This window comes from Salvelinus namaycush, chromosome 24, assembly GCF_016432855.1.
Source record: "Salvelinus namaycush isolate Seneca chromosome 24, SaNama_1.0, whole genome shotgun sequence".
In the NCBI taxonomy this organism is placed as follows: domain Eukaryota; kingdom Metazoa; phylum Chordata; class Actinopteri; order Salmoniformes; family Salmonidae; genus Salvelinus; species Salvelinus namaycush.
The window spans coordinates 36,135,990-36,207,723 of NC_052330.1; the positions used below are offsets into that span (position 1 = coordinate 36,135,990).

Below are 71,734 nucleotides of genomic sequence, written 5' to 3' on the forward strand. Positions count from 1 at the left end.
CCACCAGGAGGCTGTTGAGGCCCTATACTCCACCAGGAGGCTGTTGAGGCCCTATGCTCCACCAGGAGGCTGTTGAGGCCCTATGCTCCACTAGGAGGCTGTTGAGGCCCTATGCTCCACTAGGAGGCTGTTGAGGCCCTATGCTCCACCAGGAGGCTGTTGAGGTCCTATGCTCCACTAGGAGGCTGTTGAGGCCCTATGCTCCACCAGGAGGCTGTGGAGGCCCTATGCTCCACTAGGAGGCTGTTGAGGCCCTATGCTCCACTAGGAGGCTGTTGAGGCCCTATGCTCCACTAGGAGGCTGTTGAGGTCCTATGCTCCACCAGGAGGATGTTGAGGCCCTATTCTCCACCAGGAGGCTGTTGAGGCCCTATGCTCCACCAGGAGGCTGTGGAGGCCCTATGCTCCACTAGGAGGCTGTTGAGGCCCTATTCTCCACCAGGAGGCTGTTGAGGCCCTATGCTCCACCAGGAGGCTGTTGAGGCCCTATGCTCCACTAGGAGGCTGTTGAGGCCCTATTCTCCACTAGGAGGCTGTTGAGGCCCTATGCTCCACTAGGAGGCTGTTGAGGCCCTATTCTCCACTAGGAGGCTGTTGAGGCCCTATGCTCCACTAGGAGGCTGTTGAGGCCCTATGCTCCACTAGGAGGCTGTTGAGGCCCTATTCTCCACTAGGAGGCTGTTGAGGCCCTATGCTCCACTAGGAGGCTGTTGAGGCCCTATGCTCCACTAGGAGGCTGTTGAGGCCCTATTCTCCACTAGGAGGCTGTTGAGGCCCTATTCTCCAAAAGAGAAGTATAAATGACAGCTTTTATAAATGACTCAGTGTCTTTTTTCCCGAAGCATTTGACACAACAGTTGTGTCAATATTTAGTGCCAAACAACTGTTGTGTTAAATGTGTTGTACAACCTGACAGGGTATGTGGGCAATGTGTGTTTGTTTTTCAGTTCCCTCCATCCAGCCCTCATCAAGAGTAGGAGTGAGGTGAATGATATCAAATCAAGTGTGTGTGTGTGTGTGTGTGTGTGTGTGTGTGTGTGTGTGTGTGTGTGTGTGTGTGTGTGTGTGTGTGTGTGTGTGTGTGTGTGTGTGTGTGCGCGTGCTTACATGTGTTTACATGTTACTTCAGTATGATCCTATGAACCAATCAGAAGTCAGTTGTGTCTTCCACATAAAAAACAAAAGTACATTTCATTGATAGGACCATGGGAAAGGTGGTTCCCCATAAACAATATAAACAGGTGTGTGTGTGTGTGTGTGTGTGTGTGTGTGTGTGTGTGTGTGTGTGTGTGTGTGTGTGTGTGTGTGTGTGTGTGTGTGTGTGTGTGTGTGTGTGTGTGTGTGTGTGTATGCGTTGTGTGTGAGACCAGTTCATATACTGTATGAAAAATGACCTGATTAAATAAAACTAGTTTTATGAAACCCTTGACTAAAACTGTTGAATCCCTGAAAAATATATTGTTCATTCATAGACCGATTGCTTTGTGAGGTTCAACCAACCTTTTGTCTCAGAAAGGGGGACATTGGTGAATCTGAATAGATAAAGCCTGACAAAATACTAACTCTATATCCTGTGGTTTACCAAGGGCCACTTCCAGTATGAGTGGTTTACCAAGGTCCTCTTCCACTATGAGTGGTTTACCAAGGTCCTCTTCCACTATGAGTGGTTTACCAAGGGCCTCTTCCAGTATGAGTGGTTTACCAAGGGCCTCTTCCAGTATGAGTGGTTTACCAAGGGCCTCTTCCAGTATGAAGGGTTTACCAAGGGCCTCTTCCATTATAAAGGGTTTGCCAAGGGCCTCTTCCATTATAAATGGTTTACCAAGGACCTCTTCCATTATGAAGGGTTTGCCAAGGGCCTCTTCCATTATAAATGGTTTACCAAGGACCTCTTCCATTATAAATGGTTTACCAAGGACCTCTTCCATTATAAATGGTTTACCAAGGGCCTCTTCCATTATGAGTGGTTTACCAAGGGCCTCTTCCAGTATGAAGGGTTTACCAAGGGCCTCTTCCATTATGAAGGGTTTGCCAAGGGCCTCTTCCATTATAAATGGTTTACCAAGGACCTCCTCAAGCATTACTGCCATCACCACAGCAGCCAGGTAACTGCCGATGGAAGACTCCAAGTCAAACGTACTGCAAGCCAAACATGTTGAATAGCAGGTTTATTCATAGGGTCACAGTCATCATATGACTCCCTAATGGATTCCAATGAAAACCTTGTAGACTGATATAGGAAAAATTTTATTCAAAGATGAATGTCTTTAAACTGCATTTTTCTCATGATGTATAGCATGTCTCAAATAAGTCAAGTTGGGAACAACTATGTCAGAGTCTCCCAACATGTTTAATCCATCATGTGACACCTGTCCTTATTCTCATGACAGAAAGGGCTGTGAAAACAATGAACACAATATATATTTTAGGATGTAAACCAGAAATATGAATCGCTGTTGATCCATCCTGTTCTAATCTAATGAGATGGATGTAGGGTCTTCTGGTATTTTTCCCAGTCATGGAGGACAGAAACAGCTGTGCCCCTCCCTGAAGACCACTACTGAATTGTGGGTAGGATAGGATATTGTGGTAGTACATCCATTTGACACAGGTTAGGGCTAGGCATGGTATTTCATGTCAGACTCTTCAATGCCATTTTGACCCCAAATGTTGTCAATTAACCCTTTTTAAGCTCATAGGACTTGTACAATTTTGATAGAAGGCTGAAAACATTAGCCAAATGTGTAACAAATGATAATTTCTCACTAAATATTGCCTTCTTACACAGATTACAGGCGAGGGTTAGGTGTAGTATTCCATGTCGGACTCTTAAATCCCACGTGTTAATCTTGTCATCTAATAGGAAGTATTAATTGGCCAAAACATACTTGGACCGAGGAAGTTTGCCAGTGTCTTCTAGAATACATTGAAGGCAATTAGTGATGTGTACGTCAAAATTTGAAAACAATATATGTATTATTGTCACGATTGTCGTTGGGAAAAGGAGAGGAGGACCAAGGTGCAGCGTGGTAAGTGTTCATATTTTTAATAAAACACCTGAACACTGAACAAAACAACAAAAACGACAAACGAACAGTCCTGTAAGGTAACGAAAAAACACTAAACAGAAAATAATCACCCACAACTCAAAATGGGAAAACAGGCTACCTAAGTATGGCTCTCAATCAGAGACAACGATAGACAGCTGCCTCTGATTGAGAACCATACCAGGCCAAACACATAGAAAAGGAAAACCTAGACCTACAACATAGAATACCCACCCACATCACACCCTGACCAAACTAAAAATAGAAACATACAAAGCAATCTACGGTCAGGGAGTGACAATTATTCTGGGTAGGTGTTAGAGCTGGGACATAGAGACAACATGTATTATTCTGGGTAGGAGTTAGAGCTGGGACATATAGACAACATGTATTATTCTGGGTAGGAGTTAGAGCTGGGACATATAGACAACATGTATTATTCTGGGTAGGAGTTAGAGCTGGGACATATAGACAACATGTATTATTCTGGGTAGGAGTTAGAGCTGGGACATATAGACAACATGTATTATTCTGGGTAGGAGTTAGAGCTGGGACATATAGACAACATGTATTATTCTGGGTAGGAGTTAGAGCTGGGACATATAGACAACATGTATTATTCTGGGTAGGAGTTAGAGCTGGGACATATAGACAGCATGTATTATTCTGGGTAGGAGTTAGAGCTGGGACATATAGACAACATGTATTATTCTGGGTAGGAGTTAGAGCTGGGACATATAGACAACATGTATTATTCTGGGTAGGAGTTAGAGCTGGGACATATAGACAACATGTATTATTCTGGATAGGTGTTAGAGCTGGGACATATAGACAACATGTATTATTCTGGGTAGGAGTTGGAACTGGGACATATAGACAACATGTATTATTCTGGGTAGGAGTTAGAGCTGGGACATAGAGACAACATGTATTATTCTGGGTAGGAGTTAGAACTGGGACATATAGACAACATGTATTATTCTGGGTAGGAGTTAGAGCTGGGACATATAGACAACATGTATTATTCTGGGTAGGAGTTAGAGCTGGGACATATAGACAGCATGTATTATTCTGGGTAGGAGTTAGAGCTGGGACATATAGACAGCATGTATTATTCTGGGTAGGAGTTAGAGCTGGGACATATAGACAACATGTATTATTCTGGGTAGGAGTTAGAGCTGGGACATAGAGACATGTATTATTCTGGGTAGGAGTTAGAGCTGGGACATATAGACAACATGTATTATTCTGGGTAGGAGTTAGAGCTGGGACATATAGACAACATGTATTATTCTGGGTAGGAGTTAGAGCTGGGACATATAGACAACATGTATTATTCTGGGTAGGAGTTAGAGCTGGGACATATAGACAACATGTATTATTCTGGGTAGGAGTTAGAGCTGGGACATATAGACAACATGTATTATTCTGGGTAGGAGTTAGAGCTGGGACATATAGACAACATGTATTATTCTGGGTAGGAGTTAGAGCTGGGACATATAGACAACATGTATTATTCTGGGTAGGAGTTAGAGCTGGGACATATAGACAACATGTATTATTCTGGGTAGGAGTTAGAGCTGGGACATAGAGACAACATGTATTATTCTGGGTAGGAGTTAGAGCTGGGACATATAGACAACATGTATTATTCTGGGTAGGAGTTAGAGCTGGGACATATAGACAACATGTATTATTCTGGGTAGGAGTTAGAGCTGGGACATAGAGACAACATGTATTATTCTGGGTAGGAGTTAGAGCTGGGACATAGAGACAACATGTATTATTCTGGGTAGGAGTTAGAGCTGGGACATATAGACAACATGTATTATTCTGGGTAGGAGTTAGAGCTGGGACATAGAGACAACATGTATTATTCTGGGTAGGAGTTAGAGCTGGGACATATAGACAACATGTATTATTCTGGGTAGGAGTTAGAGCTGGGACATATAGACAACATGTATTATTCTGGGTAGGAGTTAGAGCTGGGACATATAGACAACATGTATTATTCTGGGTAGGAGTTAGAGCTGGGACATATAGACAACATGTATTATTCTGGGTAGGAGTTAGAGCTGGGACATATAGACAACATGTATTATTCTGGGTAGGAGTTAGAGCTGGGACATATAGACAGCATGTATTATTCTGGGTAGGAGTTAAAGCTGGGACAAATAGACAACATGTATTATTCTGGGTAGGAGTTAGAGCTGGGACATATAGACAACATGTATTATTCTGGGTAGGAGTTAGAGCTGGGACATATAGACAGCATGTATTATTCTGGGTAGGAGTTAGAGCTGGGACATATAGACAACATGTATTATTCTGGGTAGGAGTTAGAGCTGGGACATATAGACAGCATGTATTATTCTGGGTAGGAGTTAAAGCTGGGACAAATAGACAACATGTATTATTCTGGGTAGGAGTTAGAGCTGGGACATATAGACAACATGTATTATTCTGGGTAGGAGTTAGAGCTGGGACATATAGACAACATGTATTATTCTGGGTAGGAGTTAGAGCTGGGACATATAGACAACATGTATTATTATGGGTAGGAGTTAGAGCTGGGACATATAGACAACATGTATTATTATGGGTAGGAGTTAGAGCTGGGTTTATGGACAACAATCCGTATCATAATAAATTGCCTGAATTGATGTGAAAATTATAAATAGAAGTATAAGTTTATAACATCAATGTGGACCCCAGTTTTTATTTATTATCCTTTAAACTGCTTCTACTAGTTTGATGGTTGTAGGCATCAATTCTCCCCTTAACAAATCACCCATATTAGCAAAATTATTTCATTTCAAACTTCACATTTCTCTAGTATAGGCTACTTATCATAATGAACGATATCAGTAAAATGCCTGCCCATAAGTGATTGGTATGGTTGGAGTCGATAATTTTCGGTTTATCATCCCAGCTCTTAGCAGTAGTCCTGTGATGTACTGGTATTAATCCGCTTGCTATCAGTTAATGGTTAAATCCATGCTTTTCTCCTGGATGTAAGTCGTTGATCTTCCTGCACTAAAGTATCACCATTCACTCCAGGAGACATATGAGCCGACTAGGTGAAAAATCTGTAGATGTGCCCTTGAGCAAGGCACTTAACCCTAATTGGTCCTGTAAATCGCTCTGGATTAGAGCATCTGCTAAATGACTACAATGTAAACGTGTAAATACCACTCCAGCTAAAAACAGCCGCTGTGTGTGAACCACTAAATATGCATAACAAAATATGGAGAGTGAAATATGGAGCCACTAGAAATCTCCATGACGAAACAATGCCCTCCTCAGGCAGAACATTCAGGTAAACAATGACCCTCCTCAGGCAGAACATTCAGGTAAACAACGCCCTCCTCAGGAAGAACATTCAGGTAAACAATGACCCTCCTCAGGCAGAACATTCAGGTAAACAATGACCCTCCTCAGGCAGAACAGTCAGGTAAACAAACGACCCTCCTCAGGCAGAACAGTCAGGTAAACAAACGACCCTCCTCAGGCAGAACAATCAGGTAAACAAACGACCCTCCTCAGGCAGAACAATCAGGTAAACAAACGACCCTCCTCAGGCAGAACAATCAGGTAAACAAACGACCCTCCTCAGGCAGAACAGTCAGGTAAACAAACGACCCTCCTCAGGCAGAACATTCAGGTAAACAATGACCCTCCTCAGGCAGAACAGTCAGGTAAACAAACAACCCTCCTCAGGCAGAACAGTCAGGTAAACAACGCCCTCCTCAGGCAGAACATTCAGGTAAACAATGACCCTCCTCAGGCAGAACAATCAGGTAAACAATGACCCTCCTCAGGCAGAACAGTCAGGTAAACAAACGACCCTCCTCAGGCAGAACAATCAGGTAAACAATGACCCTCCTCAGGCAGAACATTCAGGTAAACAATGACCCTCCTCAGGCAGAACATTCAGGTAAACAATGACCCTCCTCAGGCAGAACAATCAGGTAAACAAACGACCCTCCTCAGGCAGAACAATCAGGTAAACAAACGACCCTCCTCAGGCAGAACAGTCAGGTAAACAAACGACCCTCCTCAGGCAGAACAATCAGGTAAACAAACGACCCTCCTCAGGCAGAACAGTCAGGTAAACAAACAACCCTCCTCAGGCAGAACATTCAGGTAAACAATGACCCTCCTCAGGCAGAACAGTCAGGTAAACAAACAACCCTCCTCAGGCAGAACAGTCAGGTAAACAACGCCCTCCTCAGGCAGAACATTCAGGTAAACAATGACCCTCCTCAGGCAGAACAATCAGGTAAACAATGACCCTCCTCAGGCAGAACAGTCAGGTAAACAAACGACCCTCCTCAGGCAGAACAATCAGGTAAACAAACGACCCTCCTCAGGCAGAACATTCAGGTAAACAATGACCCTCCTCAGGCAGAACAGTCAGGTAAACAAACGACCCTCCTCAGGCAGAACAGTCAGGTAAACAAACGACCCTCCTCAGGCAGAACAGTCAGGTAAACAAACGACCCTCAGGCAGAACAGTCAGGTAAACAAACGACCCTCCTCAGGCAGAACATTTTTCGTCTGTGATTCGTTGTTTCCCTGTTTGCTACTCAAAGATATTTTACTTATTAAATAGACATAATTTACTGCAATACACTGCAGAACCTTCACAGACCCACTGTAAAATGAGAGGCCTGGCTCCGTAATAATGTGTCCTAGTGCATGAGTAATAACATGCTTAGCTCCGCCCATTGGGGCGTGGTTTACAGAGTAAACTTTAAAATAATATGCGTGTCTAACATCTTGACACGGTTGTCAGTTATCTCACCACACCGGCAGTGAGTATGCACACAATAATATCATCATTGTGAATAGTCAGATAAATATAGCAGTTCGATTGAAACGTTTACATGCTTTGCAAGAAGAACAATTTCCCTAATAATCTTGTTTACATGGACACATCTGAAATCAGGCTACCTGATCCTGTTTCCATGGACACATCTGAAATCAGGCTACCTGATCCTGTTTCTATGGACACATCTGAAATCAGGCTACCTGATCCTGTTTCCATGGACATATCTGAAATCAGGCTACCTGATCCTGTTTCCATGGACACATCTGAAATCAGGCTACCTGATCCTGTTTATATGGACACATCTGAAATCAGGCTACCTGATCCTGTTTCCATGGACACATCTGAAATCAGGCTACCTGATTCTGTTCCCACGGACACATCTGAAATCAGGCTACCTGATGGATTTTGACATATGCACAAAAATCGACAAACAAAATAAACGTTCAACCACAGAAACCATGTTATTTTGGGGGGGAAATTCTATTTGATTCTGAGTTCGGACATATAAAGTTTGTATGTGAAATCGTTTTCCGAAATCACTAGCGTATAAGCATAGAGGGAGGCTGACACTTCTAGTGCTGGCACATGGTCAAACACACCCTTGCAGTTGACGTAGCCTCACTAGAGTAAATCCGTATGAATTCAATCACTTTTTTGACAGCACCCCCTTTTTAATTTGAACGAAACCTTCCATACACATTTGTCCATTGTAGAAATGCTCAGAAATATTTTTTGGGGGGGGGATACCTGAATGCTAAAAACACTCAAGAGATAAACATTTAAGCATACCGTGCCATACCATGACACATCCACATCTTCATCACTGGAAAAGATAAAAGGTTCAGATTTATATCATTTTAAAGCTTTTATTTTGTAACTTCTGGAAAACAAACTATAACATCAATTACTTGATGTCCACATCACTAAGGAATTATCATGGTCCACACACATCAATACAGTTGTGAAGAGGGCACTAGAACACCTCGTCGCCCTCAGGAGGCTGAAAATACTTTTTATGGGGCATCATGATTCTCAAAATGTTATACAGCTGCATCACCGCTTGGTATGGAAACTGTTTGGCATCCGACACACAAAGGCGCTACAGAGGGTAGTGCGTATGGCCCAGTACATCACTGGGGTCAAGCTTCCTCCTATCCAGAACATCTATACCAGGCGGTGTCACAGGAAGACAATGAAAATTGTCAAAGACTCCAGCCACCCAAGTCATAGACTATTTTATCTGCTACCTCACAGCAAGCGGTACCGATGCACCAGGTCTGGACCCAACAGGACCCTGAATAGCTTCTAATCCCAAGCCATACGACTGCTAAATAGTTAGTTAAATAGTTAACCAATAGCTACCTGGACAGTCTGCATTGACCCTTTTTGCACTAACCTTTTTGACTCATCACATATGCTGTTGTTACTGTTTATTATCTGTCCCGTTGCTTAGTCACTTTATCCCTTCCTATATGTACATATCTACCTCAACTATCTCGTACCCCTACACATCGACTCGGTACTGATACTCAGTTTATATAGCCAAGTTATCGTTACTCATTGTGTATTTACTATTCCTTTCATTATTACTTGTTATTGTATTTCTATGTTTCTTCTTGCATTGTTGGGATGGTCCAGTAAGTAAGCATTTCACTGTTAGTCTACACCTGTGTTTATGAAGCATCTGACAAAATACAATTTGATTTGAGACCATAGACAAAGACACAACATTCTCTTGAATAGTGTGGTGAAAAGAAGGAGTCTACCATGTCCAGAAGCGACTTCCTCATTCATTTCCTGTATTTAGGGTTCACTCAAACATCATTTTAAGCTTTGTTTTACTATTGATATTCGGGATTGTATATCGATTTGCTTTGCTTCAATATAAGTCATCGGATTTATTATTTTCAGCAGCTAGGTTTCCATCTAATTGGCGACAGAATATTCTAAAACCAGCATAAAACCAATATGCGCATTCCCCCCCAGAGATGTGTTTCCTTCAAGCTGACTTGTTGCAGATAAAAGGCTGTGCGTGATGACATACCTTTTGCGGTTAAAATTGCCATGTACCGGATAAAAAAAAACACATGGAAAGTGGGTTTCCATCTCATTTTCAACTCTACTGATGGTTTTCTCACACACAAATGTTGAGTAATATAACGAGTGAGCCCACTCTGGTATTGGCACATGCGCTCTAGCCAACAGCGCTATCTGCGGGCGGTTGGCTAAAGAAGAACACGTCTAGCCTACATGATGACGTTATTATTATGGACAAAAGAGCTAGATTATTTTTAATTGTGAAACGGCAGCCAAGCATCGATTATCATGTAACCAAGATAAGACCCCCGATATTTATTGGAAAGGAGCATCAAGATCAAACCTTTTATTTTCACCACCATTTATTTAATCTGTAGCCTAATAAACTGCATGTTTTCCCGAAGAGTCGCAGTGGGAAGACTACACAACATGTCATCGTGTGACTCGAGGTTTACTTCAATATGATGGTTATTATATCAACGTTTGAGCATTAATGCATTTCCGCCGTCACTTCTCCCATAATTCACTTTACCGTCACTAAAAGATCCCACCTCTTCTAACGTATTTTGTTTTGTCGACATTTGGAAAGTTTACCGACAAAATGTTCTGTTTACATCAAGAATGTTATTACATTTTCTACTCTACTCGCATAAAAAGGTTGGATGGAAACCTGGTTAGTCTCTAAATTGTTTATGGTTAGTCTCTAAATTGTTCAATCAAACTTTTCGCCGCAAACTCCTGATATCAGGACCTAAAAACTACAATCCATCTCCTGAATTAGCCTAGTTGGTGCACATCCACACTAGGCCCGAGCTCATTTCCCCCAGTTTTCCCTGGCTAAACTAGTCTTCACTAGTTACCGCAGCCACAAAGTCATAATTATCGCTACTCCACCTATTTCTACAATGTATCTTCTTAAAATCTGATTTTAAACCCAAAACACACTGCTAACCTTATGCCTAACCTTTTTGTTTTCATGGATTTCTAAAATATAGTCCATTTTGACTTTGTGGCTGTGGTAACTAGTGACAACCCTAAACTAGCTGGCTAGCTGAACTATGCTAGTTTTCACCCTCATTGCTAAACTTAATAAATACTGCAACCTTAACTACAAGTCCTCTGCTAGTTATACAATCATGTAACTAAGACATTTGCTGGAAAGAAACTTAAATGATGTATTGTTTTATTGAATAGTCATGACTGGTTCGAGATATCGTTCATAAAATGACGGTGGTGAAGGATATCACTAGCTAGGTTTCCATCACATTTGTGACAGATAATTCATGCTAATATCCTAAAATCTGCATAAAACTTGGCTCATCGCACTCTAGCGACTCCTTGTGGCAGTCCGGGCGCCTGCAGGCTGACTTCGGTAGTCAGTTGAACAGTGTTTCCTCCGACACATTGGTGCAGCTGGCTTCCGAGTTAAGCGGGCGGGTGTTAAGGAGCTTTGTTTTGGAGGATGCATGACTCGACCTTCGCCTCTCCCGAGCCCGGAGGATGCATGACTCGACCTTCGCCTCTCCCGAGCCCGGAGGATGCATGACTCGACCTTCGCCTCTCCTGAGCCCGGAGGATGCATGACTCGACCTTCGCCTCTCCTGAGCCCAGAGGATGCATGACTCGACCTTCGCCTCTCCCGAGCCCGTTGGGGAGTTGCAGCGATGAGACAAGATCTAAAAATTGGGGAGAAAAAGAGGGTAAAATACAAATAATAAAACAAATATAATTAATAAAAAAATGTAATAACTATAAAAAATAAATGGCTTTCCCTGGCGTGACGTTTTGATAACCATGCAAATCTCTCTAGGACATGGTGACTTTTATTAATATATTCGGCTCTATTTATCCCCCCAAAATTAAACGCTAATTAGCTGCTAATGTAACGGATGTGAAATGGCTAGCTAGTTAGCGGGTACGCGCTACTAGCGTTTCAATCAGTTACGTCACTTGCTCTGAAACCTACAAGTAGTGTTTCCCCTTGCTCTGCAAGGGCCGCGGCTTTTGTGGAGCGATGTTGCAGAGCGATGGGTAACGACGCTTCGTGGGTGACTGTTGTTGATGTGTGCAGAGGGTCCCTGGTTCGCGCCCGGGTCGGGGCGAGGGGACGGTTTAAAGTTATACTGTTACACTAACGTGGCTATCATAAAGAACTACAAATGCCATGATGATCGGGATGAGACTGCCAAATCGAGGCAAAAGTATGAATCTCTCTGGATTAACTATCTAATGTTAGCTAAACGTAGTAATTAATACATTGGTTATACTGTATGTCTTTAAATGGACAATTTTGTGAACTGTCATGTGCAAGTTTTAAATTGACACAATTCCTGTTAGGGAAGGTGTCAGCGAGAGAAGACATGCAGGAGCTTGCTGGGATATGCGCAATGTCTACTTTAAAGCTAACTGGTATTCTTGAACCTGAGAGTAAACAGAGCCGAATATATTGATAAAAGTCACCTTGTCTGAGAGAGATTTGCATGGTTGTCCGAGAGAGATTTGCATGGTTATCAAAACATCATGCCAGGGTAAGACTACCCGAAACAAAGACCTTATTTTAAGTGTTTCTAAAATCCCCTGTTGGAAAAATGAATGGTAGAAAAACGACTGTAACCATATCTGTTTGACCGCTAGGTTTTATGGGTATTATGACACCTCAACTCTGGGGCTCTTTAGACGTAGCTGGACGTTTCTGAACTGTGACAAACCGGCAACCTCACCCAGCTCGGCTCGATGAGATATAGTGATTTTGCCAACACAGCCCGATTTATAAACTGTTATCAACGGACTATAATATTTGTTAATTAAATCGGACTTCATTAATATGAGTAATCCACGAATGTCACCAGTTAATGAACACGATAAAACTCGAGATATAGCAAGTCTATAGATCACAATGACTACAATGAATGGCTAAATGAATTCCGGACATTAAGGGTCTTCCTCACTGATGTATAATGAGAACGGGACTTCCTCCTCGGGATAGAGAGCAGAGCAGAGCAAACAAATGAAAATAATATCGCGAGTGATTTAGGGATAAAATGAAGCCTAAGTAATGGTAGCTCATTATTGTATTTTTTTTCACCCACAATAAAAGAAAGCTGACAAAACAGTCGGTTGGGCTGTGCCCCGCCTCTTGCTACCGGAGACTCCACCATCCCACATTGCATTGCGAATGTGTTTGCTAGCATTAGCGTTTAACATTCAGTGGCGTTAGTGTTTTTGTAGGCAGGACATGTTGGTTTAGTGAATAACCTACTTTTTTTTTATATTAATAACGACTCTTAGTGTATTAGGTACAGCACACGCAAACATGGAGATCGGCACAGAGATAAGCAAGAAAATACGGGTGAGGTCATTTCGATGCTAACTATTTGTCTTATTAACTATCTAGTTAGCGTAGCTAACGCTAGCTAGCTAACGGTGCTACCTTGCTATTAGCTCAAGTGACGGTAGCTAGCTAGCTAACCTTTGAGAGAATTTGTACAAATTTACAAGCAACCCAGAAATATGCCTATTAGGCACCCAGTACTGCAACTCACATGTTGGAAGTCCACAACAGCTCTGAGGTGCCGAATAGGTGTTTTTGTAAATTTTTATTTAGACCTTTTGTTTAGAAGTAACGTTAGCTAACTACATACCGGAGGTAACGGTGGTAAATAATGATAGCTAAGGTTAGTTGCTCTGCAAAACTCCATATTGGGTGAGTAACGAACACATTTTGACATTAACTCTTGCAGAACTGTAGCTTTGGGACCCAACATCGGGAGTGTGTAGAATGGGAGTTTGAATCGGAGCTTTCTGGCCGTAAATTGGGTTTCTAACGCACATATACTGGTTCAGCTATGGCTGAATTTAATATTTCAGTTTATTACCCAAACAGAGGTGGGGAATATAAACTGTTACTGTTTCTACTGCTGATTGCTGCTTTACCTTTTCAACCGGTACTGGTACCTCGTAGCTAAGTTGTTTTCTGGCCCAAGGCTAGCAATTGACAATATATTGTTATTTTCTTCCAGGCTGCTATCAAGGGAAAACTTCAAGAACTCGGTGCCTATGTTGGTAAGTGTGAATATTGACATCAGCTTCTGATCTGCAGCAATTAATCTGACTGCTGTTGACATTAGAAATATATATATAAAAATACTATTATAATATTTCTATGGATGTTGACCTTCTACCGAGGGTTCTAGAATATAATACGTTCTTCTGATTGTTCTCTCTTCCCCCAGACGAAGAGTTACCAGACTATATCATGGTGATGGTGGCCAACAAGAAGACTTCACAGCAGATGTCTGATGACCTGTCCCTCTTCCTCGGCAACAATACCATCAAGTTTACTGTCTGGTACGTATGCAACCAGCTAGGCCTGGTCCCAGAAACTCTAAAGTCATCATCTTGCTGTTTGGCAGCTACAGCAAGTGTCTTGAGAGGATTGTTTGGGTGTAACTTTGTATTTTCTATTTCAATGGTTCTAAGTATGGTGTGTTGTTGTTACAGGTTACATGGAGTCCTGGAGAAGCTGAGGTCTGTGGCTGTAGGTAAGTTCAGGTTACATGGAGTCCTGGAGAAGCTGAGGTCAGTGGCTAAGTTCCAGTGACCACAAAGGAGTACCAGCTCCCTAGCTGAAAAGTCAAAATATACAGTATTGAACAGAGTATATCACCCTATATTTATTTAACCTTTATTTAACTAGGCAAGTCGGTTAAGAACAAATTCTTATTTACAATGACTGCCTACACCGGCCAAACCCGGACGACGCAGGGCCAATTGTGCGCCGCCCTATGGGACTCCCAATCACGACCGGATGTTATACAGCCTAGATTCGAACCAGGGACTGTAGTGGCGCCCTTTGCACTGAGATGCAGTGCTTTAGACCACTGCACCACTCGGGAGCCTGCTGCGCCACTAGATTCCCACCCTAGTGGAACAAACAACCCCTAAGAAAGGATTGTAAACAGTCTTATCAAGGCTAGGAACGTTACAACACTATAGCATAAAGTAGTCTAGCTATTTGATTATGTTGTAGAACTGGCATTGACAGTATTCTATCTCTACCCTTGTATAGCTAAATTTAAAATCTCTGTGTGTATCAAGAACCCGCGTCCCTGAGGCCTCAGCTGTACTCCGACACTGGCACCTCGTCAGGGAAGAGTGAGTGGAAGGGGGAGGAGTCAAAGGGCCTTGCGGTGTCCAGCTCACGCTCTGATAGGACAGAGGCCCGTGTGTCAAGCTCCGCCCATGAGCACAGGTAAGGGTTGATTTTCAAACATTGATTAGCTATATATTGAAAAGAAAGGCCATGCCATGTTCACTGAAATCAGCACGGTTCAGGTTGGCTTGGATCATATGCAACACACCCTTAACACATTTATTTAATTCAGAAGTAGCTCCTCAGACGAGACCTCAACACCTACATGTGGATCAATTAATTGACGTGAAGCTTCGGCATTTTATTGCAACCAAACAGGGTGAAACAGCCCAGCTCATACTCACACACACTAACATCACTGTCATTCTGTCCAGAAGGGTCTCCTCAGACAAAACCTCCTTGTCCCGCCTCACCTCCGCGGTCAAGCCCCTGATGGACCCTCCCTCCTCTGAGGCCGTCATCGACATCAAGCCCGAGCTAGACGATGACCTCATCGGCGAGGACCCCGTGGACATGGGCGTCCTCCCAGGTCGCCTGCGTGGATCCACCTCCGGAGGAGGGCGGGCATCAGCTCAGATCTACAGGCCACCCCAGGGCAGGTCCTCCTCGGGGACAGGCAGGTCGGCGGACGCCTATAGGTCCTCAGAGGGGTCCTCGGGGTCTCACAGCAGGCAGCAGCACAGCAGCTATCACCTGGACAGTAGGAGTAGCAGAGACAGCAGGACATACAGAGAGGGAGGCAGCAGCAGGGTACAGATTGTTTACTTATGACCTTTATTAAGTCAAGGGCCTTGCTCCAATACAACAAAAATGCATCCTTCCTCATTTTCTTGACATAATCAGAGATCAAGAAGTGATTTAGATTGGTGAAACCACCGTATTACTTTAATCATTCCAACCAATGAGATCTCTGATTACTTAAAGGAATGTAAGGATGCATTTCTTAATCATTTGAAAAGGATCAAACTGTCGGCAGTCAGTACGGCTTATCCCGTGTCTGTCGCCAGTCAGTACGGCTTATCCCGTGTCTGTCGCCAGTCAGTACGGCTTATCCCGTGTCTGTCGCCAGTCAGTACGGCTTATCCCGTGTCTGTCGCCAGTCAGTACGGCTTATCCCGTGTCTGTCGCCAGTCAGTACGGCTTATCCCGTGTCTGTCGCCAGTCAGTACGGCTTATCCCGTGTCTGTCGCCAGTCAGTACGGCTTATCCCGTGTCTGTCGCCAGTCAGTACGGCTTATCCCGTGTCTGTCGCCAGTCAGTACGGCTTATCCCGTGTCTGTCGCCAGTCAGTACGGCTTATCCCGTGTCTGTCGCCAGTCAGTACGGCTTATCCCGTGTCTGTCGCCAGTCAGTACGGCTTATCCCGTGTCTGTCGCCAACCATCTCTGTTCTTGTTGTCTCCAGCAGCAGGAGGAGGCTTCGAGGAAGCGCAAAGCCCCGGTGGTGAGCTCCGTGGTGCGGGTGAACCAGGCAGCAGACGGGGGTCGAGACAGTGATGAGGAGGAGGATGATGATGAGGAAGATGAAGGATACGGGGTCAAGAACCTGTCCAGCAGAGTGTCCCTGCCTTCCAAACCAGAACGCAAGTAAGGGAACGCACACCCACTATCCCTCTACCTCTGTTACTCTCCTTTCCACATGTTCATCTACTCTGTGTGTTTTGCTTCTTGTTGTGTTGACTAGCAACTCTTGATTCCAGTTAGTTAAAGTGAACATCTTAGAACAGCATCAGAACTGTTTTCAACGTCCCTCCTTTCACATTACTGGTCTGTTGGTACCCCCAGGGGTTTGTCTGTGTATTGACCCATGTCTCGGTGCGTTTCTAGACCCTCCCTGCCCCCGGCCAAACAAGCCAACAAGAACCTGCTACTGAGGGCTATGTCTGAGGCCCAGATCTCTATCAACAAGACTGCAGCCTACCCACCTAGTACGTTTCCCCTCACACTCTGTCAATCTGCCTTAAACCAAGAGTACATCTGACTATTAGAAAATTATCACCTGTAATGTGTCGTCCTGTTTATCGTGACTATTACCTATTACTGACTAAACTAATGAAAACATACTGTCAAAGGAACTAATTGAACCTGTGTTTCCCAGTACCACAGAGACAGACGGTTCCGGTGGCGCCCAGGACGCGTTCAACCGCTGACGAGATGAACGCAGCCATCCAGCTGGTTCAGGAGCACCTCCACGGCCTGGTCCCCAGGGGGCAGTCTTACACCCCCTCAGAGCCTCAGCCCCCCAGGCAGCTAGGTAAGAGCCACAGCCCCCAGGCAGCTAGGTAAGAGCCTCAGCCCCCCGGGCAGCTAGGTAAGAGCCTCAGCCCCCCGGGCAGCTAGGTAAGAGCCTCAGCCCCCCGGGCAGCTAGGTAAGAGCCTCAGCCCCCCGGGCAGCTAGGTAAGAGCCTCAGCCCCCCGGGCAGCTAGGTAAGAGCCTCAGCCCCCCGGGCAGCTAGGTAAGAGCCTCAGCCCCCCGGGCAGCTAGGTAAGAGCCTCAGCCCCCCGGGCAGCTAGGTAAGAGCCTCAGCCCCCCGGGCAGCTAGGTAAGAGCCTCAGCCCCCCGGGCAGCTAGGTAAGAGCCTCAGCCCCCCGGGCAGCTAGGTAAGAGCCTCAGCCCCCCGGGCAGCTAGGTAAGAGCCTCAGCCCCCCGGGCAGCTAGGTAAGAGCCTCAGCCCCCCGGGCAGCTAGGTAAGAGCCTCAGCCCCCCGGGCAGCTAGGTAAGAGCCTCAGCCCCCCGGGCAGCTAGGTAAGAGCCTCAGCCCCCCGGGCAGCTAGGTAAGAGCCTCAGCCCCCCGGGCAGCTAGGTAAGAGCCTCAGCCCCCCGGGCAGCTAGGTAAGAGCCTCAGCCCCCCGGGCAGCTAGGTAAGAGCCTCAGCCCCCCGGGCAGCTAGGTAAGAGCCTCAGCCCCCCGGGCAGCTAGGTAAGAGCCTCAGCCCCCGGGCAGCTAGGTAAGAGCCTCAGCCCCCCGGGCAGCTAGGTAAGAGCCTCAGCCCCCCGGGCAGCTAGGTAAGAGCCTCAGCCCCCCGGGCAGCTAGGTAAGAGCCTCAGCCCCCCGGGCAGCTAGGTAAGAGCCTCAGCCCCCCGGGCAGCTAGGTAAGAGCCTCAGCCCCCCGGGCAGCTAGGTAAGAGCCTCAGCCCCCCGGGCAGCTAGGTAAGAGCCTCAGCCCCCCGGGCAGCTAGGTAAGAGCCTCAGCCCCCCGGGCAGCTAGGTAAGAGCCTCAGCCCCCCGGGCAGCTAGGTAAGAGCCTCAGCCCCCCGGGCAGCTAGGTAAGAGCCTCAGCCCCCCGGGCAGCTAGGTAAGAGCCTCAGCCCCCCGGGCAGCTAGGTAAGAGCCTCAGCCCCCCGGGCAGCTAGGTAAGAGCCTCAGCCCCCCGGGCAGCTAGGTAAGAGCCTCAGCCCCCCGGGCAGCTAGGTAAGAGCCTCAGCCCCCCGGGCAGCTAGGTAAGAGCCTCAGCCCCCCGGGCAGCTAGGTAAGAGCCTCAGCCCCCCGGGCAGCTAGGTAAGAGCCTCAGCCCCCCGGGCAGCTAGGTAAGAGCCTCAGCCCCCCGGGCAGCTAGGTAAGAGCCTCAGCCCCCCGGGCAGCTAGGTAAGAGCCTCAGCCCCCCGGGCAGCTAGGTAAGAGCCTCAGCCCCCCGGGCAGCTAGGTAAGAGCCTCAGCCCCCCGGGCAGCTAGGTAAGAGCCTCAGCCCCCCGGGCAGCTAGGTAAGAGCCTCAGCCCCCCGGGCAGCTAGGTAAGAGCCTCAGCCCCCCGGGCAGCTAGGTAAGAGCCTCAGCCCCCCGGGCAGCTAGGTAAGAGCCTCAGCCCCCCGGGCAGCTAGGTAAGAGCCTCAGCCCCCCGGGCAGCTAGGTAAGAGCCTCAGCCCCCCGGGCAGCTAGGTAAGAGCCTCAGCCCCCCGGGCAGCTAGGTAAGAGCCTCAGCCCCCCGGGCAGCTAGGTAAGAGCCTCAGCCCCCCGGGCAGCTAGGTAAGAGCCTCAGCCCCCCGGGCAGCTAGGTAAGAGCCTCAGCCCCCCGGGCAGCTAGGTAAGAGCCTCAGCCCCCCGGGCAGCTAGGTAAGAGCCTCAGCCCCCCGGGCAGCTAGGTAAGAGCCTCAGCCCCCCGGGCAGCTAGGTAAGAGCCTCAGCCCCCCGGGCAGCTAGGTAAGAGCCTCAGCCCCCCGGGCAGCTAGGTAAGAGCCTCAGCCCCCCGGGCAGCTAGGTAAGAGCCTCAGCCCCCCGGGCAGCTAGGTAAGAGCCTCAGCCCCCCGGGCAGCTAGGTAAGAGCCTCAGCCCCCCGGGCAGCTAGGTAAGAGCCCCAGCCCCCCGGGCAGCTAGGTAAGAGCCCCAGCCCCCCGCCCCAGGCAGCTAGGTAAGAGCCACAGCCCCCCAGGCAGCTAGGTAAGAGTCACAGCCCCCCAGGCAGCTAGGTAAGAGCCCCAGCACCCCAGGTAGGACCCCCAGGCAGCTAGGTAAGAGCCACAGCACCCCAGGTAGGACCCCCAGGCAGCTAGGTAAGAGCCACAGCACCCCAGGTAGGACCCCCAGGCAGCTAGGTAAATCAGACTCCAAGGCACAATCCCAAATATCCCTATGTTCTTGTGGAGATCTGAGAGATATGTTCAATGGCGCCGGAGGAGATTGCTGCCGTTTTTACAGTCTCCTAACCAATTGTGCTATTGTAAGTTATTTTGTACATAATTTTCTGCAACTGTCATTTATGACCGAAAGGAGCTTCTAGATATCAGGACAGCGATTACTCACCTCGTACTGGACAAAGATTATTTTCTTTAACGAATCAGACCCGAAGGATTTACTTCCGACACCTGACAAGACCCAAACTCCTGTGATTCGCCAGAGATGGAGATATCGGGGACGTAGGTTTTGGGGTGCCTTGTAAGGCCTTGTAAGTGGGTAATCTGCCATTACCATCGGTCCTATTAGCCAACGTACAATCATTGGATAACAAAATAGAGCTACGATCACAAATATCCTACCAACGGGACATTAAAAACTTGAATATCTTATGTTTCATCGAGTCGTTGCTGAACGATGACATGAGTAGCATACACCTGGCTGGGTTTACGCTGCATTGGCAAGATAGAACAGCTGCCTCCGGTAAGAAGAGGGGTGGCGGTTTGTGTATATTTGTAAACAACAGCTGGTTCACGAAATCTAGTAGTAAGGAAGTCTCTAGGTTTTGCTCGCCTGAGGTAGAGTATTTCATGATAAGCTTTAGACCACATTATTTACCAAGAGTTTTTATCTATATTTTTCGTAGTTGTCTATTTACCACCACAAACCGATGCTGGCATTAAGACCGCACTCAATGAGCTGTAGAAGGCCATAAGCAAACAGGAAAAGTAGAGGCAGGTAGCCTAGTGGTTAGAGGCAGGTAGCCTAGTGGTTAGAGGCAGGTAGCCTAGTGGTTAGAGGCAGGTAGCCTAGTGGTTAGAGGCAGGTAGCCTAGTGGTTAGAGGCAGGTAGCCTAGTGGTTAGAGGCAGGTAGCCTAGTGGTTAGAGGCAGGTAGCCTAGTGGTTAGAGGCAGGTAGCCTAGTGGTTAGAGCGATGAGCCAGTAACCGAAAGGTTGCTAGATAGAATCCCCCGAGCTGACAAGGTAAAAAAAATGTGTCGTTCTGCCCCTGAACAAGGCAGTTAACCCACTGTTTCTAGGCCGTCATTGTAAATACGAATTTGTTCTTAACTGACTTGCCTAGCTAAATTAAAAAAAATCTGAGGCGGCTCTCCTAGTGGCCGGGGACTTTAATGCAGGGAAACCTAAATCTGTTTTACCTCATTTCTACCAGCATGTTAAATGTGCAACCAGAGAGGGGACAAACTGGACCACCTTTACTCCACAGACAGAGACACATACAAAGCTCTCCCTCGCTCTCCATTTGGCAAATCTGACCATAATTCTATCCTCCTGATTTGCGCTTATAAGCAAAAACTAAAGCAGGAGGTACCAGTTATTCGATCGATAAAGAAGTGGTCAGATGACGCAGATGCTAAACTACAGGACTGTTTGGCTAGCACAGACTGGAATATGTTCCGGGGTTCTTTCGATGGCAGCGTAAGAGACGCTAACCCAGACGCTTGATGCCCTACGACGAACCATCAAACAGGCAAAGCATCAATACAGGACCAAGATTGAATTGCAGTACACTGGCTCCGATGTGGCTAATGGTTAATCAAATGGCTACCCAGACTATTTGCATTGTCCCCCCCATCTCTTACGCTACTGATACTCTGTTATTATCTATGCATAGTCACTAACTCTATCTACATGTACATATAACCTCAATTACCTCGACTAACCGGTGCTCCCGCACATCGACTCTGTACCGGTACCCCCTGTATATAGCCTCGCTACTGTTATTTTACTGCTGCTCTTTAATTATTTTATTTTTTACTTAACACTTATTTTTCTTAACTGCATTGTTGTTTAAAGGGCTTGTAAGTAAGCATTTCATTGTTTTTCACCTGTTGTAATTGGCGCATGTGGCAACTAAAATTGGATTTGATTGCTATAAGCAATATTGTGTAACCTCCACCTAGCCTATCAGAGAGCAAGGTGTAGCTACTTTTATATTGAGTACACTTTTCATATCCACTCAGCTCTCCGCATAGGGTCTAGAGTTGGAATTGGAATTGGGCCCATGGTTTCTCATTGCAGAAGGAGCATGAATGTTTCAGTGTGACGTGCACTATTACAGTGAAATGCCTTTTTTTTTTTTTTTTTTGCAAGCTCCAAATCCAACAATGCAATAATAAATATTACTTGCATTGTCCTGACGATAACTGTACTGGTCTCTCCCAGTAGTTCAGTCTCGGTCCCTGGCCTCTCGGCTGCAGTTAGACGTGCCAGAAGACAACATGAGCGCACAGCACAGTGACTATTTAGGTGAGTCTGTCACATCCTAACTAGAAGTCTTTATGGATCCACCAAGGCTCCAGTGGGTTCGGATCCAGAATTTCGAAATCATGTCACGGGTCTGGGTCGGCTCTCTTGATATTATCAAATCAAATGTTATTAGTGGCGTACACACGTATTTTGCAGATGTTATCGCAGGTGCAGTGAAATGCTGATGTTTCTATATAGCTCCATCAGCAGTAATACCGAACAAAACAAATACACACAAATCCTCCAAAATAAAGACATTTTTTGAAATATCAGAACGCGCAATGTCTGAAATGCACTGAACTAAAATATAAAATGTTTGCCACAACATGGAAAGTGTTGGTCCCATGTTTCATGAGCTGAAATAAAAGATCCCAGAAATCTTACGATACGAATGAAAAGCTTATTTCTCTCAAATATTGTGCACAAATTTGTTTACATCCCTGTTAGTGAGAATTTCTCCTTTGCCAAGATAATCCATCCACCTGACAGGCGTGGCATAATCAAGAAGCTGATTAAACAGCATGATCATTACACAAGTGCACCTTGTACTGGGGACAATAAAAGGCCACTCTAAAATGTGCCGTTTTGCTTATGGTAGAGAAATTTACATTAAATTCTCTGCTAACAGCTCTTGTAGATATTCCTGCAGTCAGCATGCCAATTTCTCCCTCAACTTTTAGTGGCCTTTTATTGTCAGTATTCAGACCCCTTCACTTTTTTCCACATGTTGTTACGTTACAGCCTTATTCTAAAATGTATTAAATTGTTTTTTTTCCCCTCATCAATCTCCATGCATTACCTCATAATGACAAAGCAAAAACAGGTTTTTAGAAATGTTTGAAAATTTAAACAGATCACATTTACATAAGTATTCAGACCCTTTACTCAGTACTTTGTTGAAGCACCTTTGACAGTGATTACAACCTTGAGTCTTGGGTATGATGCTATAAGCTTGGCACACCTGTATTTGGCGAGTTTCTCCCATTCTTCTCTGCAGATCCTCTCAAGCTCTGTCAGGTTGGATGGGCAGTGTCGCTGCACAGCTATTTTCAGGTCTCTCCAGAGACGTTCGATCGGGTTCACGTCTGGGTTCAGGTCCGGGCTCTGGCTCTGGCTTGGCAACTTAGACATTCAGAAACTTGTCCTGAAGCCACTCCTGCGTTGTCTTTGCTGTGTGCTTAGGGTCGTAGTCTTGTGGAAGGTGAATCTTTGCCCTCTGGAGCAGGTTTTCATCAATGATCTCTCTGTACTTTGCTCCGTTCATCTTTCCCTCGATCCTGACTAGTCTTTCAGTCCCTGCAGCTGAAAAACATCCCCACAGCATGATGCTGCCACCACCATGCTTCACCGTAGGGATGGTATTGGCCAGGTGATGAGCGGTGCCAGGTTTCCTCCAGACGTGACGCTTGGCATTCAGGCCAAAGAGTTCAATCTTGGTTTCACCAGATCAGAGAATCTTGTTTCTCATGGTCTGAATCCTTTAGGTGCCTTTTGGCAAACTCCAAGTGGGCTGTCATATACCTTTTACTGAGGAGTGGCTTTCGTCTGGACCATAAAGGCCTGATTTGTGGAGTGCTGCAGAGATGGTTTTTCTTTCTGGAAGGTTCTCCCATCCCCACAGAGGAACTCTGGAGCTTTGTCAAAGTGACCATCGTGTTCTTGGTCACCTCCCTGACCAAGGCCCTTCTCCCCAGATTGCTCAGTTTGGCCGGGCGGCCAGCTCTAGGAGGAGTCTTGGTGGTTCCAAACTTCTTCCATTTAAGAATAATGGAGGCCACTGTGTTCTTGGGGACCTTCAATGCTGCAGAAATGTTTTGGTAACCTTCCCCAGATCTGTGCCTGGACACAATCCTGTCTCGGAGCTCTTAAGGACAATTCCTTCGACCTCATGGCTTGGATTTTGCTCTGACTCACACTGCCAACGGTGCAATGGAAACCGGATGCACCTGAGCCCAATTTCGAGTCTCATTACATGGGGTCTGAATACTTATGTAAATAAGCTATTTCTATTTGAATACATTTTCATAATGTAAACCTGTTTTCGCTTTGTCATTATGGGGTATTGTGTGTGGATGGAGGACTGTTCTGTCCAACGCTGCGTGATTAGTGCTTTTTGAGGTCGGTTCAATTAGAAAATAATTCAAAAAAATAATGGGTTTCTATAAAATACATTATGAAATAAAGACTATTTCAGATTTTTTTTAATGGAGAAGCCAAAAAATATACATTCAATTGCCAAATATTACATTGTCTCTGTCCAGGTCCACATTGGATAGACGACATCAATAGAAAAATAATTAATTACTATGAAATAATAAAATAATTTCATTTGTGTATATTTAGTTTCTCTCGCGTTACTTTATTATTTTTCATCCTTAAATTCTAATCGTTTCTCCTCGGGAAGTATCAGCCAGCCAGACAATGTTCTCTCCCTGCTCCCCATACGGTACTGTTTTTAGTCATCCTATTAGCCTAGCCTAAACATGCTGTCTGACAGAATAATTTGACTAGTTCTTCAAAATAGACTTTCAAACTCTCTATCCCTCCCTGTTGTGTACATTCCTCTCTCATACGGTCTGTGTGTATCGAACTTAAAGTAGCAGCCATAACAGAGTATCCATCTCGGTCCGACCTGGAAAGAACCGGCACAATGGATTATGGTCATTGTAGTTAATGACCACGTTTCTGCGCTGAACTAGGTTGAATATTTGCTTAGTGAAAACTACAACTACCTTCGGCCCAGCGTCCCACATAGTTCTTGATTCGATTTCTCTCATGAATGATTTGATTTCTCTCTAGAAAAACGGGCACGTTGGGCTCACAAAAATAACAACTAAATGGAATTCAAGTAATGTAGCTGACGTCGGTCAATTAGTTGTTTTTAATAACAAATAAAAACATTTACCTACATTTTGGTTAATCGCTCACCGCTACTAACACACTGGAGAGTAGGACTATTTAACTCAGGACCAACTCCTTCACGTCTGACTTTGTATAGGATTAACTAACAAAATATTGGTTTTCTCACATCATCCTTGTGTAGCTCTGGAGGTGGCTGAGGGGAGTGTTCTGAAGCCATTTGACACACGCTCCTTCATCGTGAGGAGACCTGAACTGGAGGAGGAGCTGGTTCCTGTCCGGAGCAGACTGGGACAACTGGACAAGGTGATGATGATGAACATAACATGAATTGTATCCATTTAGCCCAACAAAAAAAAAACGTTTTTCATATAAGCATGGAAATACATTTAGACTGACTGAAATCTAAGCTATTGGGGGGAGGGGGGGTTCTACTAGGCTAACATATGGAATTGTTTTAAGATGACCATGTGGCATTGTTTTAAGATGGCCATGTGGAATTGTTTTAACTTCTACTTGGTACTCATCCCGGATCCGGGAACACCCTCATCAGTAAAAAAGCTGACTAGCATAGCCTAGCATAGCGCCACAAGTAAATACTAGCTTCTAAATATCATGAAATCACAAGTCCAAGACACCAGATGAAAGATACACATCTTGTGAATCCAGCCATCATTTCCGATTTTTTTTAAAATGTTTTACAGGGAAAACACAATGTATTTCTATTAGCTAACCACGATAGCAAAAGACCCAACCGCATATTTTCACAATTTTTTTACTGCATAGGTAGCTATCACAAATTCGACCAAATAAAGATATAAATAATCACTAACCAAGAAACAACTTCATCAGATGACAGTCTGATAACATATTTATTGTATAGCATATGTTTTGTTCGAAAAATGTGCATATTTCAGGTATAAATCATAGTTTTACATTGCAGTAGTCTCACCAAAGCAGCTAGAATAACTACAGAAACCAACGTGAAATACCTAAATACTCATCATAAAACATTTATAAAAAATACACGGTGTACAGCAAATGAAAGACAAACATCTTGTGAATCCAGCCAATATTTCAGATTTTTTAAGTGTTTTACAGCGAAAACACAATATAGCATTATATTAGCTTACTACAATAGCCTACCACACAACCCCATTCATTCAACATAACGTTAGCGATAGCGAATAAACCAGCAAAAGATATAAATTTTTTCACTAACCTCCTCAAACTTCATCAGATGACAGTCCTATAACATCATATTACACAATACATATATGGTTTGTTCGAAAATGTGCATATTTAGTGGTACAATTCGTGGTTGAACAATGTGAATAAGTAGCCAAAATTCAAAATTTGTCCGGAGATATCTTGGAGAGGCACCTAATCTAATCATAAACTTGACTTAAAAAATACAGGTTGGACAGCAAATTAAAGATACACTAGTTCTTAATGCAACCACTGTTAGATTTTTGAAAATAACGTTACTACGACATACAGCTTACGTTATAGCGAGACAGCGCCGAAATTAATGCTGGAATATTAGTCTAAACATTTTCGACAGAAATACGAATTAACATCATAAATTGTTCCTACTATTTGATGAGCTTCCATCAGAATCTTTTACAAGTTGTCCTTTGTCCAGAATAATCGTTGTCCGGTTGTAGAATGTCGTCTTCATCTGTGGAATTAGCTAACAAAGCTAGCCATGCCGCACAGAAGTGGCCAACTCACCATAACGCAAAACAAAGAAAATACCGAAAATCGCAATATACTGATATAAACTGATATAACTCGGTTTAAAATAACTACATTATGATGTTTTTAACACATATATCAAATTATATCAGAGCCAGAGATATCTAACTTCTAAAACAAAATCTTTAGAGCGCAATGCAGAGCTCCTTCTCGCGTCAGGCAAAACGATGAAAAGACCAGACCTTCCGTTCCAAGACGTCTTGTTCGGCCTCATATCTAGCTAGACACCCCATTCCAACTCTCACTGCCTACTGACATCTAGTGGAAGGCGTATGCAGTGCATGTAGAACAATAGATTCCATGCAAATTAATAAACTGACCCTGGAACAGAGCCCTCGATTTCAGATTTTTCAGTTCCTGACAGGAAGTTTGCTGCAAAATGAGTTCTGTTTTACTCACAGATATAATTCAAACGGTTTTAGAAACTAGAGAGTGTTTTCTATCCAATAGTAATAATAATATGCATATTGTACGAGCAAGAATTGAGTACGAGGCAGTTTAATTTGGGAACGATTTTTTACAAAGTGAAAATGGCTCCCCCCTATTGAGAAAAGGTTTTAAGATGGCCATGTGGAATTGTTTTAAGATGGTCATACCATGGATCATTTAGCTCTTTGATTTAGTATTTTAGAACCCCTTTAGGTATTTATTTCACCTTTATTTAACCAGGTAGGCCAGTTGAGAACAAGTTCTCATTTACAATTGTTTTACTTTATTATATGAAAAATTATAGAATTTGGCCTTTACTACTATAGACCAGAGAAACGCATTGAATAACATGAATAAAATAACAAAATAGACCAAACAAATCATAAGGTTTTGAAGTGTCTGTCCTGAATCTAGGACCGGGGAATTCAACTCTGACCCTGTGAGGTCCGGAGCCTGCTGCTTTTCTCTTCTACCTGATTATTCATTGCAGACACTTGGTGTCTCAGGTCTAAATCAGGCCCTGATTTAGAGGGGGAACCACCCACCTGGTGTCCCAGGTCTAAATCAGGCCCTGATGAGAGGGGGAACCACCCACCTGGTGTCCCAGGTCTAAATCAGGCCCTGATGAGAGGGGGAACCACCCACCTGGTGTCCCAGGTCTAAATCAGGCCCTGCTGAGAGGGGGAACCACCCACCTGGTGTCCCAAGTCTAAATCAGGCCCTGATGAGAGGGGGAACCACCCACCTGGTGTCCCAGGTCTAAATCAGGCCCTGATGAGAGGGGGAACCACCCACCTGGTGTCCCAGGTCTAAATCAGGCCCTGCTGAGAGGGGGAACCACCCACCTGGTGTCCCAGGTCTAAATCAGGCCCTGATGAGAGGGGGAACCACCCACCTGGTGTCTCAGGTCTAAATCAGGCCCTGCTGAGAGGGGGAACCACCCACCTGGTGTCTCAGGTCTAAATCTGGCCCTGATGAGGGGAACAATGTAAACCCGCAGTGGAACTGTCTTTGAGGTCCAGAGTTGTTTGAGGGATCTCAAAACTACTTCAATTCATTATTTTTTTTAAACCGGTACCGTGGTTACCTTCAGACGAGTCCCGTGACACTTGTGAGGGTCGTAGAGCAAAATGGAGAACACCATTCGTGTTCGTGAGTCATCTTTTCATAGAGGTGTCATATTAGTTTTGTTGGTCAAAGTGTTTTCGTGAGACCTTGGCAGATGGATTGAGACATGAAGATACACGTAACCACTCTATTGTGATCTCCTAGAGAGTAACAACTGTATTTTTATAAAAACACAACCAGAATATCTTATTTTCCACTGTGGTCCTGTTAGGTGCCTATGACGAGTAGGCTGGGGTTAGAGGAGGTGCCACCTCCTATGAGGAGTGGACTGGAGGAAGTGCCACCTCCTATGAGGAGTAGACGGGAGGAGACCACAGTGCCTATGAGGAGCAGGCTGGGAGCCATGGTCAAGGAGGAGATCCAGCCAGCTACTCCACGCATGGTGCAGCCAGCCAGGTATATCATACTGACTACCCTCTTCGTGTGTGCTGGCTCAGATACTTTCTTTATACATTGTTGTTGTTGCAGCAGCATGGCTCACTGAAAACAAGCTAAGTAAACAAAATTGTCATGCTTTTTGTCTGTCTGTCTCCCTTCCTCCTCCTCTGCCTCCCTCTCCCTTCCTCTGCCTCCCTCCTCTGCATCTGCCTCCCTCCTCTGCATCTGCCTCCCTCCTCTGCATCTGCCTCCCTCCTCTGCATCTGCCTCCCTCCCTCCTAGCAGTGAGAAGGCTGAAGCCGCGGGGTCAGCCAGTCCTAAATTCATTGTGACTCTGGATGGGGTTCCTAGCCCCCTGGGTAACCTAGGAGACTGCGACATGGAGGCAGACGACAGTTATCCTAAACCAACCAAGACCACCATGCCTGACCCCTCCATCCACCTCGGAACAAAACCCAAACTCAGCATCCACCACAGACTGCAGGGGGAACCACAATACCCTGATGGTAAAGGGATTTATTTATTTATTGGCAAAATGGTTATAAATAAAATGCATGATTTTTTGCTTCTATAATTAGTATTAGGGTGTGAGCCTTGACACTCGGGTATTACAATTGTGAAGGCTTTTTCAGTGGTTAAGCACTTCGACCTGTCAGCACTTGATTCATCGTTACTAGTGACTGATCATAATGGACCACACCAGATGTTGTTCTGATTGGCTGTCTCTGTTTAACAGCTGAGGCTTCCACACCAGATGTTCTGATTGGCTGTCTCTGTTTAACAGCTGAGGCTTCCACACCAGATGTTCTGATTGGCTGTCTCTGTTTAACAGCTGAGGCTTCCACACCAGATGTTCTGATTGGCTGTCTCTGTTTAACAGCTGAGGCTTCCACACCAGATGTTGTTCTGATTGGCTGTCTCTGTTTAACAGCTGAGGCTTCCACACCAGATGTTGTTCTGATTGGCTGTCTGTATAACAGCTGAGGCTTCCACACCAGATGTTGTTCTGATTGGCTGTCTCTGTTTAACAGCTGAGGCTTCCACACCAGATGTTCTGATTGGCTGTCTCTGTTTAACAGCTGAGGCTTCCACACCAGATGTTCTGATTGGCTGTCTCTGTTTAACAGCTGAGGCTTCCACACCAGATGTTCTGATTGGCTGTCTCTGTTTAACAGCTGAGGCTACCACACCAGTCAGTCACACTGACACTTTCTGTCAACTACACTACATCTCCTCTAGGATTTCAATGTTGTCTTTAAGTGACCAGTTTTCTGTGCTAGTCTGTGACCTGACTGGGGATGTTCACCAGTCATTACTGTCAGTAACCAAACTACAAGAAATCTGTATTTTTCAATGGAAAGAGATTCTGGTGAGGTAAGGAGACTTTGGGCTGAGCAAGGTTCTCACTAGCCAGCGTTGACACAGTGCTGGATAGGGTACGAGTCAACTGTTTGTTTGGTATGTTTTTTTGTAAGAAACACCCAGAGAGCTAGGTGGATATCTTTCTACGGAGTCGTTTCTGGTCTGGAAAGCCGTGCTTCATCTAAACTCTGTCATCCTTCTAATCATGTCATTCCACGGGTTTCAGAGTTAGGGATGGAGACCGAGGAGGAGGAGGCGGGTCCTGTGAAGAGACAGAAGGTTCTGGAGAGGTGTAAGTTCTGGCCCGTCTGTAAGAGTGGAGATGAGTGCGTTTACCACCACCCTACCACTCAGTGCAAGTAAGAACAGCCTGATGCAAATGTTTTTCCCTTTAGCCTCTAGAATGTTGAATAAAGACCAATAGACACTCCGTGAATTTGAAAATCAAAACAACGTCTGCGTTTTTAGTCTGTTTTGTGGAATTCTGGGTCGTTTTAAACCCTAAAGCTACATAAATGTATTTAATTTTATTGACTTGACTAATATGTTGTTCCCTCCTCCGTCCCCCTCTCTCTCTCTCTGACTAGAACCTTCCCCAGCTGTAAGTTTGGGGACAAATGCCTGTTCGTCCATCCTAACTGTAAGTTTGACGGCAAGTGTTCCAAACCAGATTGTCCCTTCACTCACGTCAGCCGCAGAGGACCTGCCCCCTACGCCCCCCCAGTCAGACCAGGTACAGACACACCCCTTTTAAGCCCCTCCCCCATTAGATTAGAACGTAACGCTGCATTCATGGCACGTGGGGAAACTCAGAAAATACGACTTGTAAACTGGAAGCAACGAGTTGCTTTGAACCCGATTTGAACGCCGATTACTAATGGCGAACAAGCTGGGTCAACCATAAACTCAAAGTACAGCTGTCATACTCCTATTCTAATGTTTAAATATATATATATTTTACGAGATGTTATGAGCGTAGCATTAGATTAGGATGTTTGTTATTAAATATGTAAATATCAGTTGAGATGTTACCTTTTTTATTTGATGTCTTCTACCTTTGTATCTAACAGCAGTGTTTTAACTGGTGTTCGTTTAATTACAGTACCTCCAGTCCAGACCAGCAGTGTCTGCCGTTTCTTCCCAGAGTGTAAGAAGATGGACTGTCTCTTCTACCACCCCAAGGTCAGAACAATACTCTCGGACCATGAGGTTGAAAGGAGTTTGTCCTCAAATACCTGTTTGAGCTGTTTGTTATCATAGTAAGGAAATAATGAATGTTTTGAGTGCTGATCAAAATGTTGCTGTATAACTTCAAGATGATGTTGAAGACCGTTTTCTTTTCTCTGTCAGCCTTGTCGGTTTGGAGCCCAGTGTAAACGTACTGGCTGCACCTTCTACCACCCCACTGCCTCGGTCCCTCCCAGACACGCCCTCAAGTGGACTAAGGCCCAGAGCAGGTAACCAAGCATTACATACCTAGTATTACCTACCCAGAGCAGGTAACCAAGCATTACATACCTAGTATTACCTACCCAGAGCAGGTAACCAAGCATTACATACCTAGTCTTACCTACCCAGAGCAGGTAACCAAGCATTACATACCTAGTCTTACCTACCCAGAGCAGGTAACCAAGCATTACATACCTAGTATTACCTACCCAGAGCAGGTAACCAAGCATTACATACCTAGTATTACCTACCCAGAGCAGGTAACCAAGCATTACACAATCCCAGTCTTACCTACCCAGAGCAGGTAACCAAGCATTACACAATCCTAGTATTACCTACCCAGAGCAGGTAACCAAGCATTACACAATCCTAGTATTACCTACCCAGAGCAGGTAACCGAGCATTACATACCTAGTATTACCTATCCAGAGCAGGTAACCAAGCATTACATACCTAGTATTACCTACCCAGAGCAGGTAACCAAGCATTACATACCTAGTATTACTTACCCAGAGCAGGTAACCAAGCATTACATACCTAGTATTACCTACCCAGAGCAGGTAACCAAGCATTACATACCTAGTATTACTTACCCAGAGCAGGTAACCAAGCATTACATACCTAGTATTACCTACCCAGAGCAGGTAACCAAGCATTACATACCTAGTATTACCTACCCAGAGCAGGTAACCAAGCATTACATACCTAGTATTACCTACCCAGAGCAGGTAACCAAGCATTACACAATCCTTGTCTTACCTACCCAGAGCAGGTAACCAAGCATTACATACCTAGTATTACCTACCCAGAGCAGGTAACCAAGCATTACATACCTAGTATTACCTACCCAGAGCAGGTAACCAAGCATTACATACCTAGTATTACCTACCCAGAGCAGGTAACCAAGCATTACATACCTGGTATTACCTACCCAGAGCAGGTAACCAAGCATTACACAATCCTAGTCTTACCTACCCAGAGCAGGTAACCAAGCATTACACAATCCTAGTCTTACCTACCCAGAGCAGGTAACCAAGCATTACACAATCCTAGTCTTACCTACCCAGAGCAGGTAACCAAGCATTACACAATCCTAGTCTTACCTACCCAGAGCAGGTAACCAAGCATTACATACCTAGTATTACCTACCCAGAGCAGGTAACCAAGCATTACATACCTAGTATTACCTACCCAGAGCAGGTAACCAAGCATTACATACCTAGTATTACCTACCCAGAGCAGGTAACCAAGCATTACACAATCCTTGTCTTACCTACCCAGAGCAGGTAACCAAGCATTACATACCTAGTATTACCTACCCAGAGCAGGTAACCAAGCATTACATACCTAGTATTACCTACCCAGAGCAGGTAACCAAGCATTACATACCTAGTATTACCTACCCAGAGCAGGTAACCAAGCATTACACAATCCTTGTCTTACCTACCCAGAGCAGGTAACCAAGCATTACATACCTAGTATTACCTACCCAGAGCAGGTAACCAAGCATTACATACCTAGTATTACCTACCCAGAGCAGGTAACCAAGCATTACATACCTAGTATTACCTACCCAGAGCAGGTAACCAAGCATTACATACCTAGTATTACCTACCCAGAGCAGGTAACCAAGCATTACATACCTAGTATTACCTACCCAGAGCAGGTAACCAAGCATTACATACCTAGTATTACCTACCCAGAGCAGGTAACCAAGCATTACACAATCCTTGTCTTACCTACCCAGAGCAGGTAACCAAGCATTACACAATCCTTGTCTTACCTACCCAGAGCAGGTAACCAAGCATTACATACCTAGTATTACCTACCCAGAGCAGGTAACCAAGCATTACACAATCCCAGTCTTACCTACCCAGAGCAGGTAACCAAGCATTACACAATCCCAGTCTTACCTACCCAGAGCAGGTAACCAAGCATTACACAATCCCAGTCTTACTTACCCAGAACAAACTCTACATACTTAACGTTACCTCTCATAACTTCCGTGGTGTGTTTTTATAAGTTCGAACACGTTTCATTATCATTTGTTATGCAACATCTTTTACTGGTATTTTGTTCGAGTCCAAGTAACTTTCATGAGACGTCATTTCAATCTCCGTTGTCAATCTCCAAACTGTGTCCTATTTGGTCCTAATGCTCTTCTTTATTTTCCTTGTGTCTTCCTAGCTAGACTACAAGAGTACCTGAGACTGACCGAGTCAAGATGATGTGAAGCTATAGAACAGGGTTCCCCAACTGGTGGCCCGCGGGCTAAATTTGGCCCGCAGGTGATTTTATTTGCCCCCCCCCCAACCCTCCGCCCCCAAGTTTTCTGAGCAAAATAAAGTGTTTATTATTGTTGGACGTAAGACTGTAAAAACACCAGCATTTCAGCTTCAAGTGAAATTTTAACTTTGGGAATGTGTTCCAAACTATTCCCATGCATAATAGAGATTTGATTGTATACAAATGTAAGCAAAGTTTGAAGTAATTGTTTTAGTCAAATATATCCGTTTGGGCTTCTTGCTGTCAATTTACAGTCTACAATTTTTATTATGTTCTGGCCCCCTGAGCATTCTTTTGAATTTTGTGTTGCCCGTGAATCTAGTTTTTGATCCCTTCCTGTAGAAGATATGATGATACTGTTCAGTTATTCTTTTATTCTCTTACGGTTTAATTATCAACGATCTGGTCAGTCCTTTTATTTGTTTTTATTTCATTTTGTGAAACTGACATTTTTTTTTTTTTAACCAGACAAAACTTACAGGGTTTTGTAAAGTTGTTGTACTGCATATTTTGTTTTGATAATGTTGAAAGTATATTAAAATACTCCCATGTCAAGTTTGCTGGTGTGTGTATTTTCATAACCTCGTCCCCAGGCTCAGTTGAGGGAGAGACAGATCATTACGCTGCTGGACTGACTGGGTGCCATCCCTTTGATCTGTCTGGACCTGCTGTTTCCACACTGAACAGCAATCAAATGTCTTTTGTAAAGCCTCTTTTTACATCAGCAGATGTCACAAAGTGCTTTATATAGAAATCCAGCCAAATACTTCAAAGAGCAAGCAATGCAGATGTAGAAGCACTGTGGCTAGGGAAAAACTCCCTAGATGGCAGGAACCTAGAGAGGAACCAGGCTCCGAAGGGATCGTCTGAGGAGGGGTGGGTGCTGGGGAGCCTGGTTCCCCAATGGGTGGGTGCTGGGGAGCCTGGTTCCCCAATGGGTGGGTGCTGAGGAGCCTGGTTCCCCAATGGGTGGGTGCTGAGGAGCCTGGTTCCCCAAGGTGTGGGTGCTGAGGAGCCTGGTTGCCCAATGGGTGGGTGCTGAGGAGCCTGGTTCCCCAAGGTGTGGGTGCTGAGGAGCCTGGTTCCCCAATGGGTGGGTGCTGAGGAGCCTGGTTCCCCAATGGGTGGGTGCTGAGGAGCCTGGTTCCCCAAGGGGTGGGTGCTGAGGAGCCTGGTTCCCCAAGGGGTGGGTGCTGAGGAGCCTGGTTCCCCAATGGGTGGGTGCTGAGGAGCCTGGTTCCCCAATGGGTGGGCCATGGATGCACCTCTGCCCAGTCATGTGAAATACATAGATTAGGTCCTAATGAATTTATTTCAATTGACTGATTTCCTTCTATGAACCGTCAGTAAAATCTTAGAAATTGTTGCATTTGTGTGTGTGTGTATGTATATATATATATATATATATACACACACACACGTGGACACCCCTTCAAATGAGTGGATTCGGCTCACAGAACGGGACCACTGTGTCCTGAAGTGAGTTTTGTGTAAAAATTGTCTGTCCTCGGTTGCAACACTCCCTTCTGAGTTCCAAACTGCCTCTGGAAGCAACATCAGCACATTAGCTGTTTGTCGGGAGCTTCATGAAATGGGTTTCTATGGCCGAGCAGCCGCACAGAAGCCAAAGATCACCATGCGCAATGCCAAGCGTCGACTGGAGTGGTGTAAAGCTCGCCGCCATTGGACTCGTGATGAATCACGCTTCACCATCTGGCAGTCCAAAGGACAAATCTGGGCTTGTTAGATACCAGGAGAACGCTACCTGCCCGAGTGCATGGTGCCAACTGTGAAGTTTGGTGGAGGAATAATGGTCTGGGACTATTTTTCATAGTTCAGGCTAGGCCCCTTAGTTCCAGTGAAGGGAAATCTTAACGCTACAGCATACAATGACATTCTAGACGATTCTGTGCTTCCAACTTTGTTGCAACAGTTTGGGGGAAGGTCCTTTCCTGTTTCAGCATGACAATGCCCCTGTGCACAAAGCGAGGTCCATACAGAAATGGTTTGTTGAAGAACTTGACTGGCCTGCTCAGAGCCCTGACCTCAACCCCCGTCGAACAACTTTGGGATGAATTGGAACACCGACTGCGAGCCAGGCCTAATCACCCAACATTAGTGCCTGACCTCAGTAATGCTCTTGTGGCTGAATGGATGCAAATCCCTCCCAGAAGAGGGAATAAGGCTGTTATAGCTGCAAAGAGGGGGAACCAACTCCAAATTAATGCCCATGATTGTGGAATGAGATGTTGGATGAGCAGGTGTCCACATACTTTTGGTAATGTAGTGTATCTCAGACTGCCACTCTAAGCTATTGTACACCATTGCATAATATGGAAACCATTACTATGGAAACCCATAATATGGAAACCATTACTATGGAAATCATTCATATGGAAACCATGTCCTTTTCAGGATCACTTAATGTCAGAACCCAGTTCACACCAAGTAAAACGTACATCATGTATCATCTATGTCCTTCAATAAAATGAATTAACTGTTACGAGACACAAGACTTAGCTTAGCGCCAGAGTTTCTTTCTCTCTGCTCCCGGAGGACCTGAGCCCTAGGACCATGCCTCAGGACTACCTGGCCTGATGACTCCTTGCTATCCCCAGTCCACCTGGCCGTGCTGCTGCTCCAGTTTCAACTGTTCTATCTGTGGCTATGAAACCCTGACCTGTTCACTGGACGTGCTACCTTGTCCCGGACCTGCTGTTTTCGACTCTCTCTAGCGCACCTGCTCTCTCTAATTTTGAATGATCGGCTATGAAAAGCCAACTGACATTTACTCCTGAGGTGCTGGCCTGTTGCAACCTCTACAACCACTGTGATTATTATTATTTGACCCTGCTGGTCATCTATGAATGTTTGAACATCTTGGCAATGTACTGTTATAATCTCCACCCAGCACAGTCAGAAGAGGACTGGCCACCCCTCAGAGCCTGGTTCCTCTCTAGGTTTCTTCCTAGATTCCTGCCTTTCTAGGGAGTTTTTCCTAGCCACCGTGCTTCTACACCTGCATTGCTTGCTGTTTGGGGTTTTAGGCTGGATTTCTGTACAGCACTTTGCGATATCAGCTGATGTAAGAAGGGCTATATAAATACATTTGATTGATTGAGTTTACTGAGACAAAAGTGCATTAAGCTTTTTCATAGTTATACAATACATTTACATTTCAGTCAATTAGCAGACGCTCTTATCCAGAGCAACTTATTACAGTTAGTGGATTCATCACACGGTAGCTTGGACAACCACATAGATATCACGGTCATAGTAAGTATATTTTGAACAATAAAGTAATTATTTGTCAAGTCTGTGCTAATAGGAAAATACAAGTGCGAGTGTTAGTTCTTTTTTTGTATTTTTTATTACATAAATAGATGTACTAAAGGGTCACCCACAACAACTAGGGCAGGATTTCAACACGGAAGGCAAGCAAAATTTGAACACCACTGCAATTTCGTATGCCACCGTAAGAGGTCGCTGTTGACCACACTAGGCGCCGTGTGACGTCACGAATTTAACTTGAAATGCCCTAAAAATCGTCTCTTCTCTCGCCGGGTGCAGTGGCGTGCGCCTGTAATCCAAGTTGCTGGGAGGCTTAGGCTGGCGGATCGTTTGAGCTCAGGAGTTCTGAGCTCCAGTGGACTATGCCGATCGGGTGTCCGCACTAAGTTCGGTATCGATATGGTGCTCCTAGGGGAGCCCGGGACCACCAGGTCGTCTAAGGAGGGGTGCACCGGCCCAGGTCGGAAACGGAGCAGGCCAAAGCCCCCGTGCCGCTCAGTAGTGGGATCGCGCCTGTGAATAGACGCTGTAGTGCAGCCTGAGCAATACAGCGGGACCCAGTCTTTTTGAGTATTTTTTTTTCTTTTTTCTTCCAAACATCTTTATGAATCTTTTGGTTTGCATATGTAACAGAAATATGCAAACGATACACTTGTATCGTGAAGAAACCCACAGAGCAGACGTCAATGTATAATATCCATTGAAAGTACAACGTTGATTCAACCAGTGACAACAATTTATAACGATAATGTTATAATAATGTTATTATTTGCTTCATTTTCGCCCGTTTCTCTGATTTAGCCACGATGTGACAAACATCGAGGCTGCCTCCTGCTGGTGCTCCGGCGTAACTACAACTATCTTTCTGAATACTTCATCGCGAGTTCCAGTAGTGGGCGCTGTTCTGGCTTCATACTGGTAAGCAATATCATTGTAAAGAATTGATTTTCTTCTTTGAAATAACATTCTGTAAATTCTATTAAATTACAATGAAGCCTGAAACAAAAAAAAGTGAAACTTGCAGCAAATCAAATTTATTTATATAGCCCTTCTTACATCAGCTGATATATCAAATCATACTATAAACTCAGTGGTTTCACAAATCCTTGAAAAGAATAAAACAAACCAAATGCATAAACCTTTTTTTATTTTATTTATTATGATTAGCATTTTGTGTACACTGATTACAGTTCGTGGTCCTCGGGGTGGTAGAGTTCACTCATCAGCCGGTAGATGTAAGACGGAGCGTTGCCGCCGATGTTGGAGATGAACAGAGTGATGAGTTCAGGAGGAACGTAGTCAAACACGGGGCAGTGCACGTTCACCTTGGATAGAATCTCTCCTACAGAGACAAACAGAGTAAAGATTCAGATGAGAGAAAAACATTTTTTTTTTTAAATCAGTCATTGCTAGCTTTTACACAGACAAGCGTTGACACTTTGGTTAAGAGTCTCAAGAGTATAAAACATGAAATAAGATCTCAATTAAAGTACTACCTGCTGTGAAGGGAAGCATCTCATGTGGGGAGACAAACTTATGGAATGTGTCCTCTTCATTGGGGAACTGAGAACAGGAAAACAACTATTTCCCTCATTCAATGATAAGGAGCTTTCAGGTGAAAAAAGGGCTCACTGACATCCATCTCCATCCAGAAAGTGTTCATGTTCATACTGAATATCAAATCAAATTTATATAGCCTCCTTCTTACATCAGCTGATATCTCAAAGTGCTTATACAGAAACCCAGCCTAAAACCCCAAACAGCAAACAATGCAGGTGTAGAAGCACAGTGACTAGGGGGGGGGGGGGACTCCCTAGAAAAGGCCAGAATATGGTTGTGAATACCTGAGGCGAGAGCTTGAACATGGGAGCACAGATGATGAGCGGAGTAGAGTGGTGCCTGGCTGCTAGAGCTACAGAGTGGGCTCCATTGACCGCCCTGAGCCCGCCATTGGCTAGAACTGTCTGTGTGCCGATGATAACCTGGAGAACACCACATCTGGTCCATTAACAGTAGTCAACCTATCAATAGTTTAGTAAGAGCCTGTTCTAAAATAAGCAACATCACAGTAAAAATAAAAATGTAAAAATCGAACTCACCTTATTCACTCGGGACATCACTGCAAATATGGCAGCATCTGCTATTACAGTGGTCTCGATGCCCGCTTTGGAGAGACCTGTAGCCATTTCATGACCCTTGGGAGAGGGACAAAGGTCATTACTGTAGCATATTAAATAATTAAATATTATGGAGAGAATTAATTAATTAAATAGATGTGCGCTTCCTTTAGCACTACTGTATATACATATAAATAGATAGAAGGATGATGGATGGATAGAGGGAGGGATGATAGGAGGCAGGGAGGGATGATGGATGGATAGAGGGAGGGATGATAGATGATTAAGTGAGGGAGGCAGGGAGGGATGATAGATGGATAGAGGGAGGGATGGATAGAGGAAGGGAGGGATGATGGATGGATAGAGGAAGGGAGGGATGATGGATGGATAGAGGAAGGGAGGGATGATGGATGGATAGAGGAAGGGCGGGATGATGGATGGAGGGAGGCAGGGAGGGATGATGGATGGATAGAGGAAGGGATGATGGATGGAGGGAGGGAGGCAGGGAGGGATGATGGATGGATAGAGGAAGGGAGGGATAGAGGGATGATAGATAGATAGAGGCATACAGGGAGAGAGGGATAGATAGGGATGGAGGTATAGTTGGATGGTGGGATGATGGGAGCGAATGAGGGATGAAAGGATGGCGTATACCTGGCAGAAGGGGGCACACTCGGCCACGATGACGTGGAACTTGCGTTTCCTCGCTGCGTCTTTGAGGAAGGCCTCGACGGTACGTGAGCGGCCGACAGTCATGATGACCTCGTTGGAGTGGATGTGCTCCAGGGCCTGCATGGCGATGTTGTCTGTGGTGCCATCTGGGAGAGAGGAAGACCGTTAGCTCAGTGCTGCTTGACCATGGTTATACCCATGGCGATGTTGTCTGTGGTGCCATCTGGGAGAGAGGAAGACCGTTAGCTCAGTGCTGCTTGACCATGGTTATACCCATGGCGATGTTGTCTGTGGTGCCATCTGGGAGAGAGGAAGACCGTTAGCTCAGTGCTGCTTGACCATGGTTATACCCATGGCGATGTTGTCTGTGGTGCCATCTGGGAGAGAGGAAGACGACAAGAAGGAGAGTATAACAGTAAGCTCAGTGCTGCTTGACCAAGGATAATATTCTCATAGGATCTTTAGGAATAAGCAGTGTACAGATGAAAAGCACTAGAGAATAGGGGGGGGGGGGGGGCTGAAAGGCGACTTCAGCTAATGCCGACTACGTCCTCCAGATGATACAGAGATCCTCCAGATGATACAGAGATCCTGCAGATGATACAGAGATCCTCCAGATGATACAGAGATCCTGCAGATGATACAGAGATCCTCCAGATGATACAGAGATCCTCCAGATGATACAGAGATCCTCCAGATGATACAGAGATCCTCCAGATGATACAGAGATCCTCCAGATGATACAGAGATCCAGTCTGAGATGTTATTTGCCTTATGCTTCAGTTAAGCGACATGATTATATGATTATATGATTATATATATTATATATTATATCTACCTAGCTCTGTGAGGAGTTCATTGATGGCCTCTATGACGTTAGCTTTGAGATGAACAAACTGTTGTCTGAAGTTCTCCTCACTCAGCCCCCCCGACGTCAGCAGCTTGTGGAGGGACTCCTGCTGCTCGGTCTCCTCACTGCTGCCACGGGACCTGAGGAAACAAAAAAACATAGTTGACATGAGAAGAGAGTGACAAGCTGGGTATATTTCATTGAAATGATCATAGAACAACAAGACATTGTACAGATGGTAGCTTTAACATGAGTAGAGTGGCAACAGAGAGATGTTCAACAAGTCCATCTATTACATAATTAACCAGATTCTGTTTTAGCTAACGTTCCACTCGTTGTACTCCATGGCATATGCTCAAAAAGATGTTTAGCATGACGGGGTTGGTAAGGAGTGGAACAATAGCTAAACAGATTGGTACCCAGACTAGCCTATGATATGGCCAACCATAACAAGTGTATCAGACACCAGATGAACAATGTTGATTACAAAGCGTCAGCCTGTTCTTTGAAGGAATATTCCCCAGACTCCCCCCATCTCTCTCACCTGGCATACTCCTCCCTGATGATCTTGAGCACGCGCCGTACCATGTTTCCCACGGTGGTCTCGGACGGTTGGGCGGCCGTCATTCTCCTTCCCTCGTTGCGAATGATCTCCATCAGGTCGCCTGTTATGACATACCAGAGGATTCTTTGTCATACCTAGTCAGTGAATAGAGAAATAGTAATGGTGTCTTTTTGTAGGAACCCACTCTGCCATGGTTCGTTGGACAAACATATGGGGGAAATTATTAGCGTTTTTTTTTTTTAGGGGTTTCAGGTAAAATGCTGAAAATAAAGTCTGTGGTAAACACAAGCTTAGGATATCTTATCTTGTTTTGTTATATGAGAATCTTCATCAGCGAAAGTCACTTTTTGTGAATTTTGAAGAATTTATGTAATGATTTAAAAAAACTCAAAGCACATAAAGGCTTCATAATTCATTAAGGTCATGTTAACTGACTGGTATTATCACATAGAACAAAATGTATAAGATCTCCTAAGCCTGTGTTAACCTCAGACCTTATTTTCGGCATTTATTATTAATTCCTATATTAATTCCTAATTCCTATTTTCCCTATAGGGAAGGCTGAACGACCCAGAGATAACTTATTTCCGGGTTTTAGGACGACAAACTGGCGAACTCTATTATCAAAGACTTTTAGAAATAACCTAAGATAGACCACAGCCTGTCGTTTCCAATGGGAGTAAATTAAATCATAGTGGTAAAAACAATCAAGGAGATAGTGAGCTCCTATTGACGCGTTCTGGCATTTTTTGCATATTTCCATTAGGTAACGCCCACTATGTGAAGTGCGTGTGTTCAATAACTCAATTCGCCCTTGCTCTCCTAAACAATGCCATTTTTTTAAACTTTGGCAAAGGTTAAAGTAAAAAAAATGCAATCCACTTTGTTTGTTACAGATTCTAGTTTTGGAAACAGAAAACTGTATAGAGTTCAAATGTTTAACGATGAGAAAATTAGCAGAATCTCGGCCAAAATCCATTTCGCGCCATCTTCTCCCACTGGGCTTCCTGTCATCACCATATTTGGTAGTGAGTAGAAACGTCAACCGGATGCTTCACATTTATAAATCCGGTGAAATATCTGTGTAATTGTTCTATCTGTGCTATTATGTTCAGACATAGCGCGGTCACACCATTGACCAGTTTAAAAATTACATCAGCTTCTCGTGGTAGTTCAGATTTTGACAGCTGGCTAAAGTTACTATCGTCTAATAGCGGATAAAAAGTTGGTCACAAATGCTAAATGTAATTTACAAAAACACTTACAGCTAGCTTGAGAAGTAGAAAACCATTAATCTAGCCATCGAATAAACTAGCTAGAGTTCTGCTGTTATAACGTATACCTGCGCTGCTCCATCGTGCTTGGGCTGTTATTCTCCGAAGCAAATATGTGGTTTCTCTGGCCATTTCCCCCGACCCTCGGAGGGGTCCTGTCCCACTGCCTCCCCGCTTCAAATCGGCAAGAAAAGCCTCGATTCGTTCCGTAATAGCTGTTTCCTTGTCTGCCCCAGGCATATTCTTTTCTAAATTCACTTGCTAGATGCTGTATAAAAAACAATTTGGTGTTGTCACAGATTTACTTAAGAGGGAAATTGAACCGGAACTACATTGCGCGTGAAGGAAGGCGCTTCCGGGTCATCATATTAGTCCAACGCTGATTGGACCAAATTATTAGAAACGCACATCTTGCAATATTTTCATAGATTTCATCATTTATTCATAATAATTTTATTAGGTAGACAGTAACAGGTAGACAATACTAGTGTAACCTTTATAAAATTATATATATGATCCACTTATAAAGATGCCATAATGACAAAGATTTTTACAGCCAAGCAGGAGCTAGTGAGATCCTGTTGGTGCCTTAGGGAACTCCTCTGTGAAGCGCTTGTGCAGTAACTCAATTCGCCCATGCACTCTTTCTAAACAACGCTCTTTGTAGAAACGTTGGCAAAGTCTACAAAATGCGCTCCACCGTTACATATTTTAGTTTTGGAAACAGAAAGATATATGGAATTAAAATGTTTAATCGATGAGAACATGCAGAATGTCAGCCAAAACCCACTGTCGGACACTTGGCTTTCTCTCGTCACCAGATTTGGTAGTGAGTGGAAACGCCAATTGGATTTTTCACATTTATACATCCGGTGAAATATTTGGCTCATTGTTCTGTGATAACGCTGCGTGAATGTCCTTTGGTCATCCCATCACAAAATCTCAAGCAACATTTTTTTTGTAAATCCATCCAATATTTTTATTGAATAAAAGCCTAAACACAAACCTTTTCCAAATTGATATCAATCAACATAGAAATCATTGACTGAAAAACATAGCAAATGTTCACTGTTAAATGTATGTACCCCACATAATTGGTTATTGCAGTAGCTTTAATAACAGTGACAAAAAAATAGTTGGAATATATTTTAACCAACTCCAAACCCTCATGTAACTCAGACCCCATAATTATCTCCGAACTAATGTTGGATGGATCTTGAAAGCCTGGTCGCAGATCAGTTTGTACTCTCACTAACTCCATTGCCGTCCTTGTCACGCCAAACCTGACAAGGAGTTGCCATGATTGGACCAAAGAGAGTGGCAACTCAGGCTAGGATCTTGGATGTAAGTGTTGTAATTTGAAATTGATTCCCAAAAATCAATAAGCAATAGCCTGGTCCCAGATCTGTTTGTGTTGTCTTGCTTTGCCAACTCCCATTGTCACTGTTGTCAAACAAACAGATCTGGGACCAGGCTAAAGAAGCAAATAATTTCCCCTGAAATTGCAGTAAAAAATAAAAAATACACTAGCCTACTCAAATGGAATACATCCAAGGAAGAGTTAGGATATTTTCCATGTTACTACAAAACTACCACCGATGCAAAGTTGGCATGTAAAATGGCAGTACAATCCCACTATCCTGATGTTGATGATAGTATAACATGTCTGCCATTTTTTAAGTAATAAGGTTTGACATGCATTTGTGAGTCAGGTTCTAATAGGCAGATTCAAGGGTTCTCAGAAGAGGAATTCATACAGGGGACCACTACTTGGCTTAAAACACATTCAGATGGCAATGTAGATGTGTGGCTGTTATCTTTTGTACATCTTTAAGATAAAATAAAAACTTAAGAACTAGCAACAAGTGTTCTGCTAGAAATGACCTAGTTTTCAAAATGATATTTTTTCTGCATTCAAAATTACAGCCTATTCCTTAAATAGTGCACTACTTTTGACCAAGGCCCAATGCACTTTTATATGGAATAGGGTGCCATTTAAGACAACCAACCATTCATTCCCTGATAACTTATGAAACCCTCTCCCCTAAAATACCTGCCCTGCGATAGCATTTTACAAAATCAAAACAAACTAAAAGACGCTGTCAAATTTTTTTACCAAAACATGTATTCAAATTAATTAAGCAACAAAGCACACAAGTTCAGTGGTTGCCATAGTTTCTCTCTTTTGAGTTATACCACATTCCACCTGCTGTTCATCGAAGGCTTCACTTAAAAAGGACAATATAAAGGGACATCTCAAATGGCACCCTATTGCAATACTTTGACCAGAGTCCTATGGGACCTGGTCAAAAGTAGTGCACTATATAGGGAATAGGGTGCCATTGGCGACGTACAGCACACTATAGCTCGCTTGGCATGGCCAAGACTTTGTACAATATAAAAGGGCCATAGACATTCTCTCAAAGGGGGCAACCATTCATCCCAACAAAATAAAACATAACTCCAAATCAAACTGTACACATTAAATGACAATCTGAGAAATGTAAATAACACATGGAACATTCTCGCTCTCTTTGAAGATAAATCTGTGTATATTCTACATTTCTAGCTTTAAAAAAAAAAATATTTCACTCTGCTGAATGAGCCCCAGGTGTATATAGTTTTCAGAGAATAGGCTACCCCTTTGTGCCCTCTCATACCACCGAAACTAGTAGAGAGTTCTGCTCAACCCTTTGTTTTGTCATTATTGGATAGGTCCGAAACGGTGCCCTGGTTATTCCCTGTATAGTGCACTACTTTTGACCAGAGTCTACAGGCCTTCGGCAAAAACTTCAGCCTATGGGGCTCTGGTCAAAAGTAGTTCACTATACAGGGTGCCATTTCGGACAAAGCCATAGATTTGCTGAAGCTAGTCCGATGAGTTTGAAGGTTGATCGGGTAGCATTGGCTGCTCCTCCTGGGTGTAGTGGTGATGCCTCTCTACTCAATCAGCTTCTTGGCCTTGAAGAAGCGTCGCAGGTAGAAGACCTGCCAGGTGGCCAGGCCAATCAGACAGCACATAGAGAATATGCTGAAGTACAGGACGCGTGTGTTGGTGGATTCTGGAAGGAGGAGAACAGAGGTAGAAATATTGACTATAGTGAAAATTACCCCTCATAGCCTGGTTCCTCTATAGGTTTCTTCCTAGGTTTTGGCCTTTCTAGGGAGTTTTTCCCTAGCCACCGTGCTTCTACACCTGCATTGCTTGCTGTTTGGGGTTTTAGGCTGGGTTTCTGCACTTTGAGATATCAGCTGATGTACGAAGGGCTATATAAATACATTTGATTTGATTTGAGTAATGTAATGTAAAAAAATGTGTTGACGATGAGCTACGACTATGCATTAGAATAATCACATGTATAACTTGAAATTCTGCATAAAACATGTATTGATGTTCAAGGGGAAGATTTCTCAAATGGACAGACTGAGAAGTTCACAATCACACAACACAGGTCCATGTCGGACTAGTAAACGGAACTACTACTATCAGTACTGTGCTCTTCTTACCGTTGGTATCTCTCATCTCCTCCTCCCTCCTCTTCATGTAGGCAAAGTCATTGACGATGGACTCTGATAGGTCCTCCAGTCGCCTTAGCTCCACCTCCAGGGGCTTCAGCTTCTCCACTTTGGCGATCTGAGTGGACGAGAGAGCCGCCAATCAAAAAAAACAAATGCAGGTAGGTGTTTATTGGATTTAAGATCTCAACTTGTTCCGGTGGATAGTGCAGCAGGAAAGGGATGAACATTTATAAATAAGGAAATTCTAGATAGAAGCTTGGACTGTGTCCCAGTTTGTCCAGTAGGTGTCACTCTCGAGCTATGCAGTAGCAGTGCCAGTTTCCCTAGTAGTTCAACATGAACAGGAACACAGTGCAATCGGTCTGGTATGCAGAACGCTTTACTCCTCCTCTCTCTAGTTTTACAGAAGTTCTCTCCCCACAAGCTACAGCTAAAACATATAAACTCAGCAACAACAAAAAAGAAACGTCCTCACTGTCAACTGCGTTTATTTTCAGCAAACTTAACATGTGTAAATATTTGTATGAACATAAGATTCAACAACTGAGACATAAACTGAACAAGTTCCACAGACATGTGACTAACAGAAATTGAATAATGTGTCCCTGAACAAAGGGGGGGCGGGGGGGGGGTCAAAATCAAAAGTAACAGTCAGTATCTGGTGTGGCCACCAGCTGCATTAAGTACTGCAGTGCATCTCCTCCTCCTCATGGACTGCACCAGATTTGCCAGTTCTTGCTGTGAGATGTTACCCCACTCTTCCACCAAGGCACCTGCAAGTTCCTGGACATTTCTGGGGGGAATGGCCCTAGCCCTCACCCTCCGATCCAACAGGTCCCAGACGTGCTCAATGGGATTGAGATCCGGGCTCTTCGCTGGCCATGGCAGAACACTGACATTCCTGTCTTGCAGGAAATCATGCACAGAATGAGCAGTATAGCTGGTGGCATTGTCATGCTGGAGGGTCATGTCAGGATGACCCTGCAGGAAGGGTACCACATGAGGGAGGAGGATGTCTTCTCTGTAACGCACAGCGTTGAGATTGCCTGCAATGACAACAAGCTCAGTCCAATGATGCTGTGACACACTGCCCCAGACCATGACGGACCCTCCACCTCCAAATCGATCCCGCGCCAGAGTACAGGCCTCGGTGTAACGCTCATTCCTTCGACGATAAACACAAAAACCGACCATCACCTCTGGTGAGACAAAACCGTGACTCGTCAGTGAAGAGCATTTTTGTCAGTCCTGTCTGGTCCAGCGACGGTGGGTTTGTGCCCATAGGCGATGTTGTTGCACAGTGATGTCTGGTGAGGACCTGTCTTACAACAGGCCTACAAGCTCTCAGTCCAGCCTCTCTCAGCCTATTGCGGACAGTCTGAGCACTGATGGAGGGATTGTGCGTTCCTGGTGTAACTCGGGCAGTTGCTGTTGACATCCTGTACCTGTCCTGCAGGTGTGATGTTCGGATGTACCGATCCTGTGCAGGTGTTGTTACACGTGGTCTGCCACTGCGAGGACGATCAGCTGTCCATCCTGTCTCCCTGTAGCGCTGTCTTAGGCGTCTCACAGTACGGACATTGCAATTTATTGCCCTGGCCACATCTGCAGTCCTCATGCCTCCTTGCAGCATGCCTAAGGCACATTCACACAGATGAGCAGGGACCCTGGGCATCTTTCTTTTGGTGTGTTTCAGAGTCAGTAGAAAGGCCTCTTTAGTGTCCTAAGTTTTCATAACTGTGACCTTAATTGCCTACCGTCTGTAAGCTGTTAGTGTCTTAACGACCGTTCCACAGGTGCATGTTTATTAATTGTTTATGGTTCATTGAACTAGCACGGGAAACAGTGTTAAAACCCTTTACAATGAAGATCTGTGAAGTTATTTGGATTGTAACGAATTATCTTTGAAAGACAAGAGTTCCTGAAAAAGGGACGTTTCTTTTTTTGCTAAGTTTATAAAGAAATTGGATCAAGACAATATTAAAAATCAGGGTTTTGGCTAGGGGATAGGGCAGTTTCAAATATATATACGAATAATGTCATAAAAACTGGAAAATCACATTTCTCAACCAAGTAAATCAAATGAATAACTTTGTACCGACGCCACATTCCATTGGAAATGATGTACTTCCTGTACCAAAACACAATGACGTTGTCGGTCTGATCGAGGCGTAAGAATAAAAGAGAACAAGTGAAATCAAGCTGACCAGACAGACCAGGTGACCAGATGGACCAGACGGACCAGGTGACCAGACGGACCAGACAGACCAGGTGACCAGATGGACCAGACGGACCAGGTGACCAGACGGACGTCACAGTAGCAGGCCATTGCTTTGGTTACAGACAAGACAGGGATTCCAGCCAACTTGCACTTCCTGGTTTCCTTTCCAACTAGGCTCTACTCTAACACAACACGTTGGCGTTACGTAGCTAAGTACGCACGTACTGTACAGTATTCACCCACATAGGCATGCCCACATTAACACAGACACCAGTAGCTGGCCTAGTCCTCCAACCCACGCATGGGCTTCGGGCTCAATCAGTATGTGTGGGTAGAGTGGATTATCAATTCACAATACAAGTCAGTAGAACAGTGTGTGCAGTGTTAACTCTGTCTTCAGAAAGTGTTCACACCCCTTGACTTTTTCCACAGTTTGTTGTGTTACAGCCTGAATTTAAAATTAATTGTGTCACTGGCCTATACACCATACCCCTTAACGTCAAAGCATAATATATTTTGGGGGGGGGGGGGGTTTCAAACACAGATTCAACCACAAAGACCAGGTAGGTTTTCCAATGCCTTGTAAAGAAGCGCACCTATTGGTAGATGGGTAAAAAGAAAGCATACATTGAATATCCCTTTGAGCATGGTGAAGTTATTAATTACACTTTGGATGGTGTATCAATACACCCAGTCACTATAAAGATACAGGCGTCCTTCCTAACTCAGTTGCCGGAGAGGAAGGAAACCGCTCAGGGATTTCACCATGAGGTGAAATGGTGACTTTAAAACAGTTACAGAGTTTAATGGCTGTGATAGGAGAAAACTGAGGATGGATCAACAACATTGTAGTTACTCCTTAATACTAACCTAAATGACAGAGTGAAAAGAAGGACGCCTGTACAGAATATAAATATTCCAAAACATGCAATAAGGCACTAAAATAATACTGCAAAAAAATGTGGCAAAGAAATTACCTTTATGACCTAAATACAAAGTGTTATGTTTGGGGCAAATCTATATTTTCAAACATGGTGGTGGCTGCATCATTTCATGGGTATTCATGTCATCGTTAAGGACTAGGGAGTTTTTTTTTTTGTTGAAAAAAGGAACGGAATAGAGCTAAGCACAGGAAAATTCCTAGAGGAAAACTTGGTTCAGTCTGCTTTCCACCAGACACTGGGAGATGAATTCACCTTTCAGCAGGACAATGAACTAAAACACAAAGCCAAATCTACAATGGAGTGGTTAACCAAGAAGACAGTGAATATTCCCGAGTGGCTGACAGAGCATCAAATTAAGTCTTTTTTTTGGTCCACCAGCCACTGTGGGAAGTAGATTATTATTCTTTTTAATCTACCAGCCACTCAGATTTTTTTTTACCAGACAAAATATTTTTTGCCCACTAAAATTACACCGACAAAACACACAAAAACAGATGAACATGCTTTATAATGTTTCTAAAACAATATATGTATTACTAGTAAGAAGTAATGTGGTATATTGTTTAATTTCATCTTTTGTGACCTGGGTCTTTTAACCCCCCCCCAAAAAAAAATTCACCTGCCCCTTTAAGGTTACCGTGGTAACGTGACTCCAGTCATGTTTGTACCTGTGAGATTGAGTTTGAGTAGTTGAAACGCCATCTCTTCTCTAGCAGTTGAAACTCAAACATAGAAAAACAATCTAGCTTGTGAACAAAATAATGTAAATAGCCAAGAAACACAAGGACAAAGTCTCACTTTCGTTTCAAGTAAATTAAACCTATTTTTTATGCCTGTGCGCAGCGCTTCTAAAAATCAATCTTCCACTCAGCTCTTCAGGTGTGCACAGCTCCCAGCCAGGCAGAGATGCAGCACGAGGTGGAATAGGCTATATAGGATTCCTACTTCTTTTGACTTTGGGCGATTGACATACCAGCTATGAAACAAAACAGCGGAAATACTTTGAAAACAGCTACCGCAGCATATATGTTACTATAAATGTGATATGACTTTCCTTTTTCTTTTCACAAATGCAAGTGAAACGCTCACACAGCGGAGCCCTCACTTCCCACCAACATGGCTGGTGAAATAGACTTCTTAGCCGCCAATGCCAAAATCTACCCACATTTGGCAGATGTTCATTTTAAGCACTGGTGGCCGAGTTACGGTTTTGACTTAAATCTACTTAAATCTACTGCAAGACTTGAAAATGGCTGTCTAGCAATGATCAACAACCAACTTCTTGACAGAGCTTGAAAAAAAATGTTATTATGTGCAAATATTGTACAATCCAGGTGTGCAAAGCTCTTAGATAAGTACCCAGAAAGACTCACAGCTGTAATCGCTACCAAAGGTGATTCTAAAATGTATTGACTCAGGGGTGTGAATACTTATGTAAATTAGGTATTTCTGTATTTACATTTAATACATTTCCCCCCCCCCCCCCCCCCCCCCAAAAAAAAAACGTTAAAAAATTGTAACAATTTCTAATTTTGTCATTATGGGGTATTGTGTGTAGATGGATGAGAATTTAATTTTAATTTAATACATTTTGAATTCCGTCTGTAACAACAAAATGTGGAATAAGTCAATAGGTTTGAATACTTTCTGAAGGGCCAACACACCTTGTTCTAATACTAGCCCAGTGACTCAATCATCATAACAATCAATGGGAGCCCCATGACATGACATGACCTTTTTTTCTCCTTCATTTTTTAGATTGTCTAGTTTTTATTTTTGGTGGTTGTTAGTTCTCAAAGAAGATGATCTTATAAATATATTGTATATCTCCATTAACGTTTTTGACGTACTTTATATCCGTTTACATTAGCTAGGTTTACATCCAAATGACGACATTTTCATGCAAATATTCTAATAATCTACATTTAAAAACAATATATGAGCATTTTCCAACCATGTTGTTTCCATTAAACTGACTTTTTGTGGATAAAAAGCTGCGCGTGATGATGTAGTGCACATAAAAATAACTTTAGTGATTCAATTCTTCATTTTAATATATATATATATTTTTTTTTTAAACAAGTTAAATGGGTTTCCATCTAATTTAACTCTACTGCGTTATATAGCGAATGTGCCCACTCTGGTCTTGGCATGTGCGCTCTAGTCAACAGCTTCGCTGATACAGTTCGGGTAAACTACCTACAGTACAGGAGATTATTATGGACAAAAGAGCTAGATCATTTTTATTTGTCAAAACGGCAGTCAACCATCGATTATCACCAGAATAAGACCCTCGATCATCACCGTGCACTTTCACCACCTTGTGAAAATCATCATCATTTATTTAATCTGTAATCTAATAAACTGCATGCCTTTCCCCGAGTCGTAGTGGTAGGACCACACACCATGTCATCGCGTGACTCCCAAGTTTACTTCAATATTCGTTATTATATCAATATTTGCGCATAAAGACGTTTCCACCGCCATTTCACTCAGAATTAATTTTCCAGACACAACAAAAAAAAATCCCACCTTGTCTAAGATATATATTGTTTTGTTGAAATTTGGAATGTTTACAGTGAAATTTGCTGTTTCCATCAGGCCCGTCGTGGCAATTTTATCCGACGTACTTAACTCGCATTAAAAAAAATTTGAAAGGAAACCTGGTTACTGAAAACGTTCTGTCATCCCCAAAATTATTTAGACTTTTTTTTTTTTGTGGCGGCACCTTACATTAAATATTTTGTCCCTCAAAATCTGATGAAATGCTTCCTAAGTCCCTACCAAAATGTTGGCACCAAATTAACAAGTCATACTATTCCAGCCCAGTGTGCAGAGGGGCTTCTTTAAACAATTTCAACTATCATTTAACATTTCCAAGACACTGGGCCTGCGAAGCAAATAAGCAATCCCTTTGTGGTGCAAGAGTGTACGTGCATTTCAGTTTCACTTTGAAGCAGTACCAGCAGCAGTACCAGCGACTCACCTCTTCATAGTTCTTGGCCTCCACTCCGTGCTTCATGTCCAGATTAAGCAGCTGGTCGGGGATCCTCCCAGTTCCTGGGTGACAGACACACACATCATTTACAAGGCATGGATGGCTTTACTCAGCTCATTCAATAACAGCAAGCAATAATACAAGTTGGAAGGACTCCTTCCAGGTCACATGGACCGCGTTCGGCAGGACACAATGTTTTGTTTCATTCAGATAGAAATATGCTATGTAGAACAAACAATATTTTGTTTCATTCAGATAGAAATATGCTATGTAGAACAAACAATATTTTGTTTCATTCAGATAGAAATATGCTATGTAGAACAAACAATGTTTTGTTTCATTCAGATAGAAATATGCTATGTAGAACAAACAATGTTCCCATTTCTATCTGAAACAGAGTTTGGGTCCTGAATGTGACCCAGCTATAAACCTATCTCGTCCTAACTTATCCCCTGCTGCGTCATTCACTTATTGGTTGCTGACTGACTGGCCTCCATTAAGTGTTTAAACAGAGTAGTGTTCTCAGAACCCTGACCCAAATGTTGCATGTGCTGACCAGCGATAGCCTGAAATCCAGAACAGATGGGTACCCACTACTTGTGGTGTAATGCAGTTAAGCTATCAATTGCATTGAACAATGCCTGCTCCTTGCAAACATCTAGGTTAAGGATTACCATCACTTTAAGTACCACAAAATACATACTATTCACTTTGACTTACCCATGGGCGATTTGCTCTCAAAGCACACTTCAAACATGTCATAATCCTCTGTCGTGAAAGCAAACTTCCCTTTCGTTGCACTTTCCTTTGAGTATAGAATGTGTCCCGACGAGTCTGTGATCTAACGTTAAACACAGATGATAATACAACAACATAAAAAGGCAAAAAATACAACACGTGTATTGACAGCTGGTGCATGAGTGTTGCAACGGGCAATGTTTACCCAATGGCGTGTAATATAAACTCTCTCACACAACATCAGCTAACTTTGTCCATGTAGTAGGCAAATTATAGACTTGTATGATTATGATTTGTATGAGTTGTCAAGTCTTATTCTAACCCTGCATTCACTTTGTTGACATCACCGTCATGAGCAAGATTCTACAGCATGCTAACATCGCTAGCTAACTTAGTAGCTACACGTATCACAAAGTGGATGGGGGAGTTAAGACTGACGTGTAACATCCTGAATGAGTTTTCACCAACTCAACTGATACTAAACATTGAAATAAAATAGTTAAGTTTAAATTCCTTTACGTATGTAATATTATACACACTTCGTTTGATAAAATGTACAATTCTGCTATTTCAATCAAAACCATTTAAAAGCGCAAGAACCAGGAAAGACCTGTCACAGGCCCAACCAGGCTAACGTTAGCTACCACGCTAACATTAGTTAGCAAGATAACAGCAGCTGTCAACAAGACTTAGCTAGCCAGCTGTTATGAATAGCAATTTATATGAATACGGTTGCATTTCCACGTATTGTTTTAAAGTCACTTCTCATCAGAAAATGATATGACCAAACTGCGTTTGGGCCTTCACTGTTAACAGTTAGTAGCTAGTTAGTTTAGCTTAGCCGTCAGTACCGTATTGCCAGCAGCATCAAACTCACCTTCAGGTTGGTTTTTGTGTTGGACTGGTCGCTGATTTCATACTCCCCCGTGACGAGCACGTCTTTGTGGATCTCTTCCCGTAAACATTTCCTTGAATTTACCGGTAAAAAGAACGAAATTGATAATACCGATTCAATGAGAACCGGTAAAAGCAGCAGGGTAGCGAACCGAGCCATGGCTACTAGCCGAAACAAACATGCGCAACCGCTAGCAAACTACTGCAGCTTGGCTTAAAGAACTCGCTCTACGCCTCGGATCTCTCCATAGCGCCGCAACCGTAAAGGAGGTCTGTGAGAGACCAAATGGATGGATGTTTCCACTAGTTACCACAGCCACTAAGTCAAAATTGGTTACATCTTAAAAATGTATTCAAGGATGGAGTTAGGCATGAGGTTATAAATGTGGTTAAGGGTAGGGTTCATGTCAGGGTTAGGTTTAAATCATATTTTTGTATATATCATATACTTGTAGAAATTGGGTTTAAGACTTTGTGGCTGTGGTAACTAGTGACGACCGTGGCTGAACGGATGGATGGATCGATAGACAGATAGATTACACAATAACCTAACCAGACAGTACAGTAAGTGTTTAATCCTCAACAGCATTACTATTATTTTCTCGTCAGCAGCAGCTCAGGGATTAACCAATTCGGTTTGATGGAGTTTATTCGTTTCCAGGGAAACCTCCCCTTCCGGATCCCCTCGAGAGAACACATCACTCCACTCAGGATGCTTCTCAAATGGCACCCTATGCTCTATTCAGTGCACTACCCCCGCTTAGTAGGTCAAACAACCCCTCTGAATGTCACTCTCCCTGACAGTTTTCTGAAGTGCCATTAACCACATGTTTGATGTTATTTAACCACTATTTATTTAGGTTAGTCTCACTGACTGGGATCCAATCTATTACCACAATAGATCTGGATTGGGACCAATTCCATTTCAATTCCAGACAATTCAGAAAGAAAACCAAATTACAAATTCCCAACATTTCCTAAATGAAAATCATTGAAGAAAATTGGAATTTCAGTGTACTTCCTTCGCCCATCCCCTGTGTATTTATACCCGTGTTCTCTGTTTGTCTGTTGCCAGTTCGTTCTTGTTCGTTAAAACCTACCAGTCTTTGTTTTCCTGCTCCTGCCTGTTTTCCTGCTCCTGGTTTCCAGTCCTTCCCGGTTTTGACTGTTCTGCCTTCCCTGACCCTGAGACTGCCTGCCGTTTTGTACCTTACCTCACCGTTCTGGATGATTGACCCCTGCCTGCCCTGACCTGTCGTTTGCCCGCCCCTGTTGTTGTAATAAACTCTTGTTACTTCTACACCGTCTGTATCTGGGTCTTATCTAAATGTGATAGTGTGTGTAGCATGAATGAGTGATTGAGTGTGTGCTAAGGTGCAGAGAATCAGAGCAGGTGGTCAGTCCTGTTCAACTGTTCAGCAGTCTGATGACTTGTAGATAGAAACTGTCTCTGAGCCTGTTGGTGTCAGACCTCATGCTCCGATACCGTCTGCCTGGCAGTAAAGGAGTGAACGGCTGGAGGGTGTGGGGTCCCTGATGATGCTGTGTTCCTTCCTCAGGCACCGTTTCGAGTAGATGTCCTGGATGGGTGGGAACACGTTGCCAGTGATGTACTGGGCCGTCTTTATCACCCGCTGGAGGGCCACGGTCCGAGTGATGTACTGGGCAGTCTTCACCACCCTCTGGAGGTCCACGGTCCCAGTGATGTACTGGGCCGTCTTCACCACCCTCTGGAGGGCCACGGTCCCAGTGATGTACTGGGCCGTCTTCACCACCCTCTGGAGGGCCACGGTCCCAGTGATGTACTGGGCAGTCTTCACCACCCGCTGGAGGGCCACGGTTCCAGTGATGTACTGGGCCACGGTCCCAGTGATGTACTGGGCCGTCTTCACCACCCGCTGGAGGGCCACGGTCCCAGTGATGTACTGGGCCACGGTCCCAGTGATGTACTGGGCCGTCTTCACCACCCTCTGGAGGGCCACGGTCCCAGTGATGTACTGGGCCGTCTTCACCACCCTCTGGAGGGCCACGGTCCCAGTGATGTACTGGGCCGTCTTCACCACCCTCTGGAGGGCCACGGTCCCAGTGATGTACTGGGCAGTCTTCACCACCCGCTGGAGGGCCACGGTCCCAGTGATGTACTGGGCCACGGTCCCAGTGATGTACTGGGCCGTCTTCACCACCCTCTGGAGGGCCACGGTCCCAGTGATGTACTGGGCAGTCTTCCCCACCCTCTGGAGGGCCACGGTCCCAGTGATGTACTGGGCAGTCTTCACCACCCTCTGGAGGGCCACGGTCCCAGTGATGTACTGGACATCTTCACCACCCTCTGGAGGGCCACGGTCCCAGTGATGTACTGGGCAGTCTTCACCACCCTCTGGAGGGCCATGGTCCCAGTGATGTACTGGGCAGTCTTCACCACCCTCTGGAGGGCCACGGTCCCAGTGATGTACTGGGCCGTCTTCACCACCCTCTGGAGGGCCACGGTCCCAGTGATGTACTGGGCAGTCTTCACCACCCTCTGGAGGGCCACGGTCCCAGTGATGTACTGGGCAGTCTTCACCACCCTCTGGAGGGCCACGGTCCCAGTGATGTACTGGGCCGTCTTCACCACCCGCTGGAGGGCCACGGTCCCAGTGATGTACTGGGCAGTCTTCACCACCCTCTGGAGGGCCACGGTCCCAGTGATGTACTGGGCAGTCTTCACCACACGCTGGAGGGCCACGGTCCCAGTGATGTACTGGGCAGTCTTCACCACCCGCTGGAGGGCCACGGTCCCAGTGATGTACTGGGCAGTCTTCACCACCCGCTGGAGGGCCACGGTCCCAGTGATGTACTGGGCCGTCTTCACCACCCTCTGGAGGGCCACGGTCCCAGTGATGTACTGGGCCATCTTCACCACCCGCTGGAGGGCCACGGTCCCAGTGATGTACTGGGCCACGGTCCCAGTGATGTACTGGGCCGTCTTCACCACCCTCTGGAGGGCCACGGTCCCAGTGATGTACTGGGCAGTCTTCACCACACGCTGGAGGGCCACGGTCCCAGTGATGTAAATGAACAGCGTTCTCACATACACTGGGTGTATGAAACATAGCTCTTTCCATGACACAGACTGAACAGGTGAATCCAGGTGGAAGCTATGATCCCTTATTGACGTCACTTGTTAAATCCACTTTAATAACTGTCGATGAAGGGGAGGAGACAGGTCAAAGAAGGATTTTTAAGCCTTGAGACAACTGAGACATGGATTTTGTTTGTGTGCCATTCAGAGTGTGAATGGGCAAAATAAAATATTTATGTGCCTTTTAACAGGGTATGGTAGTAGGTGCCAGGCGCACCGGTTTGAATGTGTCAAGAACTGCAATGCTGCTGGGTTTTTCACACTCAACAGTTTCCCGTGTGTATGAAGAATGGTCCACCACCCAAGGGACATCCAGCCAACTTGACACAACTGTGGGAAGCATTGGAGGCAACATGGACCAGCATCCCTGTGGAACGCTTTTTCGACACCTTGTAGATTCCATGCCCCGACGAATTGAGGCTATTCTGAGGACAAAAGGGGAGCATGCAACTCAATATTAGAAAAGTGTTCCTGATGTTTAAGGGCACTCAATGTATGTGTTCCTCTTCCACAAGGAATAGATGGCGGGATGACGCAATCATGTCTCCACACCCTCCAGATATATTGCCCTCCCTTGTCTGAGTCAATGAGCTTTATTACTGGAGCTCCTGTACAAACAACTATTATAGACTCCAGTCATTGATACTGTATATGTCACTCATGACGTCATCTCTCATTGACAGACTACGTAGCACAATTGGTATCGTGCATCTGATCAAACTAAAGCAAATGTGTTAGTTAACTGAGATTACGCCATGTGCTGTGGATGCTGTATTTACCTAGAATGTATTTCAACACCAGATATCAGACTGGTCATGCGTGGTCATTGCTTAGTGACAGCATGGAAAGTTTTATTTTATATAGGCCTATAGATAAATATCATCACAGGTATCAAATATGACACAGACATCCTCTCCCTTGACAGTGTGTATGAGAAATAGGTCATTCACATTTGTGTCATTATACATTTATATATGAGACATTACCAACGGTGGCCTGTGGAGATTTTTCTGTGTCTGTGTCTATTTGATATCATAAGCAAACTGTATTATTTTGTGATTGAGTCAGAAAATAAAGAGACAGAGGAGATGTAAATCATTTTTTCTTGGATTTCAAAAGAATTCCATGTCCTGACTCCTGGGAGTTAGGAGGTGTCAAAGGATGAGGATGGGTCTACCAATGAAAATGGAGATGGCAGGGAGACGAACTCAGCTCTCCCCCTCTCCATCATTACTGCACTCAGAATTACATCCAGCCGCTTATTCTCCCTCTCTCTCTCTCTCTCTCTCTCTCCCTCTCTATACTTCCGCTCTTTACCTCTCCCTCTCCATCCTTCTGCTCTCTCTCTACCTCTTCCTCTCTCTCTCTCTCTACCTCTTCCTCTCTCTCTTTCCCTTTCTCTCTCCCTCTCTCTACATCTCTATCTCCCTCCTTCTTTTCCTTTGTTCTCTCCCTCCCTCTGTTCTTTATTCTCAGACATACACTGCTGCCTGCTTCCTCCCCTGGGTTGCAGCATCGACGCAGGTTGGCGTCACAGAGTTCTAATTTTACTGCTGTTGATGCTGATGTTAAAAGAAGCGACGAGCACCTGCTATTCCTGCCTCCGCTCCTTCTCCCTGGAGCTGGCAAGGCATATTAATAGTGACAGTTATTACTAACACACTGTTTGAGCTGAGAGAAACATTGGAGCATCACTCGCTGCTGAGAGAAAAATGCTCTAAAAAGCTCCAAAGAGATATCTACTTTTGTCGAGGGGGGGGGGCAGGTATTTTGTCAGATCTTAAAGGTGTTGAGTGTGGGGCGCTGAATGCTTACGACATGAAGAGGATAGCGTCAGTAAGACTAGTCTCTCTCTCTCTCTCTCTCACACATACGTCAAAACACGATGCTTGTGATTGTGAACATGAGTTCCAGCAAGAGATTTGAACAAAGATTTTGATTACAGCAACAGGGTAAAAAAAAAAAACATCAATATTGGTGCAGTTTTAACCCTTAACTCCTCTGGGGGTTTTGAAACACATTCTAGGAAGAATTCACACGAAGGGAGTTAAAGATCAGGAGATAAAGAACCAATGTGTAACAGCTGTGATACTTTCAAAACTATTGCACGAAAAAGGGTGTGTCTATGATAGACCAGTCAGAGTGAGAGCGGAAGTTCATTGTGTCTTTCAGTGTGTGATTGCTGACTTCCTTATCACGACCCGCCCTCCTCTCATTCACTAGATCACACACTAAGCCTTTCCTGAGTACAGTCATAGATTAAACTGACGCCATCTAGTCTATACAAGGGAAATATGAGGACATAGGAAATGAGCGAATGGGTTTGATAAATGACTGTTTTTTTATTTTACTTTTATTTTAACTGGGATTGGGATGGGGTGGGAAGGGAAGGGGGTGGATGAGAGGATATGATAAGCAGCGAACGACCATATCTTGGGCCTGTCTCTTATAACATGTGAGTGATACTGTAAATTGAATATAATATGCTGTAGTGACAGAGATGTGAGATAAATAGGCTTAGGCATAGTGGTCAAGTATAGCATAATTAACCTCGTCATGGTACAGATCTCTCAAGACAATCTGATCCCACCTGTCAGTTAAGACCATTACAGACCTGCCTGAGCTTGAACCCCTTCTCTTCCAGACCACCATCACTCCTCCTGATGTCTTCCCAACAAGTTACTATTTTCCCCCTATGAATGAAAACTCATTCTCTACAGTGTGACCAGACTGTGTGCTCTGTACTCATTCTCTACAGTGTGACCAGACTGTGTGCTCTGTACCTTAAAACGCCGAGTTTAGCATCAGAGTAGAGTACGATTGTGGGGGTATATGAATAATTTAATATAACATCGCTTTGCTCTTAAAAACGGGAGTCTTCTCACCACACCACCACTCTTGTTCCCTGTTATAGCTGTCTGTGGCCTGTGGCCCTACTATGTCCATTATTGCCCAGAACAGTAGACCTAGTCTAAAGGGTTCTGCTATCAGCAGCTCCATGCTTTCACCATTTTATTGAGCATCTTTCTTCCTTAGTTCAAAAGTTAGACATGGGAGGAGCACGTGATGCCGCGGAGCTGAGCAGACGTTGACAAACCGAGCTCTTCAAAGTTATTCTATTATTACCTAAATAACAACGTTGAAACAATATTCTAACATCGGCTGATAAATTGTCAAGTACTTACCTTCCCAAAGAGCCATGGACCGCCGAAAGAGAGGCAAGAAGGACGACCAAAACGTTGTTGATTCCCAAGATAACGATAACGCTAGCAAGATTAGCATTAGCCCTCATAACTCAAACGACAGTTCCAGACTGTTGCTCTCGGCCTCTTGCGAGCCTGCCGACATGCTGGCTACTCTCCTCCGGGAAATTCAGGATGGTAACAAAGGTCTTTCTATGAAAATCGATAAGAGAACGGCTGAACTCCATTCTTCCATTGACGACCTGAAATCCTCCATGAATGATCTCCTTTTGAGAACGACTGAGGCAGAGTTGCGCATTAGCACAGTTGAAGACACCATCGCTCGACATGACCAGGTCTTGATACAACTGCAAAAGGACAATGCCTACCTCAAAAACAAGGTAGATCAGATGGAGAACCAGAGCAGACGTAGTAATATCCGTGTGGTGGGATTGAAAGAGGACAGCGAGGGCCGTGACCCGGTCCATTTCTTCACTCAATGGATCCCGGATGTCCTAGGCACAATCAACTTCACCAAGTCACTGGAAATCGAACGCGCCCACAGAACATCAGCGCCGAAACCCCGGCCAGATGAGCCCCCACGGGCCGTCCTGATCAGGTTCCTCCGTTTCCAAGACAGAGAGAAGGTACTGCAACTCGCAAGAGCCAAAGGGGACATCACCATTGATGGCAAGAGGGTCAGCCTTTTCCCGGATATGAGCGCGGATCTCGCAAGACGTCGCAAGCAGTTCAGACCTGCCGCCAAAGCACTGAAGGAGAAGAACATCATCGGCTACCTCATCCACCCTGCGCGGATGAAAGTTCAGTACAAAGGCCGAAGCCATCTCTTCAACACGCCGGGAGAAGTGTACACTTTTCTCAAAGAACTGAGCAACGTCTGAGCCAGGACGGTCTCTTTGGGGGATAAGATGCAGTTTGTTTGTTTTCTCTTATCCGGACTGAACCGCTGATATCCTCCGGTCGCTATAATTGATTTGTACATTTTCAACTAACCGTATCTTTCCGGGGTGAGTTCTATTACATTTACAGGAGAGTATATTTTGGTTTAGTACATATCACTGGGCGAAGCAAATAAGTGGGTTTAGGCCCACTGCTTTCCCCCTCATTTATGTTAATCTTTCGAAATGAGACTCAAGCAGCCCTTACCGTGGGCAGTAAATATTCAGCCATAAATATCTATTCACAAGGTTTGTTTTCAATTTAGAGAGCTCGCAGGTTTTAGTTTACGCCAAGGTTTAGCTAGTAAGAGCAAGATGGAAAGCGAGCAGCAACGTATCTCTACAAGTGTATTCATGTTTGATTGTTGGGATTGTGGTTTTAGTCTAACAATCGGGGTGGGTGGGATTCTTTATTTTTTTCCCCTTTTTTCTATGTTTATTGTTTCCTTCCTAAAGAGACACATAGGTCACTTCTGTGTTCAAACCAAAGTTGAAACATTTCCTAACTATCTACATATGATAGATTTCCATTCAGTTACATATTTGAAACCCTACTATGCTTAATCCACTAAAATATGTCACATTCAACGTAAAAGGTCTTAACAGCCCGATTAAAAGGAAGAGAGTCTATACATACCTTAAGAAATTAAAGGCTGACATTGTGTTTTTACAAGAAACACATCTTACAGCCAGTGAACACAAGAAATTGAAGAGGGAATGGGTAGGACAAGTTTTTGCGTCCTCTTTTAACTCCAAAGCAAGAGGAACTGCAATTTTGATAAGTAGACACATCCCCTTCTGCGTCAGCAACACCATCTCTGATCCCTCTGGCAGGTTTGTTTTGGTGCAGGGGCATATGTTTTCAGAGTCTTGGACCCTATTGAATATCTATGCTCCTAACTTCGATGACCATATGTTTATTCAGAATGTCTTCCTTCAGGTCGCTCAAGCACCACCAGGATGGTTACTGGTTGGAGGAGATTTTAATTTTTGTTTAGATACAGTTCTTGATAGGTCCTCTGATAAACCCTCACTTCTTACCAAAGCCAGCAAGCTCACCATGTCATTCATGAAAGATCTCAATTTACTAGACATCTGGAGACAGTTGCACCCACAGGATAGGGACTACTCTTTTTATTCACACCCACACAAGACACACACACGCATAGATAACTTTTTACTGTCGACACAACTGTTTCATAGAGTGTTAGATGTCGAGTATCTCCCCAGATTGCTTAGTGACCATTCTCCCCTGGTATTATCAATCTCCATTCCTACCAAGGTAAATGGAGCATATAGATGGAGACTAAATTCTACACTCCTAAAGCAACCTGAATTTTGTGCATTCATCAAAGAGCAGATCAATATTTTCACTTTGACAAACAAACCCTCCGCTCCTGACAGTTTCATTCTTTGGGACACATTGAAGGCCTATCTGAGGGGACAGATCATTTCCTATACTAAAGGGCTGAAGAGAAAACACGGTGCGGAACTGAGTGCCCTTGAATCTGAAATCTCAGAGCTAGAGAAAACCTACCAAAGAGGCCAAACTAAAGATCTATACAGGCTTTTGGTAAATAAAAAACTGAAATATAATATTCTGAACACATATCAAGCTGAGAGGGCCATCACTAAATCAAAACAGCGTTATTACGAGCTTGGAGAGAAAGCACACAAAGTATTGGCATGGCAACTGAAAGCAGAGGAAAGTAAGAGGACAATTAATGCTATAGAAACTCTTACTAATGAGATATCTTTCGACCCTACTGAAATTAATAATACTTTTAAGAAATACTATGAAGACCTCTACACTTCCCAATCAAGCGATGATCTATCAGAGATCGACTCCTTTCTCTCCTCTCTCAACCTCCCATGCCTGTCAGGGGAAGACAGCGAGCGCCTGAGTGAACACTTCTCAGTTCCTGAATTGTTGGAGGCCATTAAATCCTTACCTTCTAATAAATCTCCTGGGGAGGATGGCTTCCCTCCAGAGTTCTATAAAGAATTTAGGGAGCTGTTGGTCCCCTACCTTATGGAGGTACTTAAAAAAGCCAGGGAAGACAACTGCTTTCCAGAGTCTTTCTCTCAAGCAGTGATTACTGTAATCCACAAGAAAGGGAAAAATCCACTAAAGTGCGCCTCATATAGACCAATCTCTCTCCTTAACACAGATTGTAAACTGGTCACCAAGATGCTATCTAAGAGACTGGAGTCATGTCTTCCCCTGTTGGTCAACCCAGATCAGACTGGCTTCATAATTAATAGATTGTCCTCCAATAATCTCAGAAGGTTCTTTGATATAATTCACCTTGCTAACAAAAACAAAATACCTAGTGTCGCAGTCTCCCTCGACGCTGAAAAGGCCTTTGATAGGGTTGAATGGCCATACCTCTTTCGCGTCTTAGAAAAGTTTGGTTTAGGTACCGGGTTTGTAAATTTGATAAAATCACTCTACAAATCTCCTAAAGCTAGGATTGCTACCAACGGGATTACTTCCTCCTCTTTCCCTCTCCATAGGGGGAACAGACAAGGTTGCCCAATTAGCCCCCACCTCTTTGCCCTCGCCATCGAACCGTTGGCTGAGGCTATTAGAACGTGCCCTGACATACATGGCTTTGAGGTGGGCCCCCATACCCATAAATTATCACTCTTTGCGGACGACCTTATCTTATTTCTAACAAACCCAGAACACTCCCTCTCTCACTTGCAGATCCTACTACAGTGTTATAGTTCTTTCTCTGGATATAAGGTCAATTTAGATAAAAGCGAAATCTTACCGTTGTCTGTCTTTGACCATCATACCATCAAGCACAAGTTTCCTTTTAGATGGTCGCCTATGGGCTTCACATATTTGGGCATAATGATGGATGGTAACCTGAACAACCTCTATAAACTCAATCTGGCCAATTTGTTGCAAAAGGTGGAGGGTGACCTTTGTAAATGGATGGACTTACCTCTCACTCTACTGGGTAGAATCAATGTAATTAAAATGAATGTCCTGCCCAGATTTCTATATCTGTTTCAATCTCTCCCTATCCCTGTTCCCGCAGCATTCTTTTCCTCTCTCGACAAGATGACCAGACGGTTTATCTGGCACGGCAAAACCCCTAGGGTTGGCCTGGATAAACTGACCCTGGATTACAGTCAAGGGGGCTTAAACCTCCCCAATTTTAGAATGCACTACTGGGCAGCACAGTCTAGGTTTCTGGCTCAGAGGTTTGACAAGGGTCCCTCTCCCTCATGGTTGAACATTGAAAAGCTTGAGGTAAATGATGACACTGGGGCAGAATTGTTTTACAAATGGGACAGAAAATCTATAAAAACCATCACAGACAACCCTTTAATCATACATTCTGTCCTGGCATGGTGCAAACTGCATGAGCTGTTCGGACGAGGGGGATTCCTTTCCCCTAAAACCCCTTTATGGAACAATAGATTGATTCCTATGTTTTTCCAGAATAGTAACTTTAGACCATGGTCTGATAAGGGGATCACTCTTCTGGAACATTGTTACGAGGAGGGAGTTATTATGTCTTTTGATCAGCTGAAACAGAAATACCACTTGCCTAACAGGGACTTCTTTAGCTACCTACAACTACGAAACTTTATTAGGGTGTCTCTCAAGGGACAATGGAACCTACCTAAGATGTCACCTATTGAACAACTCTACCACGCAGACCAACCACTGTTCAAGACCATTTCCCGTGTTTACGATGCTCTTATGTCAGGACTAACACTGCCTGGGCTAGATAAACCCCGACTTAGATGGGAAAAAGATCTGGGTATTGATCTTGATGAGGGTCTATGGAGTGACCTATGCAGGGATGGTGTTACATCCACATTGAACTCCAGATACAGACTGATCCAGTTTAATTTCCTCCATCAGCTCTATATCACCCCATCTAGACTGCACAAGTTCAACCCTGATATCTCCTCCCTATGTTTTAGATGTGGCTCAGATGAAGGAACATTCCTCCATTCCACTTGGCAGTGTTCAAAACTACACGGTTTCTGGCAGGGGGTATGCGATACCATATCCTCAATTCATGGGGTTGCATTCCCTCTAGACCCGGAGGTCTGTCTACTGGGCAACTTTACTAACACCAATCTTAGGCAAAGCCATACTATAAAGCTAACAGAAATATTGCTAGCGATTGCCAAGAAATGTATCGCCTTGAAATGGAAAATGGATTCCCCCCTGCCAGTTGCAATGTGGCTATCAGAAGTTAATAGTTGTATCCCACTGGAGAAAATTACTTACCGCTTGAGGAATAAGTTAAATACATTTTACAGAATTTGGCAACCTTTTATTGACTATATGGAGAATCTCCCCCCACATCACATTGAATGAATCTCTATATTATCCTTATATAATGTTTCACACGTAACGTATAATATGTAGCCTACGGCAGGTGACCATATGATCCAATGTCTCATTATATATTTTTTTAATTGTATGTCTGTATATATAATTATAATTTGTTTTATTTTTTCTTTCTTTGTTATGCTCATCTGTTATTGTCACTTTGTCCTATTGTTGTCTAATATCTTTTCACGTTTGTCTTGAATGTTGTTAATTGGAAAATGCAAAAATAAAATATATTAAAAAAAAAAAGTTAGACATATATATTTTACAATACCTTTTCTGTATGGGGGTAAAGATGACAAAGTAATCGAATTGAATATTTCCTCCCATAGAGACATTAGGATGAAACAGTCAGAGGTCACCAAGCACAACATAGCTTCAGCGTGTAAATCAGCTAGAAAGATGTCGGCATCGAGTAATTGTCTCTGGCCTAGTTTTGTCCCATGGAATAAATGTTGTAGATCTTAATGTTTTTCCTCATAATCCTGGACTATCGGACCACCATTTTATTACGTTTGCAATCGCAACAAATAATCTGCTCAGACCCCAACCAAGGAGCATCAAAAGTCGTGCTATAAATTCTCAGACAACACAAAAATTCCTTGATGCCCTTCCAGACTCCTTCTGCCTACCCAAGGACGTCAGAGGACAAAAATCAGTTAACCGCCTAACTGAGGAACTCAATTTAACCTTGCGCAATACCCTAGATGCAGTTGCACCCCTAAAAACGAAAAACATTTGTCATAAGAAACTAGCTCCCTGGTATACAGAAAATACCCGAGCTCTGAAGCAAGCTTCCAGAAAATTGGAACGGAAATGGCGCCACACCAAACTGGAAGTCTTCCGACTAGCTTGGAAAGACAGTACCATGCAGTATCGAAGAGCCCTCACTGCTGCTCGATCATCCTACTTTTCCAACTTAATTGAGGAAAATAAGAACAATCCAAAATTTATTTTTGATACTGTTGCAAAGCTAACTAAAAAACAGCATTCCCCAAGAGAGGATGGCTTTCACTTCAGCAGTAATAAATTCATGAACTTCTTTGAGGAAAAGATCATGATCATTAGAAAGCAAATTACGGACTTTAAATCTGCGTATTCCTCCAGGGCTTAGCTGTCCTGGATCTGCACAGCTCTGCAAGGGCCTGGGATCGGGAGAGACACTTAAGTGTTTTAGTACTATATCTCTTGACACAATGATGAAAATAATCATGGCCTCTAAACCTTCAAGCTGCATACTGGATCCTATTCCAACTAAACTACTGAAAGAGCTGCTTCATGTGCTTGGCCCTCCTATGTTGAACATAATAAACGGCTCTCTATCCACCGGATGTGTACCAAACTCACTAAAAGTGGCAGTAATAAAGCCTCTCTTGAAAAAGCCAAACCTTGACCCGGAAAATATAAAAAACTATCGGCCTATATCGAATCTTCCATTCCTCTCAAAAATTTTAGAAAAAGCTGTTGCGCAGCAACTCACTGCCTTCCTGAAGACAAACAATGTATACGAAATGCTTCAGTCTGGTTTTAGACCCCATCATAGCACTGAGACTGCACTTGTGAAGGTGGTAAATGACCTTTTAATGGCGTCAGACCGAGGCTCTGCATCTGTCCTCGTGCTACTAGACCTTAGTGCTGCCTTTGACACCATCGATCACCACATTCTTTTGGAGAGACTGGAAACCCAAATTGGTCTACACGGACAAGTTCTGGCCTGGTTTAGATCTTATCTGTTGGAAAGATATCAGTTTGTCTCTGTGAATGGTTTGTCCTCTGACAAATCAACTGTACATTTCGGTGTTCCTCAAGGTTCCGTTTTAGGACCACTATTGTTTTCACTATATATTTTACCTCTTGGGGATGTTATTCGAAAACATAATGTTAACTTTCACTGCTATGCGGATGACACACAGCTGTACATTTCAATGAAACATGGTGAAGCCCCAAAATTGCCCTCGCTAGAAGCCTGTGTTTCAGACATAAGGAAGTGGATGGCTGAAAACTTTCTACTTTTAAACTCGGACAAAACAGAGATGCTTGTTCTAGGTCCCAAGAAACAAAGAGATCTTCTGTTAACTTTTACCGCCTCTCAACCCCGGATCCGGGATCACCCCCCACCCCCCCCACACTGATTAGCATCGCTAGCATAGCGTCACAATTAAATAGTAGCATCTAAATATCATTAAATCACAAGTCCAAGACACCAAATGAAAGATACAGATCTTGTGAATAAAGGCACCATTTCAGATTTTTAAAATGTTTTACAGGGAAGACAAAATATGTAAATCTATTAGCTAACCACGTTAGCAAAAGACAGCACTTTCCTAACTCCATCAGTTTCTTACTCCATCAGGTGCTATCACCAATTCGGCCAAATAAAGATATTGATAGCCACTAACCAAGAAAAAACCTCATCAGATGACAGTCTGATAACATATTTATTGTATAGGATAGGTTTTGTTAGAAAAATGTGCATATTTCAGGTATAAATCCTAGTTTACAATTGCACCCACCATCACAACTCGACTAGAATAAATACACAGAGCAACGTGTATTACCTAATTACTAAATCATAAAACATTTCTTAAAAATACACAACTCACAGCAATGGAAAGACACAGATCTTGTGAATTCAGACAATATTTCAGATGTTCTAAGTGTTTTACAGCGAAAACACAATAAATCGTTATATTAGCATACCACATATGCAAACGTTACCCGACCATTGATTCAAGCCAAAGAGAGCGATATCGTTATCATCGCCAAAATATATTAATTTTTTCACTAACCTTCTCAGAATTCTTCCGATGACACTCCTGTAACATCATATTACAACATACATATAGAGTTTGTTCGAAAATGTGCATATTTAGCCACAAACAACCGTGGTTATACAATGACAATACTAGCAAAACTAGCCTGAAAATGTCGGACGCCATCTTTCACAGTGATCTTGTCTCATGGATAACTATTCATAAACTTGACTAAAAAAATATAAGTTGGACAGCTATCGAAAGACAAATTAGTTCTTAATGCAATCGCTGAATTACATTTCTAAAATTATCCTTACTGTGCAATACAGGGTTCGCCAAGCGAAGCTATACCAAACAAAATGGCGGAATATGCGTTTAAAATTTTTCGACAGAACAACGATTTATCATCTTAAATATTTCTTACTATGAGGTGATCTTCCATCAGAATCTTGGGCAATGTATCCTTTCTTGGGTCTAATCTTCTTTTGGTCGAAAGATGTCCTCTGTCCGTCGAAATGCCCACTAACGTTCGACCGGGACCCCGAAACGTGCCCAGCTCTTGGATGGGCGTCACATAGAACTGCCTCAAAATCGCACTAAACGGATATAAATTGCTATAAAACGGTTTAAATTAACTACCTTATGATGTTTTTAACACCAATAACGAGTAAAAACATGACCGGCGATATATAAGTGGCTAAACAACAGCTTGGAAAGAGAGGAGGTCCAACGTCCATCCTGCGTCAGGCGCAGGGAGCAAAGGGACGGTACATCCGGTCTTTGCCGTTTTATACAGGCACTGATTGCGCAATCGACTCCATTCAAATTGTCACCACTTACTGACATCTAGAGGAAGGCGTGGGCAGTGTTTGTATCCTCATAGGATTTACAGGGACTTTAAAACTGATCTGGAACCAGAGGCCAAGATTGCTGAAATCTCACACACTGGGAGGAAAAGTGCTGTAGAATGAGTTCTGTTTCACTCAGAGACATAATTCAAACGGCTATAGAAACTAGAGAGTGTTTTCTATCCAATAATAACAATAATATGCATATTGTACGAGCAAGAATTGAGTACTAGGCAGTTTAATCTGGAGAGCAAATTATGCTAATGCGAAACAGCACCCCCTATAGTGGCAAGAAGTTAAATCTGACAATTAATCTTGATGGTTGTAAAGTCGTCTCAAATAAAACTGTGAAGGACCTCGGCGTTACTCTTGACCCTGATCTCTCTTTTGACGAACATATCAAGACTGTTTCAAGGACAGCTTTTTTCCATCTACGTAACATTGCAAAAATCAGATATTTTCTGTCCAAAAATGATGCAGAAAAATTCATCCATGCATTTGTTACTTCTAGGTTAGACTACTGCAATGCTCTACTTTCCGGCTACCCGGATAAAGCACTAAATAAACTTCAGTTAGTGTTAAATACGGCTGCTAGAATCCTGACCAGAACCAAGAAATTTGATCATATTACTCCAGTGCTAGCTTCCCTACACTGGCTTCCTGTTAAGGCAATGGCTGATTTCAAGGTTTTACTGTTAACCTATAAAGCGTTACATGGGCTTGCTCCTACCTATCTTTCCGAGTTGGTCCTGCCGTACATACCTACACGTACGCTACGGTCACAAGACGCAGGCCTCCTAATTGTCCCTAAAATTTCTAAGCAAACAGCTGGAGGCAGGGCTTTCTCCTATAGATCTCCATTTTTATGGAACGGTCTGCCTACCCATGTGAGAGACGCAGACTCGGTCTCAACCTTTAAGTCTTTACTGAAGACTTATCTCTTCAGTAGGTCATATGATTGAGTGTAGTCTGGCCCAGGAGTGTGAAGGTGAACGGAAAGGCTCTGCAGCAAAGAACCGCCCTTGCTGTCTCTGCCTGGCCGGTTCCCCTCTCTCCACTGGGATTCTCTGCCTCTAACCCTATTACAGGGGCTGAGTCACTGGCTTACTGGTGCTCTTTCATGCCGTCCCTAGGAGGGGTGCGTCACTTGAGTGGGTTGAGTTACTGACGTGATCTTCCTGTCTGGGTTGGCGCCCCCCCTTGGTTTGTGCTGTGGTGGAGATCTTTGTGGGCTATACTCGGCCTTGTCTCAGGATTGTAAGTTGGTGGTTGAAGATATCCCTCTAGTGGTGCGGGGGCTGTGCTTTGGCAAAGTGGGTGGGGTTATATCCTTCCTGTTTGGCCCTGTCCGGGGGTATCATCGGATGGGGCCACAGTGTCTCCTGACCCCTCCTGTCTCAGCCTCCAGTATTTATGCTGCAGTAGTTTATGTGTCGGGGGGCTAGGGTCAGTTGGTTATATCTGGAGTACTTCTCCTGTCTTATCCAGTGTCCTGTGTGAATTTAAGTATGCTCTCTCTAATTCTCTCCTTCTCTCTTTCTTTCTCTCTCTCGGAGAACCTGAGCCCTAGGACCATACGTCAGGACTACCGGGCATGATGACTCCTTGCTGTCCCCAGTCCACCTGGCCTTGCTGCTGTTCCAGTTTCAACTGTTCTGCCTGCGGTTATGGAACCCCTACCTGTCCCAGACCTGCTGCTTTCAACTCTTAATGATCGGCTATGAAAAGCCAACTGACATTTATTCCTGATTATTATTTGACCATGCTTGTCATTTATGAACATTTTGAAAATCTTGGCTCTCTCTACTTCTCTCCTTCTCTCTTTCTTTCTCTCTCTCGGAGGACCTGAGCCCTAGGACCACACGTCAGGACTACCGGGCATGATGACTCCTTGCTGTCCCCAGTCCACCTGGCCTTGCTGCTATTCCAGTTTCAACTGTTCTGCCTGCGGTTATGGAACCCCTACCTGTCCCAGACCTGCTGCTTTCAACTCTTAATGATCGGCTATGAAAAGCCAACTGACATTTATTCCTGATTATTATTTGACCATGCTTGTCACTTATGAACATTTTGAACATCTTGGCCATGTTCTGTTATAATCTCCACCCGGCACAGCCAGAAGAGGACTGGCCACCCCTCATAGCCTGGTTCCTCTCTAGGTTTCTTCCTAGGTTTTGGCCTTTCTAGGGAGTTTTTCCTAGCCACCGTGCTTCTACACCTGCATTGCTTGCTGTTTGGGGTTTTAGGCTGGGTTTCTGTACAGCACTTCGAGATATTAGCTGATGTACGAAGGGCTATATAAAATAAACTTGATTGATTGATTGATTTTCTTCACAAAATACAAGTGGATAATCTATTCAACACATGACATAAATCGCTTTTAGAGTGTCAGATACAGACCTCAACATACTGCAGGTGCACAGACTAAAGCATGATACACTAATGTTGCTGGCGATGAGATGACAAAAATCCTGCCATTCTTTAATTTCAGGATTGTTTCATGCAAAAGCTTTAGCCTATATATTGTTGCAATCTTATCGAACATTTCCCAGACTGAACTCTCCAGCTGTTTCAGTAGCCTTCAGTTGCGTAAGCAGTCCAGAGGGATCGAATAGTGATAAGCAAGTCCTTCATGATATAAACAAAAGATTGCATCTAGTTAGTGCATTGTCAGACATTTAGCTAAACCCTAATTAGCTCCAAATGCTGTATGCTGTTGCATGCATCCCGACAGCGAGAGAGAGCATCCTGTGATGCAGAAGAGAATATATAAATCTTCTGATTGACATACAGTTGCTCATGTAAACGGGTTATAAAGTGGAAAG

At 44.1% G+C, this 71,734-nt stretch overlaps 3 protein-coding genes across 8 annotated transcripts; 1 reads left to right on the forward strand and 2 right to left on the reverse strand.

Annotated features, from left to right (window-relative positions):
• The first annotated feature begins 13,119 nt into the window (after positions 1–13,119).
• Positions 13,120–34,146, forward strand: zc3h14 (zinc finger CCCH-type containing 14). Of its 6 annotated transcripts, none has more exons than XM_038962518.1 (18): positions 13,120–13,267; positions 13,938–13,980; positions 14,151–14,265; positions 14,419–14,459; positions 15,016–15,169; positions 15,445–15,820; positions 16,475–16,656; positions 16,897–16,997; positions 17,168–17,323; positions 21,865–21,948; positions 24,992–25,113; positions 28,334–28,518; positions 28,783–29,006; positions 30,089–30,221; positions 30,450–30,595; positions 30,965–31,044; positions 31,213–31,319; positions 33,499–34,146. In XM_038962518.1, the coding sequence occupies exons 1-18, from the start codon at positions 13,232–13,234 to the stop codon at positions 33,500–33,502; spliced, it is 2,289 nt and encodes a 762-aa protein (XP_038818446.1). In that variant the 5' UTR covers positions 13,120–13,231; the 3' UTR covers positions 33,503–34,146. The 6 variants fall into 6 exon arrangements, with proteins under 6 accessions (XP_038818446.1, XP_038818441.1, XP_038818445.1 ...); XM_038962513.1 differs by having other exon boundaries at positions 33,503–34,146; XM_038962517.1 differs by having other exon boundaries at positions 28,786–29,006; positions 33,503–34,146.
• A 3,876-nt stretch (positions 34,147–38,022) lies between these two features.
• On the reverse strand, positions 38,023–42,709 carry LOC120019202 (translation initiation factor eIF-2B subunit beta-like). Its single transcript, XM_038962519.1, has 8 exons — positions 42,435–42,709; positions 41,072–41,192; positions 40,516–40,667; positions 39,660–39,823; positions 38,988–39,083; positions 38,733–38,870; positions 38,385–38,451; positions 38,023–38,230 (listed from the first exon to the last, which is right to left on the reverse strand). Exons 1-8 carry the CDS (start codon positions 42,604–42,606, stop codon positions 38,073–38,075), a joined length of 1,068 nt encoding a protein of 355 aa, XP_038818447.1. The 5' UTR covers positions 42,607–42,709; the 3' UTR covers positions 38,023–38,072.
• A 609-nt stretch (positions 42,710–43,318) lies between these two features.
• On the reverse strand, positions 43,319–53,913 carry tmed10 (transmembrane p24 trafficking protein 10). Its single transcript, XM_038962520.1, has 5 exons — positions 53,664–53,913; positions 52,769–52,889; positions 52,037–52,110; positions 45,874–46,000; positions 43,319–45,428 (listed from the first exon to the last, which is right to left on the reverse strand). Exons 1-5 carry the CDS (start codon positions 53,838–53,840, stop codon positions 45,307–45,309), a joined length of 621 nt encoding a protein of 206 aa, XP_038818448.1. The 5' UTR covers positions 53,841–53,913; the 3' UTR covers positions 43,319–45,306.
• Between the last annotated feature and the right edge of the window lie 17,821 nt (positions 53,914–71,734).

Bases quoted from the DNA above. Each gene is read 5' to 3' on its own strand.
- LOC120019202 (XM_038962519.1), bottom strand. From the start codon at position 42,606: ATGCCTGGGGCAGACAAGGAAACAGCTATTACGGAACGAATCGAGGCT. The intron at 38,452-38,732 runs GTATTCACAACC...TCCTGTTCTCAG, and splicing joins TGTTCAAGCTCTCGCCTCAG to TTCCCCAATGAAGAGGACAC. The intron at 38,231-38,384 runs GTAGTACTTTAA...TTGTCTCTGTAG, and splicing joins GATGCTTCCCTTCACAGCAG to GAGAGATTCTATCCAAGGTG.
- tmed10 (XM_038962520.1), bottom strand. From the start codon at position 53,840: ATGGCTCGGTTCGCTACCCTGCTGCTTTTACCGGTTCTCATTGAATCG. The intron at 52,890-53,663 runs GTGAGTTTGATG...GTTTAACGTTAG, and splicing joins ACACAAAAACCAACCTGAAG to ATCACAGACTCGTCGGGACA. The intron at 45,429-45,873 runs GTAAGAAGAGCA...TCCTCCTTCCAG, and splicing joins GGAGATGAGAGATACCAACG to AATCCACCAACACACGCGTC.
- zc3h14 (XM_038962513.1), top strand. From the start codon at position 13,232: ATGGAGATCGGCACAGAGATAAGCAAGAAAATACGG. The intron at 13,981-14,150 runs GTAAGTGTGAAT...CTCTTCCCCCAG, and splicing joins AGAACTCGGTGCCTATGTTG to ACGAAGAGTTACCAGACTAT. The intron at 31,045-31,212 runs GTCAGAACAATA...TTTCTCTGTCAG, and splicing joins GTCTCTTCTACCACCCCAAG to CCTTGTCGGTTTGGAGCCCA.